General features: G+C 37.1%; 2 protein-coding genes across 8 annotated transcripts; both read right to left on the reverse strand.

Moving 5' to 3' along the window:
• Nucleotides 1-346: 346 nt before the first annotated feature.
• Nucleotides 347-7,134, reverse strand: LOC104606288 (putative disease resistance RPP13-like protein 1). 7 transcript variants are annotated; one of them, XM_088897218.1, is made up of 5 exons: nt 2,837-7,134; nt 2,099-2,205; nt 1,935-2,018; nt 1,747-1,819; nt 348-1,658 (listed from the first exon to the last, which is right to left on the reverse strand). In XM_088897218.1, the coding sequence occupies exon 1, from the start codon at nt 6,601-6,603 to the stop codon at nt 2,899-2,901; it is 3,705 nt and encodes a 1,234-aa protein (XP_088753344.1). In that variant the 5' UTR covers nt 6,604-7,134; the 3' UTR covers nt 348-1,658; nt 1,747-1,819; nt 1,935-2,018; nt 2,099-2,205; nt 2,837-2,898. The 7 variants fall into 7 exon arrangements, with proteins under 7 accessions (XP_019054807.1, XP_088753343.1, XP_088753347.1 ...); XM_019199262.2 differs by having other exon boundaries at nt 347-1,819; XM_088897217.1 differs by having other exon boundaries at nt 347-2,018.
• Nucleotides 7,135-21,259: 14,125 nt separating this feature from the next.
• On the reverse strand, nt 21,260-40,622 carry LOC104606290 (RNA-binding protein Y14). The gene is made up of 4 exons (XM_010271403.3): nt 40,293-40,622; nt 30,406-30,542; nt 22,078-22,223; nt 21,260-21,645 (listed from the first exon to the last, which is right to left on the reverse strand). The coding sequence occupies exons 1-4, from the start codon at nt 40,561-40,563 to the stop codon at nt 21,600-21,602; spliced, it is 600 nt and encodes a 199-aa protein (XP_010269705.1). The 5' UTR covers nt 40,564-40,622; the 3' UTR covers nt 21,260-21,599.
• Between the last annotated feature and the right edge of the window lie 19,370 nt (nt 40,623-59,992).

A 59,992-nucleotide genomic window follows, 5' to 3' on the forward strand; every position in this document is an offset into this window, starting at 1 on the left:
TGGTTTCAACCCAAACCTGGTCCATTGACACACATATTCTTGTCTTATATCAATGGACCATACATTGGCTTAATCCAATCCAATCCAATATAAATTTATTACAGATGGATCAGGTCCAATCCAATCTAATAAATGTTTGAGACCGAATTGGTCCAATCCAATGTCTTGTTGGTCCGTCCAATTCATACAAATTGATTTTGGACTGGACGGGGTCCAATCCAAAACCGGTCCATTGACACCCTTGTCCCTGATTCAGTTTTTTCATGTAGCTCCAGGTTCAGTTCCACCTTACAAAGAAATATGAATTTTAAATGCCAAGAAAATAGTCTAATTCAAAATCATTAGTTCAACAAAAACTTCGCAGTCCTCTGTCTCTCCCCCCTTAACTTGATATGAGGAATGAGGACACCACATCTGAGCCTAAAAACTGAACTCTACAGAGAGAAGAGAGGGAAATGAAAAGAAAAGAATGGTGATAGAAAACCATGAAAAAGTCCTACACATACATAGGAATAAATAAACCAAAAGATAAGTGCTCAAGCAGAAATCTAATTTCCAAAACCAAAAGATAAGTCCTTAGACAACTCCAATGCTAACCAGATGAAAACCTGAGACATCCGCACCCAGAACCCGATATGCAGATGGCTAAATAAACTAAAAGCGCATGAGATTGAACCAGACTATATGGAATTGAAATTGGGTTGCTGGCTACTGAGAATTGAGCTCTGTTTTGGGATCCTTATTTTTCCTGCAGTTGATCCCATATTCTCATCGTGCTCAACCATCGTCCACAATAACAGAAAATGAACCAAATATTGTTTATGGGAAAAACATTTTGCCATCAAAATTTTTAATTATGGGAGGATATCATAATTTAAAAACCAAACCAGCATAAAAGTCAAGTTTACCCATAAATGAAGATAAAAGGGGAAGTCCCTCTAAAGAATTACAAGAATAAACTGTAAGCTCTTGGTTATAGAAAATAAAACGCTGTTACTGAGATATCTGTGGAGGATCAGCAATGAACCTGTATATATTTTTGGCCGAAAGTTATTTGAGGATCGGGTAATATGGTGGGGTGCCTATACAATGTAGAAAAAGTAATAAGATTAAGGTTTGGGAGATTCCTGGTGCAGCAATTTGATACTTTGCACTGATTCCAGACATGAGACTAACAGTGAAGCATAGAGAGGATTTGGTAACTTCTAAGGGGGCGTTCTTTTTTCGGATTTTGAGAGGGGGGGAAAGTTGGTCAATGGGATTTTGGTTCCCATTGACCAAGAATCTCATGTTCTTTTTTCAGATTTATGTGGGGACCAGGGAAAGTTTATTTTCCTGGGTACCACTTACCTGTAAGTGATACCCATCTCCTAAGTGGGTAAATAACTTTCCCACCTAGGGAGGAAGTTGCCAACACTTGAATGGGACACAAATATCCCTTTTAATAATGGATTTTTATGGCTAAAATGGTCATTGCCTTATTTACAAGAGAAATAAAAGAACATGGGTAAATGCACTTACCCGATAAGTGCTTCCCAGGAAAAACTTACCCAGGTAACTACATTTACCTGGGTAAATAATTTACCGAAAAACGAACAAGGCCTAAATATTCTATGCTGCTTCAACTTGTCTTGGGTGATAGTTAACCAAAGCCCAACCTGGATGAAAGCCATGAAAATGGATTATCACAAACTTCAAGGCTAAACAGTTCTCCAATCTGTTCAGTGTTCACATTACTATCCTTACCTTCACCTTCTTACTTCTACAGTTTAAAATTCTTCTATCATGATTTAATTCTACAGGTATATGCATCCAGAACCTGAAAAGATGAGGATATGTTTGAATATTGAGATTTGAGAATATACTAGATAAATGAAACAGATAACTAATGATACTTATATAGACATGAAACAGAGGTCCACTAGAGAGAGAACCTAGAAGGAGAAAGCAAACATTTGAGATTTCTTTCTTAAGCCTCAACTTTGCAGGGAAATGGAAAATCAATGAAAGACTGAATCCTGCAAAAATTCTGTGTGAAATGAGAAGGTGATAACAACAAATTTTGAGGCATTTAAATCTATGGAGTTATGAAGCATACTCATGTTTACATAATTAAATTGACGAGTTGACATTTGCCAAGTAGGTGTGAAATGTTGGCATCAAAGTTGCATAAATCCTACGATATGAGACTTGGAACAAGCAAAACTGCAAGAAGAAAAATGGTTCTGTTGATTCCTTTCTACAGAAAATCAAAGATGGTAAACAAAGTTTGGTATCCCTATGACCTTGCCAAGCAGAAAAGCTTCTTGTACAAGAGAAGCTATTTGTGAGATTGATAATAGTTTAAGAAATCTATCCCCCATCCATGCGTCAATGGACCGGTTTTGGATTGGACCCCGTCCAAAGTATTCAATTGGACCCATCCAAAATCCATTTGAATGGATTGGACGGACCACTAAGACATTCAATTAGAACAGTCCAAACTTAATGGTCTAAAGTATTTATTAGATTGGATAGAAGATAAGAATACAGATTTCGATGAAACAGGTTTGGATTGGAACAAATTTAAATTAACACTAATTTGAACAGATTGGACTGTTCAGACATTGAATTGGATTAGTCTAAAATGATCTAAAGTATTCATCGGATTGGGTTGGATCCAACCCATTTGTAATGGGCTCATATTGGACTCGATCGAATTGGACCAAATCCAATTCAGTTGACACCCGTATGTCCATGTAAATAGATAACACCAGTAGTAACAATGTCATGCAAATATATTCAACCAGATGGTAGCAAGCACTAAGTAGATAAAGGTAAATGATACACAAAGTACCTGATGAAGGGCAATATAAGCATTTTTGTTTGCAAAGCATCTCTCCTCTGGTCGTAATTTCTTCATATTACCTCTTGGTCAATCTTTATGTAAGGAATATGTGCCACTTTGGACCAAGCCTTCCTATTACCCTTGAGGCACTGTCTTTCGAGCAAGGGACAAACCTGTATTTCAAGATAAGAAAGCTGGTTAAGAAGCTCCACCTTTGACAAGGATGCGACATTGGGACACCTTATGATTACCAATTTTTCAAGGAATGTAAGGTTTGGAAGCCAACTGCGAAGGGATATCAGCTTGTAGCAACGCTCAAGACAAAGAGATGAAAGGGTAGTGGGTAGCTGCAACGATTCAAAAGAGGTGGAAGGATCAGTAAATCCTGCAATGGTTAGGTTCCTAAGACATGTGAGTCTGTGCAGTCCCAAATTGACTAGGAGGCCAATGTTCTCGCAGTCCTTGATGGAAAGCATAGTTAAGTTGCTCGGCAAACCGTCCTGGGGAAAGGATGCAAGCTTAGGACAGCCCCAGATTTCCAATTCTTGAAGACATGTCAACTCGGGCAAGTGGTTGGGCAGAGATGCAAGCTTTCCACAAAACCTGATGGAAAGGGAACGTAGATTGTTGGGCAATCCCTCCTCAGGAAACGAAACCACTTTCTGACAATCCCAGATTCGCAGCTCTTGAATTGACGGAAGATTGTGCATGTAATTTGGCAGACACTTGAGGTTCTCACATTTAGAGATCCAAACCGAACGCAGGGTGCTGGTGGTGGGTAGAGCTTCTAATTGTGGAAGGGATCTAAGACACGGACAACCTTCGATTTCTAAATGCTCAAGAAAAGCAAGGTTGTGGAAATCATCAGATAGGGATTTGAGCTCCTGACAATATTTGATCTGAATGACCTTGAGTGATGTTTTTGAACCACATATTGGGATGGATTTAAGATGATCACACCCAACAATAATCAAATATTTGAGAGATGGCTGGTTGCACAACAGCCATGTTGATAGGAAAGATACAGCCTTGCAATATTTGACCTCAAGGCGTTCAAGCTTATAGGGCAGTCCTGTCTTTGGGAAGCACATGAAATTACTACATGATTCAATCTTCAAATCGTGAAGAGATACGAGATTGTATAAATCATCAGGCAAGAACCGGATCTCATTACAGTGGATGATTGAGAGACGTCGTAAATTAGTGAGCAAACCCAGTTGGTGCAAGTATTCAAGTTTATCACAATTTGAGAGACGCAGAAATTGAAGTCCAGATGGTAAGCCATTCCTTGGAAAGGATAGCAGTTCAGGGCATTGCTTAACTTCTAAACGGCTAAGAGAAGAAAGATGCTGGAAGCCCAAATCGTCACTCAGAGCATTGAGCATGTCACAATCAGAAATCTCCGAATCTTGAAGCGGCACTAAGCCTTGCAGAAGTCCCTTGGGTAAATGCTGCAGCCTTGAAAAACGAGAGATACGCAAAGAATAGAGTGAATTGATGCTAGCAACGCTTGTCAGTAGATTGTTGGCATCGTTACATGGTCCTGCCAAGTCCAATTCTCCGAGCAATGGAAGCATTGGAAGTGTAATCAATCTATTACATCCATACAATATAAGATTTGTCAATGCATCCAAGAAGCCCGGTAGCTCTGTCAACTTTGGACAATTACAAATGACGAGTTCCTGCAGGCCATGTTGTTCATCAAATGCTCTAGATGATGATGATGATGGTTGAGCCATTTTCTTGTCTCTTTGCCCAACATCAAGCAAATGGGCATCAGATGGAATAACTTCTCCAAGAGAAGTCAATTGGCCACAGTCCTTTATCTCTAATCTGACCAAGTTGGGGAAGCAAGGCAAGTTCCCAGTTAGACGGTGGCATCTTTCTAATGTAAGCTTGCTGAGATGAGAAAATGTCCCTGTCCACTGTGGAAAGCTATTGCCAAGATAGCCTTTGATTGTGAGCTCCTGTAGGTTCGTATGAGGCTCTAACAACTTGATCAGTAAATTAGTGAAGCTCTGTTCAAGACAATTCCAAAGTAGTTCTAGCCCACGAAGGTGCTGCTTATCCTTCATAACTGAGTTTTGCATATGCTTTAGCCTTTCCGCTTCGTGAAGGCTTTCCACGACGGTGGCATCTATGGAAATGCAAATATTCCCTCGGAGCAAAGACAAATGCTCCAACTCAGAAACCCTAACAATACCACTTATAAAGCCCAAGCTTGTCCTGTCTAGGTACAAAGAAATACTAGACAAAGTTCTGAGATTCGTTAATCTACATATTCCTGGTACAACTAATCCACTAAAACATTGGCATTCATTTCTTTTAAGATGCCGGAGGTTAATCAAGCACCCTGTATTATTTGGCAACCATTTGAGTTCTCGGCAACCATCAAGTAACAGTGTCTGTAAATTGTGGAGTGAACATATTGATTCCGGTAATCTTCTAATTGGAGTGTAAGAGAGATCAAGAAGCCTCAGATGGATCAAATTGCTTATGGAATCTGGCAACTCAGTAATGTAATAATAACTCAAACATAACACACGTAAGCATCTTAGTTTGGTAAACAGATCATGGATGACCTGTTTAGGAAGGTACAAGTGCTCATGCTCATACTGAAAATACTGTTGTTTTAAGGGTAAGAATGTGCGCAGATCCCCAACTTTATCAAAGATGTTAAATTTCTTTAGCCCTTCATACTGTCCACGATAGTATGAGCAATACCGAGCCTTTCTAGAAATATTTCCAGCATTGGATCCATCCTTCAACCATAGGTAGGTTTCCCCTGCGATAAATCTTGCTAAGTCATTCATGAGGTCATGCATCACATATGTGGATTTATTGAATCTTGATTGTTGAAAGAATGCTGCCTGAAGTAGATGGTTAAAATATTCATCACCAATGTCCTCCAATTCTTTCCCCTGTTCTGGTTCCAGCAGACGTTCAGCCATCCAAAGAAGGATTAAGTTCTCCCTATCAAATTCATAACCTTTAGGGAATATGGAACAATATGAAAAGCATCGCTTTAAATTCCCAGGAAGATGAGAGTAGCTCAATCTCAGGGCAGGAATAATTGGATCATTGGGTAATTTCCAGATTTCACTGTACAAGATGTCGTTCCATTTTTTTTCCTCTGTTTCTCCAAACAAAAGGCTTCCAAGTGCTTTTGCTGCTAAAGGCAAACCTTCACATTTCTTTACAATTTCCTTGCCAATCAATTCCAAGTTTGAAGAAGCCAAGGTTTCATCTCTAAATGCATGGCGTCTAAACAGTGACCAACAATGATCATCTGATAAGATGTTAAGTTTATAAGCATGAGCAGAGCGTGTAGCTTTCGAAGCAACAATTTCATTTCGTGTGGTCACTAGAATTTTACTTCCTTGTACCCCAGCTGGAATTTTTAGAGAATCCCAGGCAATATAGTTCTCAACCCAAACATCATCCAGAACAAGCAAAAATTTCTTCCCCATTAATAACTTGTAGAGTTTAGCTTGAAGTGGAGCTAACTCACGAAGATAACAGGGATCTCCGGTGGCGGACTCAATAATTGCTCTTGTTAACTTCACTACGTTGAACTCCTCTGAGACATGAACCCACACTCTACGATCAAAATGATTTGCTACATCTGCATCATTGTATACGAGTTGAGCAAGGGTGGTCTTGCCAACTCCACCCATACCAATTATGGAAATAACAGGGAGCTCATTGTGAGTTCGTTCAACTGATAGTAACAGATGAACTATCTCATCCCTATCTTTCTCTCTGCCGTAGACCATAGATTCATTTATTATGAAACCTGTTGTTCGATCTTGTCTTATTACATACCTTTATTCTTGCTATTTTGTGCTGAATTTTCCTTTTCAAGCCTTTTATCCATATCTTTGCTTTGGGCTGAGACTTCTCTTCCCAGACATTTATCCATTTCTTGTGTTCTGCTTCTACCTTCTGACGCAGAGCTTCAGTTGCGACCTGGTCCAGTACGTCCTCGATATCATAGGCTAAATATTTGAGATCATCTAGCCACTTCTCCACCTTCTTCTCGCCTTTCAATTGCTTGTTCTCTGCATCATCGAGCACTTTCTGAATTCCAGATACTATACTCTCCAGTTTCTCCAGTTTCTTGTTGATCCTCCAACGAAGTGCGATCTCCTTGACCTCCTTAGAGCCCAACTGCCTGACTATGAATGCCATGACCGCCCCAAGAAAAACTTCTCCAATAGCCATATTGATATCTGCTCTTTCTGCTTTGTGAAGATTGAAGAAAGCAAATGATGAAACCAGAACAGATCGAGGCTTATTTATGGCGAGCCAATATGATTAGCTCAATAGTTATCGCATCGTCACAAAGTCCAAAAGATAAATATGTCCATCAAGATATGCCACGTCATCTTTATTTATGAGACCCGCATGACGTGGTGTTTCGTGATTGGCTCAGTATTACGAGCTGTAGAGGATTAATCAACCTGTTGACTGCCCTCCCTATATATCTACTTAATTCCACGGGTTCAACCATACAGTATATACACGAAAAACTTATAATCACAATATTTATTTATATAAAAGGGTAATTTACTGAAACATCTCTAATCATTTAAATAATTTAATCAAAAGAAAATAAAAATGAAAATATCATTTTTGTCCATAATTATTTAATTATATTTGATTCATACCCTTAACATTTTCAACTTAGTTTAGGAGTTTGTCTCAGTTTGGCTCAAATTCAACTTCAATTGGATCGGGTACATTTATATCATGGTCCCTTCCACATAATAGATTTATTATATTATTTTTAAATGAAAGTTTGATTAACTTTAAATAAATAAAAATAATTATAAAAGTTAATATTTTTATTAATTCCACTAGTAAAATGGGGTGGGTTCAGGATAGCGCACTCCATCCCTTTCCCTGCCCCATAGTCAAGATGTTTTACCTCATCCTCACTTCATCCCCAATGTCACGCAGGTTCAGGGCAAAGTAATCACTCAATGTCGAGCGGGTTCAAGGGCAAAGCACCTCAATCCACATCAAGCATGAGAATCCTCGATTTTCCTTACCTCGTCCTCAGTATTGGGTGGGTTCAAGTATAGGTGTAAATTGGGTCGTGCTGGGTTAACACTACACAACCCACATGTGGCCCACACAAGAGTGCAAGTCATGCCGTGCTGACCCACGAGGCGTTCCGGGCTGTGCCTCCCTCCTCTAGGATAATTTGGGAGGTCCATTTGGCACAACCCACACAGACTCGTGCAATGCTATGGGTCGGGCTGATCTAAAGGCCGAACCATGCCGCACACCAAACTAAACTAAACGCAAGACACTCACTCCCTGTCTAACATTTTTAAAATTGGACAAGATGGAAAACCATTATGGGTCAAACAGTCCGACTGATTGGTCGTGAAGAGATATGAGTTTATACAGACACTCAGTCAAGAACCGGATCTCATTGCAGTTGATGATAGACAAACTTCGTAAGCCAGTGAGCAAACCCAGCTGGTGCAAGTGTTCCAGCTGGGTTAAGGATACCAGTTCAGGGCATTGCTTAACTTTTAAACGGCTAAGAGAAGAAAGATGCGGGAAGCCCAAGTCGTCACTCAGAGCATCGATTCAAGAAGCCCGGTAGCTCTGTCAACTCTGGACAATTAGAAAGGACGAGTTTTCCTGCAGGCCATGTTGTTCATCAAATGCAATGCTCTAGATGATGATGATGATGGTTGAGCCATTTTCTTGTCTCTTTGCCCAACATCAAGCAAATGGGCATCAGATGGAATAACTTCTCCAAGAGAAGTCAATTGGCCACAGTCCTTAATCTCTAATCTAACCAAGTTGGGGAAGCAAGGCAAGTTACCAGTTAGACGGTGGCATCTTTCTAATGTAAGCTTGCTGAGATGAGAAAATGTCCCTGTTCACTGTGGAAAGCTATTGCCTTGATAGCGTTTGATTGTGAGCTCCTGTAGGTTCGTATGAGGCTGTAACAACTTGAGTAAAGAGTAGTCAATATTCTCATTGTAGATGGCTCTATTATTCTCTCCCATATAATTCCAAACCAATTCTAGCCCACGAAGGTGCTGCTTATCCTTCATCAATAACTGTTGCATATCCTCCTTTAGGAACCGTTTCCCGTCCAAAGACTCCCTTCTTATGAAAATGCAAATATGTCCTCGAATCAAAGACAAATGCCACAACTCAGAAACCCTAATTGATGTGGGAGCATGTGGTCGTGCCCTACGACTAGTCGGCACATGTCCCGTGCCAGTGCCCAGAGCGGACCCAATCAGGATGCCAGTAGAACAGGGCTCGATGGGTACCCCAGAGCCAATGGTATGCATTCACTTGGCGGCATCAGATGATCATGCCCCCTCGTATGGACTGCATCCGCAACGTCCGAGGTGAGCTACCTCCTATCGACCTCAAGTATAAATAAAGGGCAACCCCTCCCAGGCAAAGGATCTGAAACTTAAGACACTCAAGCATCCTTTGGGATCTCTCTTTTGTGACCTCGTCTAAGCCCTCGTACCTCAGACTTCGATCACCTTGTACCAACACACTAATTTGACCGTCAGAATCTCTGCCTCAGGTGCCACCCCGGGGCCTCTGACATGCTCTCTCCCTTGACAGGATCGATCTACTCGCCCTCGGCCTTTGGTACCTCGCGTCTCATACCTTGGACCTCGGACACCGAGCTTCAGATCCCTTAGCCTCACATCGGCCAGGAAGCGAATTGATAGTGTTGACCTCGGTCAATCCGAGCATCAACAATTGACGTCATCTGGGGGAACATCGCTAAGCCTCCCCTCTATCAAACCTCAAACTAAGAAAACCAACTCCTAAGCCTCAACCAACATGGTGAGGAATGCTAGGAACACACAGAACCTGATTACGACGGAACAACTCCAAGCGGTCCTTGACCGACTAGACTAGATTGCTTGGCGAGTGGACGAGGTGTGCCCCCAGGGCGAGCGCGAGTCCGTAGACCCACTAGCCCTCGGCCCCGCCGACACTCACCGGGTCAATCCCTTGGAATCTGGCAGCAGCCAACGTGCAAGTCAACCACCCAGAACCTCAAGAACCCCCATCCAAAGGGGGTCAGAATCAACACAGTCTCATGACGATGAGCGAGACTCCGATCAGCATCACTGCCACCGAAGAGCGAACCCCCGGGATGAAGACGGGTTATCAAGATGCCACAGCCCCCTCTTGACCAACGCGTGCACCTCTCCCTCATGAGTCTCAGACCTCTACAACCTACTGAATAATCAACGGGCCAAAAGGAATGAACGCAGTCCCACATGCCCGACCCTCGCCAAGTTTGCGAGGACTAGAACGGGGCACAGGCCCCCCTCTATCCACAAATCGTGGACTTGCAAGCCCAACTTAGATCCGTCAAAGATGAGCTCCACCAAGTCAAACAAATCCGAGCTGAAGCCTCGGCCAGCCAAAGCCACCCTTTTGAAAGGATGGATGCGTTCACCTCGAACATCATCTCCGAGCCTCTCCCCCTGCACTTCAAAGCACTAGTGTTGGAAATGTATGATGGGACAACCGACCCGGATGATCACCTAGAAAGTTTCAAGGCGCTCATGATCGGATACTCTGACGCCCTGACGTGCCAAACTTTCCTGGCCACCTTCAAGGGGGCAGCTCGGCGATGGTTTTCTGGCCCCCCACCTCATTCCATCAACTCATGGGAGCAGTTCGCCAACCTATTCCTTGCCCACATCATCAGCAACAGGCGGTGCTAGAAGAGCGTTGTCTCCATGATGTTAGTCAGGCAGAAGAGCGGCCAGAGCCTACGGTCCTACATTGACCACTTTAAAAAAGAAGAACTCGAGGTATGGAACCTCGACCATACGGCCTCCATGCACGCTGCCATCAACGACCTCCTCCCCGGTTTAGCCCTCAAATGCTCAGTTGCCAAGACCCCACCGAAGTCCAAGGCGGAATTTCTGAAGAAGGCATAGAAGTATATCGTGGTCGAGCAAGCCTCGGCCGGCGATTGCCAGGAGGGAGAAGCCGACTACCATCATGGAGGCCTGGAGAAGAAGAGAAAAAATGGGGACCACCGAGGTTCAACATGAAGATCAACCCCAGCAAGTGGGCCTTTGGCGTCACATCAAGCAAATTCTTGGGTTTTGTCGTCACCTAGCGGAGCATAGAAGCTAACCCAGAAAAAATCCAAGCCATTTTGGACATAGCGCCCCCTCGGTTGGTCATGGAGACTCAGAGGCTAACCGGCTGAGTGGCTGCCTTCAGTCGGCCAAACAGGTTTCTAGAAATTTCTTAAGCTGCATTTGGCATTTCTTATTTTAAGTTAAAATAAGGAATGCCAAATGCAACCTTAATCAGAAGTCATAAGATCTGTGGTTTTTGTACATTCAATTTCCAGAAATTTGTTCAAACAATTTTAAATCTTCTATCACTTCTAGCCTAGAAAGGAGAACAATTAATCAATTGAAATTTTCATAGAGGAGGACTTCTGGTCTATACAAGATATACATCCCTATTTGTTGGTAGATTATACTGTCAAAATTAGACAGTTGAAAACAAGATTTCAATCTGAAAAACTGATCCATAATAGAAATACAACAGTTTACACTCATTTCTGAAAGCTTTGATCCATCAAATCAAAGATGTGATGAGAGATCAACAAATTGACAGTTTTGAAAATTAAATGGAGTAGAGGTTATGTTTTTTAATCAAAAGAATAGAGGGCATGTTTTGAAAATTAAATGGACAGTTAAGGATTCTTTTCTCCCTCACTTTTTTTCTAATAGGGACCCGTGTGATGCATGGGCTTTGTTAAGTGAAAGCTAAATAATAGAAATATATAAAAGTATATAATTGATATATATTTTAACTTTTTAATAATCAATTCAATAAATCTCCACCCGAGTTGGTCGGTTTTCTAGTATTTTCAATCGGCTTTGGTTCAACAACTTTTCAACCCGACCAAATTAGGTCAATTTCAATTTGTCCATTTCTAGACCGACCTGATTATAGATATATATTAATATTTTATATTTTAAATATGATTTTTTTAGTATGGAAAAGTGGGAAAATTCCCATATTTCTTAGTCTAAAATATTTTATATCATAAATTTCATTATTTTTAAATTTATTTTTAATAATACCACTATAATTTATTAAATTTAAATTCAAATTTTAAGCTTAAATGTTTTGAACAAACAAACCAAACTGAAAATAGACCTAAACCGATACAATCCGAGTTGACGAATTCTCGCTAATGGCTAGTCAACTTTGGGTGAAAAACTCCTACATGACCAAGTTGATTTGGTAGTGAAAATAGCTTACAACCAAACTAAACCAATCCTTGAAAACTCCTAATTTTAGTTAAATTAATAATTTAACCGCCAATAATTATTGAAAATTTATAGCAAAAATACACAATTATTGAAAATAAATTTACAATGAAAATACAATAATTACAAAAATGCAATAAATACTAAAAATATATTAAATTAGTAAAAAATAGTGTAATTTCAAATGATAGTTTAATCTCTAATGAATATTAATCAATAAACTATAAAAATAACATAATTACTAAAAATAAATTTATAACAAAAATACAAAAAATTAAATTTCAAAAGTTAAATAATAGTTGTTTAATCTCCAATAATTGTCGACAATTTTTTGTTAAATAACAAAACAAAAATAGATTTATAAATAATTATTGAACATATATTGATCAAAAATTACAATAAATAATTACTGAAAATACAATAAATATTCATTTTAGTACATATAAATATATAATGAATATACACTATTATTGTAAAATTATTACTAATAAATATTATTTTTTTGAAATTTATATTCTATAATTGTTAATTCATATAAGTGAAATTAGTTATTTACAATATTATTTATTTATTTAAATAATATTGTTATTTAAATTTTTAAAGTATTATTTATACATTGAATTTAATAACCTGTAAAATTATAATTAGTACTATTAGTACATAATTTGTTACTAATTTTGTAAAATATTAAATTATTATTAATATGAATATTATGAAATGTACTATAATTATTTTTCTACTTTTAATAAATTTTTTAAACTCATTACATGATTTAGTTATTTTAACTATTTAAAATTTAGCCATGTTAAATATTTCGTAATTTAAATATTTAAATAATATGTAAAATAATTAAAATTTTTCATTATTTGAATTTTATTTATTTTAGAGTTATTACATTATATTAAATACTTTTTATATAATTATTTAGCTATTGTAGTGTTTTGTTATTTAAGATATTTAGTTATTAAAATATTTAAATTATGTTTTATTTTTTAATGTTAAATTTGTATTATTTCAATAACACTTAAATTGAATAATTCATAAAATTATAATCTATATTGTTACTACATAATTTCAATGATTAATTTTGTAAAAATATAGAATTATTAATAATATAATATTATCAAATCTATTATAATTAATTTTTGTGTTCTGAATAAATATTTTAAAATTAGTATATAATTTCAATATAATATTTAAATAATTCTGAAATGTTTTGAGTTGACACTTTATTTAGATAGATGTAGACAAAAGGTGGGGAGAGGATATATATGAAATAGAGATAGTTTAGGAGATAATTCCTCTACTAAATTAGAGATTATTTAAGAGATAAATAAGAGTTAGAGATAATTTAGAATATAAATAGGAATTAGAGACAATTTAGGAAAAGTGGGGGAAAGTTGTGCCACTTAGCTAAACATTAGAAAAGAAAATCCCTCTTTCTTTATGGTTGTTAGAAATAGTTAAGTCTATGTTATTTCCTTATTGGTTTAATGGGTAATTATATGGAAATAAAAATAAAATAAAAAATTCAAAAAATTAGGAAAAGGGTTTGGAGCAAGGAGAGGCATGATGACGTAGATCGTCTTAGCCCGTAGGCTTCATCCATTCATCAAGTAAAACAAGGTACATCAAGAGGGGTAATCACAATTATATTGAGCTTCAAAATTAGATGGTGGCTCAGTTGATACCTTATCTAGTTAGTTGTAGTAGAGACCTAAGTTGAGGCAATGGGTTACCTCCATTGTGTAGCCCTATAAAGCCAGAAAAAAAAAGTGCTTAGCATGAGATTAATAACCAATTTTAAAAAAAAAATCAAAATTGAAATGATGAAAATAACCAAAAACTCACATTAACTTCTTACTACATTTAATTATTGAACTAATTAAGAACAACCCATTAAACAAATCTACATTAAAATAAATTAATAGAAATAAAGGGAAATACCTAAACCTAAGGAAAGGAGTAAAGTAGAGGAAAAAGCCTAATAACCCAAGGAAACGAGCAATGATTTGTTTAGATTAGTTCACCCCATGTACTGGTAGTCAAATTTGGGTTTTAGTCATTAATTTAGATCCAAGCTAAGGTTCATATTTAGGTTAATCCTTAACCTAACCCAACCCATCTAATTTACACCCTACTTAGATAGATTAAGAGATATTTAAGAAGATAATAAGGATTTAATGGGGAGGGGTGATGTTACGAATATTGACTATTAAGGTGAGAGAGATTTATTAGAGAATAAATATGGATTTTATGAGAAACAATAAAGACCTATGAGATTTTTAATGATTTAATATAAAAATAAATATGCACATGTATGAGAAAGGAGAGGAAGATGAAGTATGTGTGGGTTCTATGGTGAGAAGACCCTCAATAAGGAGAGAAAGTCCATCTCTACCAGTTGTTCCTAGTATTGTTTTCCTATATTATCCTTCAAAAAATAATCATGATGAAATTCAAAGTAAAGTCCAACATCCTTAGAAAATTTACTAACTAAGATCAATTTTAGTCAAGGAACATGAAACAAATGATTCAAATATATAAAACATGTGACTTAGAAGTAATTATAGTATTTACAACATGAGAGATTGGCAGACTACAACATTTCCAATTTCGACCTGATCAGCTCCTTTATAATCATATTTGTTTTGCGAATTGTCCAGATTCAATGTCATGTGACGAGTGGCACCAGAATCTAGGTACCAAGTAGGATCTAAGGTAGATGGGCCACCACTGTGAAATGTTGTTGGTTCAGCTTCATCACATTGAAAGTGTATCTCAGCAACCTGTCAACACTTAAGAGCACCATGGCCCGGTTTGTTACAGATCTTACAAGCAATTTGATTGTAACCATGGACTTTACTCCACCATTGCTGGTATTTGTTATAGTTATTCCCTTGTAAATTTAGGGGTGTTCATTATATGGTTCAAACCTCAAAGTCGAATCGGACCAAATTGAATTTGCGGTTTAATTCAGTTTATACCTATAAACAGTTTGATTCGGTTTGAGAATTTTCTAAATTTTGGTTTGTGGTTTCATTTTGGTTTATTGAATTTTATGAACCGACCAAATCATAAACCAAATTTTTATATACATATATGAATATATAATATATAAACATTATATATAATATATCTAAATGGAATGCATTAAATTATAAATATATAACAAACTCTTTATTTTATAATAAAATAATAAATAAAAGCTTTTAAGTTTTAAGTTTTAATTTTTAGGGGAGCTATTTGGGCTTTCTAATTGGGTTAAGCCCAAAAGAACCATAGAATGATCCAAAGTCCCTAAACCGTATAAAAAATCACACCAAACCATAATAAAACGGTTTAATTTGATTTGGTTTCTATACCAAAATGGTTTGATTCGATTTAAAAATTTCTCAAACTGTAATTTACTGATTTAGTCTGAAATCTTCTCCAAACCACACCAAACCGGACCGTGAACACCCCTACTTGGGACCATCCATCAAAGGGTCTACAACCCCTACCTCAACAACGGACACCATTATTTGGGACAAAGTTTTTGGATTGTTGTTGAGAATTTGTTTTCGAAATTAAGCAAGATTTGCTCAAGAGTGGTAATATCAACAATGATTAATTGTATTTTGCTCAAGCCACGCACGCTTCATGGTTGAGCAACAAGACAAAAACATCATTAACATTGAGTTCCTCAACATCTGATCAGTTTGTAATAGCAATCACAGATTTCCCAAATCGACCACCATATATAAAACCAAATCAATTAGGGTTGTTAATGGGTCGGTCTACCCAATGGACCCAAACTGATACAGACGTAGAACCGATTACAATTATATTAATATTATAATTATTATAATATTTTATAATTATTATCATATTTTATATGTGAAATGATAAATTTGATAGATAACAAATAAGATAATATTAGTTAAAATGTTTAATTTATTAATAAATAAATAATTTAATATTTTTCTATCATTTTTATTGAGGTTGTATTATCAAAATTTAATGTTTAACTTATTATTTAAATAAACAAATATAGTTTTCAGTATAATCTGGACCCGATAGACCCAACTATTAAGATGGATTCAGGTCTGTGATTTTGTCCCAATTAATAATTGGTTCAGAACTGGTTCTACCTAGACCAAAACCATTGACAGCCCTGAAATCACTACGAACAAACAAGTTCAGCTACTACTGAAAGGTTATCAAAAATATTTGTAGGTCTCTTAATTTAATTAAAAGTACAGAAAAGTACACTATACCACACTGCAGAATTCTAAAATTTCACTGCAGCCTTACACAATTTGAAATAATAAATACACCCACCCTAAAACACCACTACCTGCCCGTATCAATTCCGAGCTGGCATCTACCCCAACTGTACTGTGGGGTAAAAAATTGTTAGGATGTATTGAACAATCATTCTCCCTTAAAGTATTCATAGTCCCTTTCTTAAAACTTTGCATGCAGTTGTCTTCTTAATAAAAGAAGGGAAAAATTAGCAAAGGATATTAAGAGATCCGCAAGAGAAGACCTCAGAGTGACTACTTGAGCTAATACACCTGAGAGTGAAGCAAAAGGCCAACTAAGAACCAATTGGTTGTTGGGCCCATCCGAACCTATTGTTATTTATAAACAAAACATGTAAGAAGTTTATGACGCTTCTAGAGTAAGAAATACAGGATTAGTTCCAAAGAAGATAAACCAGAGAAAAGATAAATGAGAGAGAGCTGAGGTCTCCAACAGAAGTTAAGCAATGTCCTCAACTCTCGTATCTTTGCCAAGGGATGGTGGACTTCAATTTTTATGTCTCTCAAATTGTAAGAAACTGGAATACTTGCACCAGCTGGGTTTAATTTCTCACTGTCACTGGTTTACTAAAAGTCTATCATCTAGTACAACGTCATATCTCTTCATGATTTGAAGATTGAATCATGTAATATAATTTTGTACATATTTCAGGGACAGGACTATCATTAAGTTTGAACACGTTGAGTCAAATATTGCAAGACTATAAACATCCTACCTGAGATACAACTGTACGACCACCCACCTCTTCAATATATATTTGATTATGGGTTAAGTACACTGCAACCCAATGTCTGAATGGGGGCTGGATTCATCTCCTGTACGGCAGAGCTAAAAAATTCTGAGTCATTCTCCTTTGATTATTGTGTGGTGTGGTCATTGTAAATTCATCCCAAGATGTGGTTCCCAAACTTCAATTAAGCCATTCGGGTCAAATATTGCCAAAGCTCAAATCCCTATCTAGTCCATGAAAGGAAGGAACCATCAACTATGCTCTTCACTTTGGTACTTCTTCTCCCACCTCCATCGCTGGGTTTTCTGCTGGGCTAGGTGTTCCACTAAAGGCTATGTAGTTTATCTTGGCTCCATTCTTGTTTCTTGGTGTACTAACAATCAAGCCACAATCACTTGTTTTAGCACTGAGGCTGAATTTCGGGCTCTTGCTGAAGTTATTATTGAAATTGTTTGGTTGTGGTCTCTCCTCTCTAATTTAGGTGTTTATCTCTCCTCTTCCCCTCTTTTTGGTGTGATAACATCAGTGTCATTCAGCTCGCTGTCAATCCCATCTATCATGCTCTTACAAAGCATGTCAAGGTTGATTTTCACTTCATTCATGTAGAATAGTTTGTAGTCTGTTCAACCTCCAACGCATAAGCTTCTCTGATCAGATCCACTCATTTTTACTTGCTTGGATCTGAACTTAATGTCTTTTCACACCCATTAAGTTTGAAGGGGCGTATTGGCGAGTTGAGACAAGAATCCCAATTTGACTCTAAGGGCTTATTCGTTTCCTCTTAACTCTTATTTCTTAAGAGGAATCTTTTAACTTTAAAGAGAAAAATGGTTGTTCGTTTCCTCTTATTTCTTATTTCTTAAAGTGCATACAACTTTTTGTTTTTTAATAATACCCCCAAAAAGACAAACAAAAACTCTCATATATGGGGTCAAAATAGATATTTGATCATTTTCAAAATTCAGAATTCATAACAACATTCTCTGCATTCAAAGTTCAGAGGAAAGAAAAGTTCACCAATACCAATATACCTCTTAATGTAATTATTGTACTTTCAGATATATAAGACTTCAGAACAAACGAACAAGCCCTAAGTTAAAACAAATAGATTATTTTCTAGACTCTAGTCAGTTTCCTAGTTATATATATTAGACCATGTTTTCAAAACCGGACCAGACCGGATGATCAGACCCAAAAACTAGGAATCGGTCAGGTAACCGGTTTGGTTTTACCCTGAAACCATTATTTACCCAAAAACCGTTGAGACCGAAAAATTGGGAACCGGTCAGGTAACCGGTTTCATTTTACCCCAGAACCGTTATTTCCCCAAAAACCGTTGATTTTGTCAACAAACCACTAACCTGGGTGATCGAAACGTTCAACGGTTTGGCTGGTTTTTATTTATTTTTTATTTTTTTATCAAAACGGGCCATCCGTTTGGGTCGAACGATCGGACTGTTCAACCCAGGACCAGACCCCTGACCAGTTAATTGTCCAGTTCAGTTTTAAAAACCTTGTATTAGACCTATCTTTTGTCATTTGTTTTGGACTCAAATTCTTCTAACTCTATATATTCGATCATGATCAATAGACAAAGCATGGACTTCTTCTCGTTGTTCTCCATATAAGGTTTACCCAATGATTTAGAAAACTTAGCTTCTCTCCAGCACTTAGAAATCAAAGATTGCTCAAGTCCACATTTCAGAAGCTAGGGACATGTTTGGTTCGATGTCTTAGGTCGCATTCTTTTAATTCTTGCTCATTCTCGACAAGAATGGGCAAAATTGATAACATTAGAGTATTTGGTTACAAAATTCTTGACATAAATATCACTCTTTTTAGAATGAAAAATCAGCCCATAGCATAAAAATTGAGGTTGTCTGCAGCATGAAAAGTAACTATGCCCCATCTTACTCATTTTCATTCTTTGAGAAACCCTATGCCTACAAAACTACCGACTTAGATGTTTGCTAGTAGACTACCATGGAAACTTACCTTGGCGGACATTGACTGCTGGCCATTCATCGGTAAGCATCTAAGCCAACATTTTTGGAGACTTAGGCTGGTGGTATATGATCGTCAGCATAGAGTTTTTATTTCTTGTTTTTTTTTTTTTTGAAGAATGAAAATAAACTATATAGGGAACTTATCGATCTGAAAAGAATTCACTTCTAGGAAAAAAATGTTTGGTTTATACTTTATAGCAATATTTTCTCATTCTACCCATTTTTGTCCATTTTAGAATTTCATCTTGGTTAAGAATGAGAAAGATTGAAAATTCAACCAAACAGGGCCTAGAGCTCCGCCGGCCACCATCGCCCTAAGCTCAATTTGATCTCCAAATGTGAAAATCTCAAATTTCCGTCAAATCACATGCAATGTTTGGTCAATCAATTCAAGAGCTGCAAATCTAGGATTGTTCTAAACTCACTTCATTTTCAGAGGGCTCCCAACATTCTACAATCACTTTCCATAAGTACCGCGGGAATCTTGCATCCCTATCCAACCATTTGCACAAGTTGGTATGCCTTCAAGAACTAGAAATCTAGGACTGTCTAAAACTCATTGCATTCTATCCCCAGCAATGATTTCCATCAAGGATTTCCAGAATATTGACCTCTTGGAAAAACTTGACCTAACAATTGCAGGACTTGTTGTTTCTTTCTCCTCTTTTGGACTTCCTGCAGCTGCCTACTACCCTTATTACGTCTCTTTGCCTTAAAACGGTGCTACAAGCTGATATCCTTTTGCAATTGGTTGACAAATCTTACATTGCTTGAAAATTTAGAAATCATGCGTAAATTCATCGTTTTGAGAGGTAAAGCAGGCTTTCTCATCTAGAAATACAGGGTTGTCCCTTGTTCAACGATTGGTAACTAATAGGAAAGCTTGGTCCAAGTCTCCAAGATGGAGATTCCTTGCATAAAGGTAGATTAATGGCATGGTATTCTAAAGAAAGATAAAATGAGAGATTAGTCGAATTCTTATTCATAATGAAAAGCAGAAAAGGCCCATCATTCAGGCACTTATTCCATGGCATTCACTTTTATCTGATTTCTACCACCTGGTTGAATATGTATGTATTACATTTTCTCTACTATTTTCGATGTACATGGAGTCATGGAGGATACTCTTAGTAACAAGCAACTTTCCTGCTTGACAAACTCAGAAGTCGGAACATAAACTTGTAAGGGATGCCAAATTTTGTTACTATCTTCGGTTTTCTGTATTCTTTCAGTTCGAATTGTCATATGAAAGTACATTAGCTAAAAATCCATACTGAGCACTTATCAACTTGTCAGTTGTCATAAAAGTGTTTTACAGTTCTGCATATTTAAGTACTTCACTAGTGTTTTTCTTTTTTTTTTTTTTCTTGCTTTTAAGGCCATGGCAATTAACTTGTGTTTTTAGCTCTCGGTGTCTCCAACTTTGTTTTTAGCTTTGTAACATTAGTTCGTAATGCAGCATTTATATATTTACTTCATCCTCGATATTCAACCACATCACCATTTTCAGGTTTTGGATAGAATTGTAGAATTAAATCATCACAGAAGGAAATTTCTAAACTGTAATGTAAGGTGGTCATGTTTGTAAAAATCCATTTTCTTGACCATCAGCGAGTTTGGGCTTTGGACAGTCATGGAAGACACGTTGAAGAGAGACAGAAACATTGCTTGGAATTTGGGAATTCATATAGTGTGATACTTGTACGAGTGATGGTATGGACTATATTCAGATGTTACCGAGTCCGAGTCCTCTATAGGCTTCACCATTAATCCTTCAAAACCGCCGTTGCTCCGCTTTCTTCAGGGGAGCAAGCTGAGCCATGAATCGATTTGGGACAATAACAGACCGTTATAGTTTCATCATGTATCACCACCCCCACTCCCCCTCTAGAGAACCTCATGGGCATCATCATGAACCAACCTCAAATGACAACATATATCGAATTTTCATTTAGGAATATCCAATTTGATCGGTTTGAAGACCTAACCAGTAGCCACAAGGGATGAGCATAAGAGTAAAACATTTAAACACCTAGCGTCCAAGAATAAATCAAGTCCCAACAGGCAGATGTAACCAAAATGAAGAAAATTAGCATCTGAGCACTGAATCCAGGCAATTTACCAGTATCTGTAACAAATTCTAAGTATTTAATTTAACTCAGCATTAGATTTTCCATTTTACATATTTCAAGGGAACAGCACGGCATCCAGACACCATATGTTTTAAAGAAGAGGAATACAAAGAAAAATTAAGAAATGGGTTAAGACAGGCTTTAGACAAAAAACTACAAGCTAGTCCCGCATTAAAAAAAAATGCCACAACCAAGTGCTTAAGTATCAACCGAAATCTTTCATCACGATTCTAAATTCCAACCCCACAACCACAAACCAAATGGCACCTTAGCACTGTCTCAGTACCTCCTCCTAGGACTCCTTGAACGGTGTCCACGCGGTGATCTGCAAACAAGAGCAGAGAATGATGATTACCAAACAAGAGCAGAAAGGAAACGACAATGACATGATTCTCAGTAGGCAACCTAGCATGGGACTCGAAATGAAAATAAATTATCCCATCTGAATAAAGAACAGTTCTAGCAATCGTGGGCCTTGCATGTCTCAGAGCCCTTAAATCATAGAATAGGAAAACGTAAACATGGTTGATACATCTTGTCCTTGTGCGATTAACTATTCATTTGAATGCAATTCTAGCAATCAGGGCCGTACATCACAGAGCCCTTAAAACCGTAAGACAACAAAATGTAAACTCGGTTGTTACATCTTGTACTTTTGTGATTCTAAATTCCAACCCCATAACCACAAACAAAATGGAAGCTGGCAGTAACATGCCCAAAATCAGAAGTCAATCACTTTAGGAGAATTTTAACTAACCTCCTCCTCATGTTCCTCTTTCTGTAAGGTCCATTACTGAAGGCCCAATCGACAGAGACAATCTGAGTGAGAAGCTCAGTTCCATTCATTGCAGATATTGCAGCCTGAGCTTCCTCAAAATTCTCATATTCAATTAATGCATATCCCTGAAGATCAAAAAATTCCACATCTGTCAATTAAAAGAGGAAGCCTGCAAGAGAAATTAGTAGACAAAGAATGGATCGTAGCAAGCCAATGTAATATGATAATCCTCGAACTAATAATATGCAACAGTTTGTTATTTTGTCCTCAATCAATAGATTCAATCCAATAAAACAGAAAGTTGACTATGATTAGAATTTATGGCCAGAATAGAAGGTCGGTTGCTAGTACCTATCAGCAAAAGATAAGATGGATCATGTCTCCCTAAAAGAATTCAGCATACTGAAATGTACAAAACACAAAAAATTGGACAATGTATGAAATAACAGCTATTACCAAGGTTCAAAGTATCGGAAACACATGTATCAGAAAGAATTTTAAGAAACGTAACGCTTGGGATATGCATAGATACAGATGAAAAACCAAGATACGCATGAATACGCTATGAAACTCAAATAAATCCTAAAAAATATATTAATAACAATACGCACAAGGTATATATGACCATAAATTATTTAAACATAAAAACCTTACTTTAATGGTTTACATGAAGTGTGAGAGATCAGGACACAATCGGTAACTGCTGAAAATGACAGAAAAACTAAAATGTCTACATATATACCTTTCCTTGATTTTCAGATAATCAAAATAATTTGTCTTAAAAGAAATTAATTAGAAGGATTAGCAACAAAAAAAAAGACTAATGAGAGAGGGAGTAACTTTTTTATCAATAACAATTTCATGAGAGAGGGAGAGTAATTAATTTGTGATGTATGGCTGATGCATTAGAGTATTGGCTCGTATCGGGTTTGTATCGACCAATGCAGACCTGAAACGGTCCGATATGGGGCCATATCAGCCCAATACAGATTAAACGAAACACAACTGGTTTCTATACATTCCATGTATCAGGCCTTTAATGGAACGATACATATCAGCCAATATGAACCAATACATTGCAAAAATTTGAACCTTGGCTATTACATTATGCCAAGGATTGGAATATCACAACATATCGGGGCATATCGACCGATAAGTATCATATTAGTAACCCTCTAATGCACCGCTATACTTGGTGTTTCGAGGTCCCACCTATTTCAAGGGTAGACAGGCCTTAAACTGACCACCCTGAACCAGTTCAAAAGAAAAAAACAGAAGAGGAAAAAAATAAAGTTGGCCTTCAATACAGGCCGATAAGCCTATCGATATTTTGAACCTTGCATTATGCATTACAATATATGCCAATATGTATGATCACAAATCATCAAAGCAACCAATATTACCATCTCTCGCCACCATCAGCATCCTCTATTAACCATCAGAATCACCCTTTTTACATCTTCAACCAATGTAATTCACTATCATAGGTCCATAATACTTGCACAGCAAGAACTTGCTCATTTCTTTATTTTAGCTTCAGCAAATCAGCATCCCTAATTTTAGGACCATAGTGGCACTGTTTACAATCCTGCAACAGCCCCAATTACTAGTTCCAGTATTTCCCTTCAAGAATCACTTGATTGGCAATTGCTATCTAAGGGGATGCTTATCCCATCTTCAGGTTGTGTCTTCTGCCAATGCCAACTCGAGTCGGCAGACCACCTCTTCCTCCAAGGACTCTCCTTGAGACTATCATGCAGACCTGTCAGAGGCCTTAAGAGGAAGGGTAAGATTGCTGGTTTTCAATCACCTTGGCAGTAATTGGACAGTGTGAGCCAGCAAGCCTATGGAAAGTTCGAGGACGAGACTCGCATTCCTATTCCAACTTCGCCTCACCTGAGCATTCCCAACTTTGTCTCACAGTATTTCAGATTTGAATGGAGTGCCTTTCCAACCGAGTGTCAACCCAAAACATCAAGAAAACTTGGAAAGTGGCCCTCACAGTTCGGACAGCCATAGAAGGGATGTGCAATTGGAAGAAGGTACAATCAATATGGCTAGGAATTTGGGGATAAGTGGAGAAAAGGAAACATCTGACAGTCAGAGACAAAAAATAATGGGAGTTGTGGAAATTGGAAAAATAACTTGGGGAAAAGAGGAAAGAACTCTAAAAGGGAATTAAAGAGACTTCAATGAGAAATGAAGGATCAGAAGATAACCGGTCCTAGGGCAGCAAATAAGGCAAAATCAGTAATCGGAGCACAATGAAGTTGTTAAACTGAGATGTCAGGTGTCTAGGAGGCCAGCTCAAGAGAAGTCTAGTAATATGCATTAAGAAGACAAAGGCCAAATATAGTCATCTCACAAGAAACAAAAATAGTAGACAGAAAATTGCTGAGAGCAATTTGGGGAATTCGTTGAAAAAAATGGGCTGTTCTCCCTGCTCTAGGCACCTCAAGGGGGGATTATCCTAGCTTGTAATGAAGAATAGGTATCTGGCATCAAAATAGACAAAGGAGAGTTTTCAATTTCCGTGCTATTTACCAACAAAAATGAGGGATTCAGCTGGATTCTGAATGGAGTCTATGGCCCAAACACTCGTTCAGACAGGCAAAAATTCTGGGAAGAGCTGGATTCTTTGCATGAGTACGATGATTTTCCTTGGTGTTTAGGGGGTGACTTTAATGTCACAAGATTCTCCCAAGAAAATTCCAACAAAAGATCAGTGGCCAGAAGAATGAAGGATTCTCTAGATTCATTTCTAGACATAACCTTTGTGATCTCCCTCAACTTGGTCAAATTTACAAGAGAACTTAATAACCTGCATACTTGACGGGTTTCTGGTAGAGCACTTTCTAGATCTTATTCAAGAAACCAGACCTCGCTGTACTTCAGACGCCATTAGTCTTGGGTACGGACTTGGTTGTGAAAGGGAAATCCCCATTTAGATTAGAAAAGGTGTGGACCCTACATAAGAATTTTCACAAGAAAGTGGCTTCTTGGTGGGAGGAATGCAGTGTAGAAGGCGGGGCTGGTTACAGATTTTCCCAGAAGTTGAAATATCTAACAAGAAAACTAAGATCCCAGGGCAGAGAAGAGATCAAATCTTTTACAAAGGAAACAAGTGTTATCTTCCTGGAGCTGGAAACCAAGATGAAAAGGAGCAATTAGGCACCCTGGATGAAGAAGGAAGAAGGAGAAGAGATGTATTGAGAAGCTCCAGGGAAAAGGTGAAGAAATATTTTGGAGGCAGAGTCAAGGGTTAGATGGTTAAAGGAAGGTGATAATAACTCAAAAGTTTTCCACAGTTATGCTTCGGGCAGATGGAGGAAAAACTTTATCTCAAAAATAAAGGTGGATCAAACGGAGGTGGAGGACGCAGATGAAATAATAGAGGCTTTTTTGAACCACTTCAAAGAGCTCTACTCTAAGGAAAGTATTTGAAAGTTTACTTTAAGAAGTTGGGATGGGCCGGCTCTAGCATAAGAAAAGAGGTCTTGGCTTAAAAGGGATTCTGAGGAGCAAGAATTAAGGGAAGCAGTCTTTGACATAGATGGAAACAGAGCCCCTGGGCCTGATGGTTTCCCCTCATTTTTCTTTCAGAACTGTTGGAATGTGATACAACATGATCTTTTGGAGGTATTCAAGGACTTCCACTCCTCGGCTGTTGTAAACAAAGGAAACAATTCTACTTTTATTTGTCTCATCCCAAAGAAAGGAGGTGTTTTGGAAGTGAAAGACTTAAGGCCAATAAGTTTAGTAGGGAGTGTGTACAAAATTCTGGCTAAAGTGTTGGGAAAAAGACTTAGAGCCCCAAGAGATCTAGTTTCTCCTAAGCAGTTTGCCTTTGTGGAAGGCAGTCAAATTGTGTACAGCATCTTAATAGGAAACAATATGTTGAAGAAAGAAGAGTGGTAGGTCAGGTCTCCTTGTCAAACTAGATCTAGAGAAGGCATACGACAAAGTAGATTGGGACTACCTCCAAGTTCTGAAACTGAGGGGTTTTAGCACAAAATGGTTGCAGTGAATGAAAGGCTGCATTAGTTCAACCTGGTTCACAGTCCTTTTGAATGGAGAGCACAAAGGTTACTTTAAAGCAAGTAGAGGACTTTGACAGGACTGCCCTCTCTCCCCTTTCCTCCTCACCTTGGTGATGGATGTTTTCAGTCAGCTTGTGGAAAAGGCCAAAGGCTTTGAGGTAGGCTGAGATGCTCTCAATGTTTCCCATCTCCAATTCGCAGATGATATTATTATGTTTCTGGAGGCTAATTTGGAAAACATCACTAATGTGAAAAGGGTTTTAAATTGCTTTGAATTAGTTACAGACTTGAGGGTTACTTACTCAAAAAGTAGTCATAATGACTTTTAACTCAGACGAAGAAGCTCTCTCAGAAAGTTTCGCCTTTTAAGTCAATTCTGAACTGCCGAGTGGAAAACCTCCCCCTTTCTTATTTGGGGTTGCCTCCTGATAGAAACCCAAAAAGTCCAAGCTTCCAGAGTGGTGGAAAAATGTGAAAAGAAGTTAGCTTCTTGGAAACACTGCTATCTCTCAAAAGGGGGGTAGACTTACTCTTATTAAGGCTTCCCTTGCAACTCTGCCTATCTGCCAAAATTAGATTACAGCTTGAGAAACTTCAAAAAGACTTCCTCTGGAAAGGTGGAGGTGAGAAAAAAAGCCATCTAGTGAATTGGGTTCGGGTTTGTAAGTCTAAAGAGGCTGGAGGGTTGGAGATTGGCCACCTAAAAGAGAAGAACAATTCTCTCCTTGGAAAAAGGCTGTGGAGATTCCCTACTGAAACAAATTCTCTTTGGGCAGCTGTTATCACTAGCAAGTATGAGTTGAACGCAAACAGTTGGGATTGCAATCCTCATTCAAACCAACTAGCTTCCGCAAACCCATGGAAAGGTATCATTTCTACTTATAACAGTTTTATCCCTTTCATAAAGCTTAGAGTGGGTAATGGCGCACTAGAATAAAGTTCTGGACAGACCTACGGTGGGGCAATTCTACCCTAGAAAATTCTTACCCTAAATTCTTTAACCTCTCCCTCAACAAAGAAGCAACCATCTCCCAGTGCCTTCCCTCTTCTCCGATCAAGAGAAATATAAACTTGAGCCTTAGAAGACCCTTAAGGGATTCGGAGATCAATGAGTTAACTGACCTCCTCCTTTCTCTCAGAGAGGCCTACATTTCCCCAAACTCCCTAGGCTCCCGTGTTTGGAAACCCCACCCTGCTGGCAAGTTCTCTTCCAAGTCTTTTTCAAGGCTCTGGTTGCAGAAGAGCAAAACTGTGTTTTTCCTTTCAAGAAGGTCTGGTGCAACTTCGTCCCCTCAAGAGTGTGCTTCTTCATATGGGCGGCTTGTCTGCATTGAATAAACACCTGCAATTTGCTGCAAAAGAAAAATCTTGGCAGACTTTATATCTCTCCCCATGTCTGCATCCTCTGCTTCCGAGAAGGAGAGTCAGCCAACCACTTGTTCATCCATTGCCAGGAAACCAGGTACATTTGGAACTACTTCTTGCAGCTAGCCGGGTACAGCTGGGTTGCTCCAAATCACCTCAGGACTTGCTATTTCAGTGGCAAGGAAAAGGACTGAGTAGGAGAGGCAAGGTGTACTGGCAAATAGTGATGCATGCTGTGCTTTGGGGAATTTGGGAGGAAAGAGATTAGGCCAAATCCAAGAGTGAGTTGATCTCTCACATCAACTATCATTTTAATTTGTGGATTTCCAGCTCAGATGTGTTCAGAGGAATCAATGTTAACAATCTAAACAGGAATGCAGTTAACTTCTTGTTCTCCTCCCCATCCCCCCCACCCATCTCCAGGGGTGCATTTCTCAAAAGGGAAGGAGCCGGAACTCTAAGTTTTGATGGAAGTGCTTTAGGTAACCCTGGTGTTGCTGGCATTGGAGGTGCTTTAAGAGATGAAAATGGGAACATCTGCTGGGTGTACTGTGACAGAGTTCCTCCTGTGTAAATGCCATTGCAGATGGATTAACAAAGCTAGGTGCTATTTCAGAGACCTTGTACTGTGACAGAGTTCCTCCTGTGTAATCTTTAGGGGTCTGATCCCTGTTTTGCATTTGTACACCTCCTTGTGTAACCTCTTTTTCTTTAATGAATTCAGTTAACATTTCTCAAAAAAAGAACAACAAAAAGGACAGTTTGGAAGGAAATATAATATGAGGATCTTCAACACCAGCTCCACTAAAGAGGAGGAGCTACTGAAGACAGTGGTGCCAGGTATCTCTTGGTTATTGGTGCTGATCATTTCAATTAATATGGTCAAAGAACGTGCTTCAAGAGATTGGGTGTTTGCTAACAACTTCAACTCCTATGTTACCAATCAAAACAAAAAGAAAAAGGGGAAAAACTTCAACTCCCATGAAGTTATTCTTTGATAACTAGTCTGCAATCCACATTGTGTCAATCCAATGTTCCATGAAATAACAAAAGACATTAAAGGACTTTGTAAGAGAGGAAGTTCTCAGTGAAGATGTATTGTCAAATTTGAAGATGAATTAGCTGACCTATTTACTACAAGTTTAAGTCACAAAAGGAGATGAATTAGCATGAGGGGAAGTTGTAGAAGCTATATTAAGCATATAAGGTTTTTACCAATAAAACGAGATTTTATTAAAATCAAGTTTAAGTATTACAATAAGGTGGGAGTTTTCTCCATCCCACAGACTGATATATAATATATAATGTTGCCTAAAACATTTGGTGCCTAGCTGTCCCTTGTTTAGCCAGACCATCAACCATCCCATTTGCTGTTCTTCTTACCCATTTAAAGACAACATTCATCTCCTTGTTATGCTTTCTATTTCCCAAAAAGTATGTCTGTAGATCCACGGGTTATGATAGTTGCATTTTGTCCAAGAAATGATCACCTGAGAGTCCCTTCTACCTCCAGTTGTGGAAACCAAATTGCTTAGCAAATTTTAAACCATGAAGTAGTCCATGCAGCTCAGCTGTCAATGCATTATTACCATCTGTCAAGGGTCCTGGAAACAAAACAAACATCTTTCCTTCTATGTCTCGGAAGACTACACTCAATCCAGCTGCAACTTGATTGCAAAATAACTTCCATCAAAGTTGAGTATAACAAAGTTGGTTGCTGGGGTGTCCAGTTCATAGTTACTCCTCCTTGACTTGAGCCGATAGTGCCACTTCCTTCCAGGTTCTCAAAATGTCATTATTGAGAAAAATTGGAAGTCCTCCAGGGTCTTCACCCTATGTGCAACTTACTTTTAATTGCGTCAATGATCTCCAGCTCTGTTCTACTCTTTTCACTGAAAATCCTCCAATTCCTTTCTTCCCAAACAGTCCATAACATGGCTGCTCTCACTGCTTTCCACATAATTCTTCCCCTTTTCTTTGGCGGTCTCAGGAAATTTGGATCAAAGAGACCCACCACATCCTCTGGAGGAGTTCACCCTCTCTCATTCATTCTTTTTTCAGTCTCTCTCATTCATTCTTTTAAGTAAATCAACAAGGGGGGAAAGACACATTTCTCTCCACCAAGTGCACACTCATTTCTACTCTCTCTTCTCTTCTTCTCTCTACACCTAAAACCCATATCCATAAACATTTGCAAGGCTTTATAATGTGTGGGAGGGATCTACAGGAATTAATCAGGTCATGTGGTAGCATAATTTTCAGGACCGATTTGTATTGAGATTCATTGAAAGCAGAAATAATGGCATTAAGGGAGTTTACAGAGCAAAGAAGCTCAACGTGAATAAACTGATTATTGAAGGAGACCTGTAATTGGTGATTAAGTGGCTCAAGAATTAAGAGAATGTCTTTTGGGTGTACAAAAATGAATGAAAAGGCTAAAATGGTTAACAAGGGACATGGATGAAAATTTTCAGTCAGTGCAAAGGATGGCCAACAGCATGGCTGATTCCTTGGCAAAACAAAGGGTGGGGTGGGCAGAGATCAAATGTTATAGGCTCAGCTGTAAATTTTGTGGTGCTTGGAGAAATGCTATTTTATCTCCAATGCTAATTGTACAGATACTCTAGATTTAATCTTAATGAGTTACAGTTAGTGATCAAAAAAGAATTTACCAACCTAGTGAATTTCTATCTTCAATAATAACTTTCTCACGATATAGAAAAAAGTAGGTTGTCAGTATTATGAATCCTTGATCATTGGTCAACAAATGTATCCACATAGATAGAATACAAAGAAATGAAGAAACAAAAAAAAGGTAAAGTCAAGTTTAAGATCATCTATATATGAGGTTCATTGGTGATGGATCCAAATGCATATTTTAAATTAAAATAATTTTACTTACCTTCACAAATCCCGTGCGACGATCAAGATTTAGATGCAAGTTCCTAATCTCCCCAAATTCACCAAAGGCATTCTGGAGATCATCCTCTTGTGCCTCCTCGTGTACCCCGGTAACCAAAATAATCCATCCCTCAATAGCTGAATATATTTAATGAAAAATTAAGTATTCTAAAGATTACAATTAGAAAAAGGGATAAAAAAGAAAATAAAGATACTAAAAAGACTCAATGAGATGAACCATATAATAGACATTTGGACACAATTTTATCCATGGATCATCTGGCATAGTAATACAAAACAATAAGCTAAACAATGACAAAAATTAGTGCATGAAAAGCTTTTTCTTTTTTGTATAAGGTGCATAAAAGGACTTTAGACAAAAACTCTTTTATGCTGAAGAAAAGTAAGATTCCAGAATGGCAAATTAAACAGAAATATTGTATTTCATGGACAAATGAGTAGGCCTAAGACAAATAAACAATAAAAAGAACTCAAGATTAGTAGCATCTAAATATTAAAATTATAAATTTGATCTATGACATGGAAGGCAGAAGCTACTGTAGAAAACAAATCTGCCAGAACAGCTACCATTTAATCAGTGGACAAATATTTTATAGCTAGTGCAGAATATAGAGTTAAAATCTTCCCCAACTTAAATTTTCATATTTTTAGGCTAGATTGCAAAAACTGGACCAAAGCCAACCCACCCAGGCCCAACCTAACTGCCACTGCGTTGCATCCCTAATAATTTGTTTATAAGTAACATCCAATTTCATTTGAAAAATAAGTGTATATTCAAAAAACTGGACAGAAATATAAGCAACAAATCCCTGGAAAGGTATCTGTTCCATTAATACTTCTTTCTTTCCTTTTATAAGGTATAAAGTGGGAAATGGTTCTAAAATTAAATTCTGGAAAGATCTTTGGTGGGGGGATTCCACCCTGGCTGCCTCTTTCCCTAGGCTTTTTAATCTATCCCTCAACCAAGAAGCCACTATTTCTTCCTGCCTTCCAAACCAAATGCCAAGAAATCTTTAAACCTACACCTCAGAAGACCCCTTAGGAACTCAGAGATTCCTGATCTAATAGCCCTAATTCAGACCCTCAAAGAAGCATACACCTCCCCCTCTTATTCTGACACCCGAATCTGGACCTTACACCCAAATGATGAATTCTCTTCTAAGTCTATGTTCAGGGCTTTGATTGCTAAGAAAATTTGGTGTAGCCACATTCCTACAAGAATTTGCTTCTTTGTTTGGGAAGCTTGTCTCCAAAAAATTAATACCTGTGATCTCCTTCAGAAAAAAACTCTTGGGTAGATGCTTCATTTCTCCCCATGTTTGTATTCTATGCCTCAGCAAGAGTGAATCAGCAGATCACATCTTTCTTCACTGCAGGTTTACCCAAAGGATATATGGTCACACTTCTTGAAAATGGCAGGTTATAGCTGGGCCTTCCCAAAACATATTATGGACATTTTGCACCAATTGCAAGGAACAGATTTAAGTAAAAGGGGTAAAGTCTTTTGGCAATCAGTGTTACATGCAGTGTTATGAGGCGTTTGGGATGAAAGAAACAATCACCTCTTTGACAATAAAAGCAGAACCCTGGAGGAATTAATCTCAGACATTACTTACCTTTGCAATCTATGGACGGTGCATTCAGATCTGTTCAAAGGATTTTCAGTCAATGATAAGAACAGAGATGCTTACCCTTTTCTGTTTTTCCCTCATCCCCAGAAAACGGTTTTCAGACACCACATTCTCTCCTTTGAAGGGGTGATTACCCTTAACTTTGACGGTTGTGCCTTAGGCAACCCTGGGTTTGCTGGTATTGGAGGCATAGTAAGGGATGAAAGGGGAAATATATGCTGGACGTTTAGTGGCCCAATTGGCTTGGCTGACTCCACAAAGGATGAAGTGATGGCTGTTCTCACCGGAATCAGGATAATAAAAAATTTGGGAATTCAGAATTTGACTATTGCAGGAGATTCAGAAAATACGATAAAATGGTTGAGAGACAAAGAGAGGGGTCCTTGGAGACTGAATCACTATCTGACAGAGGCTTGGGATTCTTTGAATTGTTTGAATGTTAACATAGTTTGGATTCCTAGGGAACAGAATCATACTGCAGATGGCCTAGCTAAATTTGGTGTGTATTTGGAGCAATTGTATAGCGACAAGCTTCCCCCATTGTAACTAGTAGGGGTTCTTCCCCCACTCTGTATATCTCCCCTTGTTCCCTCTCTTCTTCTTAATGAAATCTGGTTAAATTTTCTAAAAAAAATAATAATAATACCCTATACTACCAAGGAGTGTTATCTCACATTCTCATCCAGCTTTAAAGAACTTGGCAATCCTTTTCCACCCTCAAATCTGATCGTTCCTGCATCGGTGCCAATTTTAGATCTTGCCTAAGAGCAAGGATTTTTGCCTTTAGAGAGTTGTTATTCCCAACAGATCCCAAATAGTTGAGAAGGATATCACAACAGATATTTCTTATTACTCCTCCAATTACTGAAGCTGCATCCCTAATAAAAATGCTTATTCAACTTTTCAAAAATGAGAGTAGAGAAAGACAGTAGGGAACAAATTGCCACACAAACTATGGGATGGACGGGAAGAGTAATACTTGGGGATTTAGGGAACTTGAGCAATATTGTTGAACTCTTGCATTTTATAAATACAATTAACTATTCAAATCATGAATAGTAATGTTTCAATTCAAACATTACAACTGAATCCTTCTCCAGAAAATCTTATGATTATTGTTTGAACTTTATGGTTTGTCAATTCAACTTGTGAATTCTACAGAAATGTTTTAAATTACGGAGGCATGATGTAACTCATGTAAGGCATTCCACTACTGAAGATGTAAGGCATAGTTTAGAACGTAAGAGGCACAAGCCTCTTTTAGAAGAGGAGGGGGAGGAGGAAAGAGGGTTTAAAAAGATGCCCACCCCCCACCTCAACACACACACGCAAAAAAAAAGAAAAAATAAATAAAAAGAATTGGGGGAGGGGCAAAGCCCCCCCTCAAACTTTCTTTTCCCTTCCATTCCCTTTTCTTTTCTTTCTTTTCTTTCCCTTTTCCTTTCCTTTCCCTTCTTTTCTTTTTTTATATCCTTTTGTCTGAGGCACATGAGGCATACACCTCAGGGCGTTTTGGGGGTGCCTCACTTAGAGGTGCGCCTCCAAGCATATGCCTCCTACACCTTTTAAAACACTATTCTATAATTTATCCAATTCATAGAACTTGAATTGATGTTATGATGACCTAGCTTTGTATTTTTTTTTTCATTTCTTTATTTTTATTTTTGTTAATGAAGTTAAACTTTAGAATAAGACATTTAGGCCATTTAAAACTAATTTAAAGACTTGTTCATTTTTCATCGTATGTAGGTTAAAGAGCCCTTATCTGAGGATTAATTAACTTGCATAGTTGTTAAGGCAAGACCAAAACAATAAGGTATTCTATTTGGAATCACCATGCGCTTCACCTTGGTCTTTTTAATGAGATTTATACCAACTTTTAGTATAGCACAACTTACACCTTATCATTTGTACAAAATGATGGTGAAAAAAGCAAAAGGACATCATAGAAGACTAATTTTCAATTTAAAAAGCTATAAAATTGGTTTAAAGCATATAAATTGTTCAAGGAGACAATGGAGCACCAACTTGCAGTAGAACTTTACAAAACAAAAAGCTGAATTCTAGGTTAGTTCCTTAGCTTTATATACCAATCAACATGCGTATAAATAGAAAAAAAATAGCAATGTTTTTACTAATAACAATGATTTCTCTCGAACCATGATAAATAAGGGAATGCAGATTTAGATAAGTTGGTCATCTGCAAAGAAGACAACCGACAAAACCTGTGAGAAGAAGTGGTATATTACAACATAAAAGGCCTAGAAGAGTTAGGATCATCACAAAAAAGGAATGAGTTGAAGTCATGGTTTCAAATGTCGCGAAATGTCGCTAATGTCGCCCGACATATGTCGATGTTGAGGCTCATTGACATGAAAATGGATAGTAATATAAAAATTACATTATTTCGGAAATGTCGACCAAATCGATCCAAATAACGAAAAAAAAGACAGTTTTTTCCTATTATGTCGACAAGATGTCGACTAATGTACATTAATAATATAATATATTAGTATATTATATTATTATAATACAATATATTAATATAATTTATTCCATTAATAATTTCTATTTAATATTTCAAATAAAATATTTATAAAAAAGAATTAACAAAATAAAAAAACAAAAGAATAAATTAATTACTTTATAATATAAAACATAAAATATTTTTCAAGTAATAAAATATTAACTAGTTAGTATTTTCTAAAATATTTATTAAAATTAGAAAATGTTTATTAAATTTTATAATAAATCATATTCTACATTTAATATAAAAAATCAGAATAAATTTATTAAATTTTATACTAAATCATAATTTATTATAAGTTTAGTATTAAAAATCATAATAAATTCATTATGTTTTATAAGAAATCAGAATTTATCATAATCTTAATACTACAAAAAAGGAGAATCAGTTTATTAAATTTATAATAAAACATATTGTATTATAACTTTAATATTTAAAAAATCAGAATCAATGTATTTCTATTTACTAGTGTGAAATAAATATATTAGAATTTATAATAAATCAGAATTAAATATAAGAAAAGAAAATATCAGATAACCTTGTAAAAACATCAAAATGCATAATAAATCAGTAAATCGTCATTTACTAATTTGTTACTGATCTTAGTTTCTTAGCTTTATATAATGGTTGGGAATAAGATAATAGTCTAGAAATATGTATTAATGCTTCTTTTATCATTTTACAAAATATCATTGCATATTTCCACATACTTCATAATATTTCCACAATGTCTCTAATTTTTACAATATTTCCACTCGACATTTCCGACATATGTCCTATATTTTGGCAAGTGACATTTCCATCAACATCAACATTTTAAAACTTGGTTGAAGTAGTGAAAAATGAATTAAGGGCTCATAACTTTATAATGGATATGGCATTGAACAGAGCAAAATGTCGGAACAAGATTCATGCGGCCAGGCTTAGTTGAGTTGACTTGAGAAAAACAAACCACCTGCTTTCACATTGCTCCTATGCATCGAAATGAAGTGAGAGACCTATTCAAACTTGATTTCTTTAGTGGTGGCAATCAAAGGCAAAACAATTGTAGGGCAATGTGTGCAGGGAGTTGTTCTTTAAGGTTATGGAGTGAAAGAAACTCAAGAATACTTGAAGAAAAATTTAAAGAAGAAGATTATTTTTGAGATCACAAAGAATAGGGTGGATCATTGGTCCGTTAAACATAGGTGATGTTTAGGAAACCTAGGGCATTCTAGAGTAAGGAGTCTGGTTAGGGATGTAAATGGCATCATAATTCTCAACTACTCGGGGCCAATTGATCAAGACAATTCCTTAAGATCTGTAGTTATTAGCCCTAATTCAAGGCCTAAAGCTGTTGAAACTGCAGGGATTGACAAATGTGGAAGTGGAAAGATATTGTCAAACCATTATTTGTTGGATAAAATCACAACACCAAAGTCCTCAGAAGTTTAGACATCTAGTGAGATTGGCTCAAGCCCTAGGTGGCTCCTTGAATGCCTTGTTCTATTGGGTGCCTAGAAGTGCTAATGTCTTGGCAGACTCTTTGGCAATAGCTAGGGTGAGGAAAGATGTTTTAGAATTGGGTTGCACAGGGCTGGGCGGTAATCTGTAAGGGCTGAAGTTTGCATTCAGTTTTCTCTTTTTATTGTGATGTATGAGGCCCCTTTGGGGTGATCACTTTTTCTCTCATTAATGAAATTTACTGTTATTTATCAAAAGAAAAAGACAAATCATCATATCTAAAAGATAAAAGCAATTAAATATATTAGTTTCATTATTTCAAAAATAACACTATATTAAATAAATATTTAATAAAGCAATTTCATGTCAAATGAGCAACTAAAGAATTGTTATAATTTGATGCTAATAAAATTTAAGAGAACAACAAAAAGAGAAAGAACAGCCCTTTTATTTTGTTTGTTCTGAGAGTATCTTTTAGTAAAGAAATAAAGAGAGTAGTTGTAAGAGGGGGGACCTCTTTTATCCTTCTTCTATGCTTTCTTTTTCTCTTCTCTAAACCTTCTAGGCAGGAGCCTAGACAAAGCCTTGACAACAATGCAGATTTGCGCATGAGAAGTTTAATTGGAGGGAAATCAAAAGAATCATGAGGGGATTCAGAGAATTTGCATCTAGTCAAAACTGTACAGATCTATTACTTCAAAAGACCAGGTTGACTTGATTTAATTTGCACACGAAGGAGGACTTCCTGTCCCTCTGGAACCTGGATTGAGAAGAACAATTCCTGAAACTTGTTAAACTTTAATTCTAAGATTTATCAGCCGGAAGCAGAAGGATAGGCTAGAGGAGCGGAATAATGCTTTTATTAAACACAAACGATAAGAGTAACAAGCATCCCAAGGAGAGGGACAAAATGTGACTTCTCCAGAAAAACTAATTACAGCTTTTCAAACTCAACTAGAACAAGTTACAAAGTAGCCCAAAAGAGACAGTCCCGAGAAACCCCTTGTTTTGCTAATGAATCAGCCACAGCATTTGCCAATCTGCTCACCCATTGAACACTAATTATCATATTATTAGTTAGTCATTTCACTTTTTTGAGGAGATCTCTATAGCCCCATATGACAGAATTTGGGTTCAAAAGCCACCCCCTACCACCTTAGAGTCACCTCCAATCAGTAAATGCTCCACCCCAAGCTGGTTCACAATCTGGATCCCTTGTACAACAGCTAATATCTCTGCCCTTGTAGGGTCACCCAGTTATTTAAAAGGCGCACGCCTAGGCGCACAGGAAAGGAGCATTTTGGGGTAAGCGCCTCACCCAGGTTCTAGGTGCACCCCTTTCAAAAGGCGCATGTCTAGTCTTGGTGCGCCTTGCGCCTCAGCCCAGGCATGCGCCTTCTTAAAATTTTGCACTTTTTGCCTTTTTTTGAGTCTAACGGCTGGGCTGGGGCCTCCGCCCCCGGACCCCCGACCACACCCCTCAAGGCAAGCCCGAACAAGTCTATGTTAGGGTTTGACATTCTTATACATGGAAAATAATAATTTTATAACTTTAATTGCCTTTTAAGAAGATATTTTATTGGAATGAATGAATGAACAACATTAGCAAATAGGGGGTTCTCAGAGCACCAATCAGTTAAGAAGATTAAATGGCTAACAAGGAATATGCCGGTCTCCTTGTTAGCCATTTAATCTTCTTAACTTTGTTCTTATAGCACCAAAAAGTCTCCTCATATTTCATTAACCAGCCCACCACCACCTTTGAGTCCCCCTCAATAATTAGTTGTTGTACCCGCATTTGGTTTGCAAACTGCACCCCTTGTACAGCAGCTAGCATTTCTGCCCTAACAGAGTCACCAAGACCCAAAGGACCTGAGTACAACAAAACAACCTCTCCAAACTCATTCCTCAGAATCCCCCACTCCAGATGGCCCTGGATTGCCCAAATTGTTACCATCGAAGTTCAGATTCAAGGAGCCTTCAGCCAGAGGACACCACCTTGGGGCTACCCTGCTCTTGATGGAAGAGCACCTCGCTATTGCTAACCAGTTTCTCCAAAAGTCATTAAAGAAGAACTGATGGAACAGGTCCAAATTCGTCAACCATTGTATTGCCCTAGACAACACACAGTCCTTCGATTTCTGGTTATTTCTTTCCTTCTCTTGAAAGATTCTATCATTCCTTTCTTCCCATAGCATCCAAATCAAGGCTGCTCTCGCACATCTCCACATTGATCTTCCTCTTTTTGTAGGCCAGCTGAAGGTAGACTGATCAAAGATCAACCATACTTCTGCTGGCAAGCTTCAATTACACCCAAACAAAGAGAGTAGCCAAACCCACAATTCTGTAGAGAGTGTGGACAGGAAATGAATAGATGGTAACAGTCCTCCCCGTGAGCTCTACAGAGGATACACCAGTTGGGATAAATACAAAGGAAAGGTCTTCTCTTTTGTAGGTTACCTAAAGTGTTTAATTTTCTGTAGTACAGAAGAAAGCCATAACCTTTGGGGAAATCGGCCTGAACCAAATTTCCTTTGAGGGAAAGGCCTGTTGGGTGTAAGACTGAAACAAGGACTTAAGGAATGAGGTACAAGTAGACATCCCTTTGGGGGTAGGAACCCACACCCTTTTGTCTGGCTTGAAAGGATCTAGACAAATCTGATTAAAGAGGCCAAGCAAATGAGATAAAGAATCAATTTCAGCATCCCTTGGAGAGGGATCCAAATTAGGACTAAGGGATTTGAAGAAAGAAGCACAAGCAAAGGTGCCTTTTGGGACAGGGATCCAAATTCTTCCATCAGATTTAGTAGGGTCCAAACAAAGTGACTCAAGCAAAAGTAATAACTCTGAAGCACAAACAGACTCATTACCCCTTAACCCCTACAAAAACCAAAGTCCCAATTTAGGGCAACAGATATGGAAAAGATATAACTTAGAGACTTTAGAAGAGTTTAATCACCGGAAAAGATAAGGATTGAATGAAGAAAGGTAAGAAGGGCAGAAGTTAAGGAGGACTAAAGAGATGTTCATCCATAGAGAACAAATTTGTAGGAGGCATGAATCAAGAGTGAAGTGGGTAAAAGAGGGATGGCAACAGAAAATTTTATTACAGGTATGCAAATGAAAAAGGGAGAAAAAAATTACATTAGCAAGCTACTTATGAGAGGGAAAAAACAAATGACCCAAAGTTGATAGCTAAGGAAATTGTTAACTTCTACCAGAATAAGCTCTACACTTTAGAGAGAATAGAGAGACTTTCTTTAGGGAATTATCCAGGCCCAAGAATCTGTAATGCCAAGAAGAATCGTAGAGAGGTTTTAAAGTAGAAACTAGAAAATCCACAAAAGGGTTTTCTCTCTTGATAAGGAGAAAGCACAAGGTCCAGATGGCTTCTTCTTGGCATTTTACTATAAATATAAATATAAATATATACATATATATATGTAGATATGTATTCTTGGCATTTTAAGAATATATATATATAAGGGAGACAGACAACTATATAGAAGTTAATCTTGGCATTTTAAGAATATATATATATATATGTAGATATGTATTCTTGGCATTTTAAGAATATATATATATAAGGGAGACAAACAACTCTATAGAAGCTAATCAGCCCTGACAGACAAGATGAAGACCAATGGGCTCTAAGGCACTTGATTAGGAGAGCTAAATCCCTGACAGTTATTGAATTGTTTGTTCAGGTGGATTACAACTTACAAGATCAGCGACCTCCAAGGCCATCCGCTTAGAAAGAGAGCATGAACATAGGCAGTAAACTGTTAACAAGCATAGAATATTTTTGGACAGCTTTATGGTCAAAAAAATATTTTGGGACAGCCACATATAATGTCCTTTCCGTTTCCTTTCCTTCTTTTCTTTTTTATTTCCATTCATAAAGGAAGTTAAAGGATGAAGATTTGTCCCAAAAGTGGGAACCTCAGCTCCCCCAATCTAAGTACTGGCCAGTACTAATAACTATACATATCTAGCGTTGGAAAGTCTCCATAAGAGCAAAGGCGAGGCGTTGTTTATCCCATAACAGTATGCATCTCAAACAAGGATATTATTGCATTTCGTTTAAGGGGTCGCTTTTACTAACTGAAAACATCTAAAGAATACCCTAAAACCCTAAACATGCAGTGAAGGAGAACTAAAAGGAGAAAGAAGAGGAACGGAAACAACATAACAGTTAAGAAACCCTAAAATACGAAAGCAAGCAGTAACAGCGAGAAAGAAATAGATGTAGGTAGAAGAACTGACATCGTTGGGGACCGGGGCCGCCATCCGAGTCCAAGGATTCGAAATTATTGGCGGCGAAGCGACTATTGCGTTCCGCGTCGGTTTCTTCTCGAAAACCTCTACCTTTGGTCTTCTTTGGACCAGACAACGAGGATGAACCACCAGTGATGGCAGATTTGAGCTTCGGAAGAGGAGCTCTCGGCGAAGTTTCAACGTCCACAGCTCCGTCTTCGTCCATGAGGTCGTCCTCTTCGGGCTCGAAGTCCACGGCTTCGACATCTGCGTTCGCCATTCTCTCCTACTTGCACTGTAGTTCTGCTCTTCTTTCCCTCAGAACGAAGAGGAAAGGTTTTAGAGCTGGAAAAAGGGTTTTATTATATCGAAATAGCACGTGCTCTGCACGTGATCGCTCACCAACGACCATTGCCTAATCTAAAAACTATTCCAATCCAACGGTTATCATAAGTGGCCAAATCCTCTCTGGATTCTGGGACTCTCTTGGGCTGTGTTTGCGGGGCATCTAATAGGAATCCAAAAGCACCAAAATAACCGCATGGTAAAACAGCTGCAAACCGACTTTTTTAATCAAAAAGTCCATTCAGAAAAAAGCCAAAACATAATGGCTTTGGCTTCTAACTTTTTTAAGTTTATGAGAAGCACATTTTAAAAAAAAGCCCATCACCACCAATGCTAAAAAGTAATTCTCTTGTAAGCACTTATTCAAAAAGTGCTTATTAAAAAGCCCATTTAGAGAAGAAAAGCCCCCTAAACGCGACATTAGTTTTCTATTAAAATCTTTGCAAAAAGTGTTCTATAATAGGAACTCCTGCCCATTAGGCCCTATTTCTATTCAATTTTGTGCTTCTAAAAATTGATTAAGGCTCAGTTTGGAAATAGTACATATACAAATATATACAGTATAAATACATATAAAATAATACAAAATACAAGGTTTTGCATTCTACGTATTTGTATTTGTATTTGTATTCATTCCAAACTGAGCTAACCATCAAGATATATTTCTGATTTTCTCTTTTTTTTTTATTTCTCTATGTATTTAATTATTATCCATTTGAATTTTCCAATTTCATGATTCTAAGTTTCAATTGAAAACAACACAAAGGAAGTGTGTTCATTACCCACCAAGAGATGGTGGGCCAGTCTCGAATCAATTATTAATCATGATAATCAAATCAGATTATACTTGACACCTATTATTAATCATGATAAAATAATAAACTGTTTATATTTTGATAATTTTATCCAAAATTATCTTATGTACGATTTATGAAATTTACACTTTTAAACATGAAATATAACAAAAAGTACAAAAAAGTGAGACCTCTATATATTGGTCCACATCATAATTGGTTCAGAGCATCAAGAGCAGGTCCCAATCCAATTATTATTTAGGACATAAACCACAAAAACTAAAACCAACATAACCCGTTTGGTTGATTTGGCTCTATCCAATAAACACAACCCATTGACAACTCTAATAGAAATGAGCATCCTATCCTATTAGAGAATAAAAACCTTTTTCAGGGGTCTCACCTAATATCTTAAGTTTTTAGGTTGAATAGTTCCTTTGGATGATATTAGAGCTTATTTGACCAAGTGCTCTATGTCCACTATTATATATTCATGGAATACATCAATTGTAAACCCCTTCTTCAATACCTGAATCTGAAAGCCCCAATTGGAGATCGGATTAGCCAAATGCATTGTCCGTATAGTGGAATGTGGAACCAATGATAACACTCCCACCAACCATAAAATACATGGGATCAACAGTATCTTTGGTCCCAAATTGCTCAAAGAACAACCATCAAGTTGAAAACAACTTTTCACTTAATATCATTGGTCCCAAATAGACCAAACGATTGCAACTCTCAAACAGCTTCACATGATTTTCCCCTGGTCATCTGAGTTGAAAATAGTGACTCCATATTTACCATCGATGGCTACTTTTCACTTAATATCCAATGCAATTTACTCAAATCGCCTCTTAGTTGAGTGCTCCAGCTAAATTGTAAATGAAAAAAGCTTCATATGCCAAAGTCATGACATTTAGAAAATTATTCAAATGGAAAAGGATCTCTCCAAGAAAAGACTGAATTACAAACCAAATAACATGTTTTGATCAGTGTTTTCAACCCATTATTGATCCAGCCAGTCAGAGCAGTGAAGTGAACCTGTCACAATACTAGGTGCCTCAATCTCTAACCCACTTTTTTGACAAAAAAAAAAAAAAAAAACATTTACTTGGTCAATCACCACAACCCATGTGGTTGACCTGTTCAATTCAATGGGTTATTGGATTCTTTTAATTTTTGTTTGAAATTTTATGTTGGTGACATCATGGGTTGACTGAGATGGTTGAACTGCTGACCCATTGACCTAGAAGGGGAAATGGTTCAAGTTCCAAGATGGGTTTTTAAAGACTGGTTTTGATCCCACACTGCCTAGGAAAAATTGACTTCTTCGTCAAAATATTTTCTACTTCTTTCAAATTAAGTTGTGCCATGCTAGTAGGTACCTGGAACTTGCATGGTTGGTATGGTAGATCAAAAGAGTAAACTTGTTCACAAACCAAATTACATGATAATGAGAAGTAAATGTTCACCCACAAACATAGTGCCTTCTTTTTGTCAAATTTTGTTATGTGGACTAGCAAATAGCTATAAACTTTTAATGAAATTCTTGCATACATGCAAATTTTGAATCATAGTAAAATACAACCACTTTTTCCAGGAAGCATGATTTAGAATTAGATTAATCCTTTTTAGAGGTAATGTTACTAATGTTAAATGAACTTTGAAAAGCACAATTTCATTTCTGAGTACTTAGTTGAGTCTACCCAACTTGATCTGAACTTGTTGAATTCTCAATTCCTAAAATTCATTAAGACTACATGAAAGAGAAATTAAGAAATAACAATTCCATTCCTGTAAAAGCAAATTAGAAAAATCAACATCAATAATCGCAGGTGATCACAAAGTTGTAATTTGAACCTTTGGGTTTAGTTCACGAGTTGTTGCCTTGTCTCTTCTATGCCAGTAATAACTGCTAATATCCTTTCCTAGAAAATGAAGTATTGAACTGTAAATATACACCATACAGTATAGTGTACCTGTAATCAATAGATTTTTGGAATTTTAATAGAGAAAAAAGTCAATACAATAACCTACTAAGATGTCTTGAGTATAAATTTTCATTCTTAACACAATCAAAAATCTCTGTAACACATTTAGAAACTTGTTCTCATGAGAAATGTCAAACAAGTCTAGTGCAGCTCTCTACTTCTAAAGCAAGATAAATATGCTAGTTTTAACTAATCAATATCCTTCTAGATGTTTTGAAGGATAGAGCTACCAAGTAAAATTGCAATTTCCATTATTAGAAATTGGATATCTTACTTGATTGTGTAGTATTGAACCACTGGAACCATGCTTCAAGGCGAACAAAAGCCCTTTCTAGGAATGAAGATATCTCTATGCTTTTAGTGGTAGTAAATCTATGTTGTTTTATGAGATGAACTAGATCTGAAGGAGATTTTCTTCCTGGGATATCCAATCTTTAAAATATCCATGAGCTTAGGAATTGTCTATAAATGCAGAAACCTCCAAAAGCCATTCTTCATAATAGGATCAATAGCACTAAGAATCATCTTAACTCATATCCCAGTGCCCCTGCAAGCACTTTTAGTTACCACCTCTCCCACCGAAGTCTGATATATGTTTATTTTAAACTGGAATGGATGTTCATCAGTGGCTAATGAAAAGAGGCAGTCAATGGGACGAAGCCTTACCCCAACTATTTAGGATCAATTTATAGATAATGATGGTATCATCTGCAAACTACAAGTGAGAAGAAAACAAGCAAGGTGATGATCTTATCAAGGTTGGGGAGGTGAGAGAGATTCCTTGTAGAAGGAAACTTTTTCCTTCTTAAAACTTGTATTTGTGGTGGTACTGATTGTTGTTTTCCTCACTTGAGATCCTTATTCCTTTTGTACATTCTACACATTCACCCTGTCTTCAATAAAATTTCTTGTGGATCAACTTCAGCTTCTAACTCTTTGGTTTAATTAGATCTTTCAGGTTTATTTTGCTTCTGATTGTGTTTATTTTTGGGTGGTCAGGCCTTTTGAGTGAGAGATTTATGTTCTCATTAGGATTTAGTCTTGATCAAGTTTAGTAAATAACTGAATATCAGAGCTCCTAACCCTAGTTTTCTAAGTTCATTGTATGAAGGCCTATTCCAAAACTGTCTTCCTAATGATATGCAAATTCATCATGCATACATACTGAATATCATGTACTACATATAAGGGGAATCAACAGGTTATTAAACTCTAATGAGAAACCATCCAAGATCCATTGGAGGCCCAACCCCAAAGGCCAATAGTTTTGGTTTATATCACAATATCACATACATTCCTATGTCTATGGTTATCATTTAGCATAAGGGGATGCATGTGATGAGATTCATTGAGATAGGTTTTTGACTTCTTTACTGGTCTTCTGAGTAGTAGAGAGATTATCCTGATGCAAAGCAATATAAGAACTTAATTGAGATAGGTTTCTGACTTCTTTACTGGTCTTAGCCTAGAGTTTGATTTACTTATTTAAAATGTGATACATCGTTAAATCAGCCATGGGACAGTTCATTGAGATTGAGCAGACAGCCTTAGTGATTGCTAAATAGAGGTAGGATAGTGGTGGTAAGACAACTTCTACTTAGGAGGGAGAAGTAGTGTGTGATTTGTAGCACATTTGTCAAGTTGTCAAGGTGTTGCTTTGCTGCTTTACTTCAATGTCTTGATTTGTAGCAACAAATGTCCATATATACTTGGGCATTTGATGAAGAGCAGGGATGAAGTGCCTTTAGGTTACTAAATATTTCAACATGGTGGAGTTGCAGTATGGGAAAAAAAATAATAAAAGTTTTGAGCTCAAAAAATGCTAAAGAGTACATGGAGAAAGGTCCACAGATGTTTCTAAGAAAGAGGAGTGATTTCTTAATGCTCATGTGCCTACACTCTTTGACAGTTCCAATCGAAGTAGGTACTGTCTTGGTTCTTGAACTCAAATTCTAACTCATGAATTGTTATAGATGTTGTTGTTTTCATCTTAATATCAAGATGGAGCTTGATGGGTTGCCATGTTTTAATTTTACAGGTCTGAACCGGTGTGGCAAGAGTTTTAAATTTTGACATTTTACATTTTATAAGGGTCAACGGTTGAAACAATTACCTGTTTGATATGTTTTACAAATATTAAAAAAAAAAGAGGGAACACCTCTCTTTGACGGTGCTCAGTAAGGTGTTTCAACCGCAACCATTTCAACTGTTGCCCCTAGCAGGCTAGGCAAAATATCAAACATCTTATGGGCAGGTTTAACTACGGTGTTAGGGTATGGCCCCAGGCTGACAGTGCTCAGTAAGGTTGCCTGGAATGCATATCAGCATGAGATGGAATGCATCCAAATGCATATAGGCTAACCGTTTCTGTAATTTTTTAATATTTACCCCTTCCATCAACTTCATCAGCATGAGATGGAATGCATAGCAGCAATTATCAATACACGGGTGTAGTTTTACACTATTGTTCATCCAAATGCATATAGAAAATACGTTGATGTTTTACATTATTCTTCCAAACACACAGCAGTGTAAAAGCTGCATCTATCCAATTCATTTTTTGCGCTTACATGTTGGTCCAATCTTTTTTTACATCGATGGAGTTTTGTCTTTACACCTCAAAAAACACAACCTTATGAAGTATAATTAATAAATTAGTGGAAAATTTTATGTTTATATTATTTTGCTTTGTATTGTTTGAAATTAGATGCAAATTCTATACCCAACTTGCTCTCACCCTCAAAGGTAGGGAGAGTACAGTAGCATCGAGGAGGGTTTTGAATTTTCATGTGTGGGAAGGGTTTGAATTCAAAACTCCAACAAGTTGCAAGTTTTGGATAGGGTATGAATTGGGAGGTTTGGGGAGACAAAGAGAGTAGAATTTACAAAACCCTCCTAAACTTATTCCATTGCCATCTTTAGGAGTGTTGACACTTACGCCCTAAACTTTGTTTTTGCAATAAAGATCCCTAGAATTTTTGGATTTCAACGCTTTGCTTCGTTCTTTGTTAATGGAGTTGATAGTGAAGGTAAATTTTCTAAATTGCCCATTTAATGATGAAACTACACATGCTAAAGCACAATATCTCTCTCGGACTGGGTTGTTGTGCTTCCAAACCCATGCTGAAGAAGAAACACAGTTCATCATCCCAAGGTTTAGAAGCATAGTAACCCATCCAGAGAGAGAGAGATTATGCTTTAGTACGCCCATTTGCATCATTTTGATAACTTTCTCTCTTATCCCATTGAATGTCAAATAGCCAATTTTATAATTCTACATTCACTGTCAACCCATTAATAGAATAGGGAGCAAAGTGTTTACATCCAAAAGTTGAGGGGGTTTTGTTGCAAACCAAAGTTTTGGGGCCAAGTGTTCCACCTTCTAAGCACACAGGGTGTAAATTTATAATTGACCCTAAAAATACAAGAAGCTTCATAAAACATAAAGTATGTTGTCTTACTAAGTCTATTTTTATCTATTTTGTTACATTTTTCTAACATAATATGTATAAATAATCTTTTATCTCAATTAGCCCATTTCTAGAAATAAAACAATTAATTGGTATTTTTAGACTATGAAATCAGAATTAACCCAATTTCTTAAAAAAATAAAATATCCCAAATAAACAACCACATAAGGGGTCATAATGCTTTTGTTTTCTTTTGTTTGTGAAATAATCACATCAACAAAGAACAAAAGTATGTTCTTGAACTCTATTTTTTGTTTTTTTTTTTTTTTTTGCTTACCAAAAACGAACTCTATTTTTAAGTTGGTTTTGTTCCAAAGAAACAATACCTGTTTTTGGAACCATCAAAATAATGGTTTTGAAAACAAGAACAAACTTTGTAGTGTAGAAATTATATGGCTTATAGATCACGATATTAACCAGATGAAAACATATTTTTGAAACTAGACTAGAAATTCAAGAACATGTTTTTGGTTTTAGTTTTAAAAACAAAAAAAAAAAAATGCATACACAATCAAGAACATTTTTGTATTTTTGTTTTGAAAAACAATCTATTTTTCACTTTTCAAACCAGATGATTTTGATTTTTTTCTATAATCAATAACAACAAAAACAACTCATGTTGTAAAACACCCCCTAAGTACTCACTACCTTCATTTACTAACATTTACGTGGGTGACTATTTAAAAGGTTAGCACCATTTTTGTCCACAAGTATTAATGGTGCACTGGTTAATGAATATATTTCATTTTCTATGATTTTGAAAAGGATTTTCAGCTCTGACAGCCCTTGTAGTTTGTGAAAAGGCCACTTTTGCCCTTTTACAATCCGAGGGGCCAATTTAGACCTTGGACTTGAAAAAAATGCCTCTATCAGCCCCAAAAATGGTTTAATGTATGATTAATAAATGTTGAAAATAATATACAAGTGGGTTTCCCTTGAACTTTTCTCTTTTTAGAGAAAAATAAATAGGTTGGCTCCACTTGAAATTATAAGTGGGTCCCACCTCTCTCTCTTTTAACAGTTAACACTCTCCCCCCTTAATCCTCCTCCTCCAATCTATGGGTGTAAATTGAATTGGATTTGGTCCGATCTGATTTAGTCCAATGTGAGTCCATTACAATGGACCAGGTCCAATCCAATCCAATGAATATTTGGGACCATTTTGGACCAGTCCAATTCAATGTCTAGACCATCCAATATGTTTAAATTGGTTTTAATTTAATTGGTTTCATCCCAAAGCCGGTCCATTTACACCTATATTTTTATCTTATACCAATGGACCAGATATTGGATTAATCCAACCCAATCCAATATAAATTTATTACAAACAGAAATTTCCATGTGCATAATCCAATCTCTCGTCCCTTAAAAAAATTTCCATGTGCTTCTTTTTCTTTGTTGTTCGGAAGCTTGCTGCCTCCATCAAAGAGGAGCAGTTGTCAGCACCTAATTTTTGTTCGGTTTTGTCATCCTACCTCTTTCTACCTTCCTACTTGACCCCAAAACTTGAAAACCAAATCAAACCAACCTAATACATGCCAAAAGCCCAAAATTCCATTTTTTTTTATGCAAGCCACATGACAAATGAGAATTTTGAAATCAATATCAAATATGCAATTAGACACGATCCCCAGACTTAGGAAACTAAAACTTAGTGCACCATTCACCACATCAACCCCCTCTCTAACAGTCTTGGTCTACACGATATCCAAACCATGACACCCTAAAATCAAATTGAACACATTTAGTGCCTCAAGATTACAAGGATACAGTCAACTAGCAAATCTCACTTTAAATCTACAATGATCAACCTTAAAAATCCAAGATTCCATTTTGATGGACTTAAATGACTAGAGCTAGGAAACCAAGATCAACTATTTATTTCTCAAATCAAAACCATCAACTTGACTCATCGCCTAAATTTGTGCCCACACATCAAATCTCGACTCAAAGTTCCCTTGTTTAACTATCTGATCAACAAAGCTTTTGATTTGACCAAACAAAAAGTCATATTTCGAGTTCAAAATCCTCAAAACAAACCACCCCTTAAATCTAGCCTTAGATTCCTCCATTTTCCTCTAAAATGAGTAATATTCCATTTTGGACCTTCTCATTGGTTGGTGCCATAAGCCAAAACCTTGATCCAAACCAAATCTTTCAATTGACATCTCTGGTCAAAGCCTCATCACTTTCATCAGATTTAGGATGTCTAAAAGTGCCTACCCACCAAATTTCATTCCAAAATTCCCTTATTTGACCCCCCATTAAGCCATGATTCAGTTTTAACAAATATCATTAATCTGAATTGCCATCCATAGATCTTCATCATCCCGACCTTTTTGACTAATTAGATCTTACCACTGTGTTTATATACCCAAAAACCCTTGTACATCAAATTTCACAACATAATTCACATGTTTGATCGATAAAGTTAAAAAAAAAAAACATCATTTTGACATGCCAAGTTAAATTGCCACATTAGTTGTCCCAACCTAAGACCTCAAAAAGGTGGGGGCTAATGTCAACCCCTTGCTTGATTTGTCTAAACACCTGAACCAATAAAATAATGCTAAATTAACTTAAAATCCCAAAAACCCAAAGATACCCCCACTTAAAAACAAAGAAAAGAGAAAATAACATTTAGAAGTGAGTCAAATTTACATTTTATGCGTTTGACAACCCCAAATATAGTACATTTTATGCGCTTGACAACCCCAAATATAATATTGTAATGACATGCACACCCCAAGCTCCCAATGGCCACACAAAATCTATGAAAATGAACCCCAAATTAAGGAAAATCCTTTTACCAACATGGAAAGGTTGATTGAGCACCTTTCTCTATGAAAAATCTTTGTTATTTTCTTGTCAAAGCTCTCTGATTGGGTGAGATTCAAACATGTTCCTCTCCCTTTCTCTAAAAATAGGACAGAAATCAAGCTCTAAGGATAGACTTTTGGAGAAACGTTAGAGAGGAAAAACAAAAGAGAGAGCCAATAAGCATCCCCAACTCATGTAGGTGCCTCATTCGCGAGAAAACCCCCAAGCATTTAAACCTAAAACTCCAAACCCACTCACAGTGTTTCAGATCTAAGATTTGTACAACATATCCAAGCGTCAAATTGTTTTAAATCTCTTTTGAGCTCATTCAAGCTCTCTCTTTGTTCAGTTAAGTTGTGGGAATCTCAATAACAAGGCTACATACGAGAGGTAAGCCTCTCACGTTATCTTCTAGCTCAAGTTTGGATTTATGGGCTGCTTGAAGTTTTGAGACCTTATAGAATCATTGTTCTCAACTTCTTTTAAGCAGAGAAGATGTAGAGAAATGAGGGTCTTAGGGAAACTAATATCTAAGGCTCGATAACATCACATCGAAATTGGTCTTAGGAGAGGTAGGGAGCATGTTTTTCCAAAATTTAGAAACTCCAACAACCATTTGTTTTTAATTAAGCCTAAGCAGTTCTTGTATTGGGCTACTACAACAATTTGGAGAGAGGAGTGCCTAACAACTTCCCTCTCCCAATCCTTGTGATCCAAAATCTCTCAATTGTGTGCCTTTTTCCGTGGAGAATGAAGTCACTATCAAGATAATAAAATCGATTTTCAAGGTTGAAAATGAGGACCCATTTCCTTTGAAAAGTGGGTGGTGACTCCATTTCTTTGAGTCGGCCATGAGCTTTGTAGAACTCACAATACCCTTAATCCGATCCATGCATCTCTGACCCTCCTCAAATAAATTCCACAAATGTTAAGCCATCAGCTTTGAAATCTCTCCTCACCATTGCTTTTTTTTTTGTTTTTTTTTTCTAAAGACACTTTTGCTGGCTTATTTATCTCCTTCAATGTAAATCAGAACTTGATCACAATTCATTTTCACTTTTATACTTTGAAACCAATTAGTAGGAATGAAATTGTAGTGTAAGGCCATATTAGATTCAATTCTCATTCTTTCTCATTCTTGCCCAAGATGAAATTCTAAAATGGACAAGACTGGGTAAAAATAGGTAGAATGAGAAAATATTACTATGAACCAAACACTTTTTTCCTAAAAATGATTTTTTTTTTCAAATTAACAAGTGCCCTATGTTGCTCATTTTTATCCTTCAAAAAAATTTTTGCTGGCATTCATAAACTACCAACCTACGTTTCTAATAGTCAATGCTTATGAGTTGGCATATATGTCTTGTAAAAGTACTTTCTTAAAACTGCTTTTATAAAAGTACTTTTCATAAGAGTACTTCCATGAAAGTGTTTTTATAAAACTACTTTCATAAAAGTACTTCCATAAAGTGCTTTTATAAAAGTACTTTCATAAAAGTACTTCCATAAAGTGATTTCATAAAAGTAATTTTATAAAAGTGCTTTAACAGAAATACTTTTAGTGCTTTATAAAAGTGTTTTAATGTAAATGTACTTTTATGAAAATATTTTCATAAAAGTACTTTTGTAAAAGTAATTTCATAAAAGTACTTTTGTATAAGTACTTTCATAAAAGTACTTTTGTATAAGTACTTTCATAAAAGTACTTTTGTATAAGTACTTTCATAAAAGTGATTTCATAAAAATACTTTTGTAAAAGTTCTTTCACAAAAGTAAACATCTATGGTGTTTCCTCAAAGAATGAAAACGAGCAACATGGGGCATGCTTCATGCTATAGGCTACTCAATTTTTTGTACTATGGGGCCGATTTTTCATTCTAAAAAGAATGTATCCCAATGCAAGAATTTTTGTAACCAAACATTCTAATGTTATTCATTCTTGCCCATTCTTGCCTTAAATGAAAAAGATATAAAAGAATGAGGTCCAAAGCAATGAACCAAACATGGCCTAAATATACTATGCCATAATTTTAATATTATCACATTTAGCTTCTCCTTCCAACCAATCAGCAGATGGCTAATACAAGTATACAATTTGGAATCATCAATCATGCATTTAACACCTGATCTACAATCTCTGAGTGCTTTTGCTTTTGTTGTTGCTATTGCAGATACCGAATGAAGCCCCCAAAGCAGTGGTCTCTTGGTGGAGCTTCACATCCTCAAAAAAAACACACATCAATGTTGCACGTACCCTCAAGCTCTCGCTTTCCTTACCCACCATCACCTTATTCAGAGCCTTGGCAATGTCACTCCCTTGGAACCATCCATCCTCGCCTCTCTCCACTTCCACGACCAACCCCTTCTCCACTAGATGTTGTGGATTCAATCCTTGGTTCGCCATAAACAACATTGCCAGGGTGTGTCCATGTTGCAGTGTTCTCTATTACAGATCCCCATCTTGAGTGAAACAACAAACTTCCAATCGAAGGGTGCCCAAGAATTTCCAATTGTGGAGCCCACCCCATGCACACCACCCATCTACCTTTAGTCCGTCTCTTCAAATTTGAAGGTAGGGCATCGTCCTTGTCCACTGCCAATATGGGCTTCCTTAAAGCCCATAAAAATAGCAAGTTTGAGAACTCAAGCCCATGAGAAATCTCACTTATATATTATTTTCAACATTTATTAATTATACAATAGATAGTTTTAATTTATTCCATGGGATCCACTTATAATTTTTCAATTTTTTGAGTTTAACAGTGTCACATCAATATTTTTCTATTATTTTATTCATTATTTAATGGATTGTGAACGACGCCATAGGTGCAACTTTTCCAGGTTAGAGTTGGGATTTTGTCAAAATTTCAATAGGCCTAACTCGAAGCCTAGGCCAAAAATAATGTAAATTGTTAACTCGGACCAAACCAATTTGCAACCTAGCATTAGTAATAAATTTTTTGAAGTCTGAGGTCTAAATTTGCTCCTCGCATTGTAAAAGGGAAAAAGTGGCCTTTTCACAAAATACAGGGGTTGTTAGAAAACCAATTTGGAGCTAAATAAGTGCTTAATTACCTAGCCAATGGATTTGAAAAAAAAAATATAAATCCTAGTCTAATTCTATGGGTTTTATAGCAACCAACTATATATAAAAAATTAACACATTCGTAAAAAGAAGAAAAAGAAGAAATACCTGTATCTCAATTCTACCGTTATGGTTTAAAGAAAGGCGATATGGTTCAACATAAAGTGCCAAATCTTTTATGAAAATGACAATGCATTTTTTTAACACATTCTATTTGTGGTTCATTTTTGAACTAGATATCCTCAGTATTGATTGTGTTATTCATGTGTGATGTAACTGTTTCTGGTCATGTACCAATTTTTTGTGATGTATCATTTTTTTTTGCTAAGTACCTCGTCATTTGACCTAGTGGTGAAGTGCCTGGTGGTGAGCTACTTCGTGACGAACTCCCTGGTGGTGAGCTCCCTGGTGGTGAGCTACCTGTTGACGAGCTCCCTGGTGGTGAGCTACCTAGTGGCGAGCTGCTTGGTGGAACTACCTAGTGGCAAGCTACCTAGTGGCGAGCTGCTTAGTGGCGAGCTGCTTAGTGGCGAGCTGCTTAGTGACGAGCTCCCTGGTGGTGAGCTGCCTGGTGACGAGCTCCCTGGTGGCGAGCTCCCTACTCCTAGGCGGCCTGTGACTCAGAGAATGGTGGAGCTCCCTAGTGCAGCACAACCTGATTGCCCTCTGCATGAGGTGATCTTCTTTCCTTTGTAGACAGTGGGAGCTAAGGGACCTACGAGAACTCCATCTTTTCCTCCTCTTTGTAGGCGGCGGGAGCTAAGGGACCTACGAGAACTCCATTTTTTCCATTCTCCTCCTCTTGGCTTTGGGGGTCCGAGTCCTTATATAGTGGTGCCCAGTCACATCAAGCATAACTGCCACTGCCCAAGCCATTACTGCTAGGACCGAGGTGACAGGTGTAGGCTGCAGTTGCAGGGTACGAACTCGTCAGGCGTGCCATGCTTTTCAGAGATGGCAGGCACAATGCCGCCTGGCAAGAGATGTGGGTGCTGCCACCAGATCTGTCAAGTACGGTTTTCAGGTAGGAGATCTTCCTGCGATATGTCGAACTGCTCCTGTACCGAGCTACCCTACAAGTGGTGAGCTGCCTATGGTGACGAGCTCCCTGGGGGCTACTTGGTGACAAGCTCCTTGGAGAGTTGCCGAGCTCCTTGGCGAGCTCCTTGGTGAGCTGCCGAGCTCCTTGGAGGTAACCGCCATGCACGTTGACCAACTTCCAGAATGTGGGCCGGCCTCCACGTATCGTGGGGTGCATGCCGAGTTTATCAGTGGGCACGCCTTATGGGTTGCCAGGTTGGCCAAGTCGCGTAGGCCGCGTGCAGGCCGCGCGCCAAGCAGTGCGCAAGCCACGTGCAGGCAATGCGTAGGCCGCGTGCAGGCCGCACGCCAGGCCGGCTAGACCGGTGCCCGGGTGGGACACCAACTTGGTAAGTTGTTGCCTGGGTGTTGCCTAGTTGTCACGAGGTGCCACTTGTCGCAATTTCACTAGAAGGCCAAATCTGCCCTCATCAATGTGTATTCACCACTTTTGATCGTACACTCGTTCTTAAAGAATAAGAAACATGATTAGAGCTTTATCGGTGCATGAGATAAATCATATTGCTACGGCATCATGCTTTCATAATTGGTGCATAAGATAAATCATGATTACAGCCTTGATTATTTTTCATTAGTTAAAATTTCAATTAGAACAACTTAACTAATGAAAAATAATCAAGGCTCTATTTGGATAATCTTTCGCTTTTGATTTGAGTCCACCCAAGTCACATCCCTGAAAACTAAGAAACATATAAGTGCTGGAAGGTATGAATGGAGAAAAACTACTTAGAAAATTAGAAGGAATGTGTTCTTTATACAATTACAACCGATACACACTTTTCAAGTAATATCTATTTCCTTCATTCACCTGCACCCAAACGAAACTATTATTAAATCAATAGTAGGAATTGGAAAAACAAAACAATAACAGAAATAAAATGCAAAAGAAAAAAAAAAACAGATTTGGCAAATGAATGGGGTGCACACTTTGGCTGATAGATCCACTAACACCTGTCCCAACTTTGGATTTGCAAAGTTGATTATACAATCCGAATTGGGCAGAACTCTTGGAGGTTTTGATAGCCTTTCAATAAAGAGGAAAATTCTGAAGTACAAGTGACTTGTATTCTTTACTGTTTATAGATAATTGCCCACAATGTCTCTCCTGTTAAAGGGGAAGATTGAGTCATTGGCAAGTGTAATGTCACTAATATTGACTTGTTCTACCCCTTTAGATTGAGACAAGTGTCTCAATGATCATGGTTTTATATCACATGATCATTCAGCCCATTCTAAGCCAAACCTTCTTTTGCTGACTTGGTCAAAAGCTGTATGGGTACAACTTAGATCTAATAACAATCCTGTGAATAGAGGTGTAAATCGGGTTGTGTCACCCGCAGCCCGACATGATTTTGAGTCAGCCCGGCCCGATGGTCCATAGGTGGTGTCGTGCCTTGACACAATTGTATGGGCCAATGGGCTGTTCCAGGCTTGGGGTTTCAAGTTAGCGGGCCGGGCCATCATGGCTTGCACTGTCATGTCGTGCCGCCTGTGACCTGTGGGTTGGCACGACTCGATACAACCCACATGTATTATATATATATATATATATATATTTGTATATAATATAATATATAGTATAAATATATTAATAAATAAACATTTTTTCAATTTTAATTATTGTATATATAAGCAATTGTATACATCAAAATTCATATAAAATTAAAATTTTAAGTTTTTTCAAATTTTTAAATAAATAACTTTGGCCCGGTCCACGACCTGATCTGGCCCAAGGCTTGGCCCACATAGGCTCAGGTCGTGAGCCATGGTGGGCCGAGCCCCCAAAATATCCCAAGGGAGGGATGCACGGCCCGCGGGCTAACACAACCCACGCCACACACTAGTCGTGCCGTGCCAGCCCAACACAACCCATTTTACACCTCTACTTGTGAACATGTCAAATATAGTTGAGATAAAACAAAATTATGTTTACTAGGAAATAAATATTAATATAATAAAAACTATAATTGGTGTATATTGTAGTGTGTTCATAGAGGTGATATTAGCAAACTTCTCCATCAACGTGTGGCTTTTCACATGGCTAGTGGATTCTCCTACACATTGAGGATTCCAAATTGAGGTCTATGGCCACCCATTCCAACATCTCCCACTTGGCTAGTTAGGCCCGAGATGTTTGGTTGCTTCTCAAGCCCATTAACACCACATGCCTTTTAAAATCACTAACCTCAATGGGTTTTGTCAATGGATCAGCAACCATCATAGTTGTCGGCATGTGCTCTACCAATATCTCATTCTGTTAGTAGATATCATGAAGATACCGGTATTACAAGTTGATGTGCCTTTAGGGCCAATTTCTCCAGTTTTTTATTGTCTTGATGGTCATTTCATTATCATTGAACACTCTGATAGCTCCTTCAGGTGCACCTGGTATTTTTAATTCTCCCAATAGCCTTTTTATCCAAATTCCTTCTAATGTTGATGTGCTGCAAGTTATGAACTCAACTTTCATAGTATATTTGGCTATACAACTTTGCTTTTTTGCTTGCCCAAGAATGGCTCCTCCTTCAAGAAGGAAGATAAACCTGATAGTAGATTTTCTACCATCCATGTCCCTTGCAAGGAAGATAAACTTGATAGTAGATTTTCTATCATCCATGTCTCTTGCAAAATCAGCATCACAGTAATCCATTAATTCTAATAGATTACAAGAGTATGTTAATATATAATCCTTGGTTTGTTGTAAATATTTAAGTATTCTTTTAATGGCTGACCAATGTGTAGTTTCTGAATTACTTTGGTATCTATTGACAAGACTAACAACATAAGACAAATCGGGTCTTGTACATAACATAGCATACATTAAACTATCAACTACTTGTGCATAAGGAAATTTCTTCATATAACTTACTTTTCTTTCATTTCCATGTGACATGTCCTTAGATATTTTAGTTCATTTGTAAATAGGAGTATTAATTCCATTACAATTTGTCATGTTAAACCTTTTAAGCATGGTCTTTAAATAATTTTCCTGTGGAAGAGATAATATTTTGGATTTTTTGTCTCTTTCAATTTTTTTATTCCAAATACATAGTTGGCATCTCCCATGTCTTTCATTTCAAAATTATACTCCCCCAATATTTTGTTTTATTTATCATAGATATATCATTACTAACTATTAGAATATCATCAACATATAAATAGAGTATAATAAATGAACTCCCACTATTCATAGAGTAATTGGTGTGTGTTGAAGTGTATTCACTGGGTGATTCACATGGCCAGTGGATTCTTCTACACGTTGAGGATTCCAAATCAAGGGCCTATGGCCACTAGTCCAATAAGAATCACATTAGATCATCTGATAGAATGCCAGAATATCAAAGCATCATAATAACAAAGTCTTCAAGGGCAGTCTTTAGACCCATTCCATTCCATAATTCATTGAAGATACAAATAAACATGAGCATCACCACTTTAACCTAATGTATAGTTTGTTTACACTGTAACTTCCTTTTTACTGCTACAAAAGTATGACAGTAGAAACAAGTTGAGAGCAAATTCTTATTTACTTTTATTTTAGATTTTAATTGCTCTGTTTATTTACAATGCAAATTAAATAAAGCCTGAAGAAGAAAATTGGGCATTCTTATACAGTTATACCAATGTAAATGAATTTGCACTAGAAATAAATAGATCCTAAATATTTGATCTATTGTATGAAAAATCTTGTCTTCTTCATATAAAAGAAAATTGGGCAATACTTCTCTTTGCGACAAATTTGTCAAAATTTGCAAAAATCCTATCTTCCTACACGCAAAGTTGCAAAAGCATAATTTAAAGATTCTCAATATCCCATTAGACAAAAAAAAAAAAACTCCTACCTGGGTGCTCCTGTAATTGAGGGTAAGGTTAGCAAGGATCATTGAAGAAGATGGGAGAGATTTTACAAAGAAGTTATCAAATTGGAAAGCAGAATGTGTTATCTGTGGTAGGTAGGATTACTCTTATTGGCTGATCCGATCCGTTAATTATGAAATATTATATATTATTTAGATATTATATATGTATACTATATATATCATTTATGTATTATATATTATATACTATATAATTTAATATATTATTATATTATTTATTTATATTACATAATATAAATATAATTCTAATTGAATTGGATTCAAATCAGATATCCGATAATACATTCAAATTCGAATTTGAATCATGCTTTTGAAAATCCAACGAATCCTTATCAGATTTGGATCAGTCAAATTTTTTTAACGGATCGGATATGCCCTTGCCGAATCAGATATGATCCATTTGTAGCCCTAGGAAAGGAAAAGAAAGTACAAGCCATATTTTTGTAAGGCTCAATTTGGAAGAAATACAGATACAAATATATAGAATGCAAAACCTTATATTTAGTATTATTTTGTATGTATATATTTGCATTTGTACTCTTTCCAAACCGAGCCTAAGTATGTAGAGCAAATTTGGATTGCCAAATTCCTGGACCAAATGAAAGGGACTCAATGATGATGGATTGGTGGAGAAGAATCCTTAGATTAAAAGACAATGATTTCCTCTTGCTTGAAAGGATTGTTTACTTCTTGTGGCATGGCATATGTGGGAAAACAACCATAACCCGGAAGACTTTCAATGAAGACCATTGGTTGAGCTAAAACCCGGCTGAGCCTGCCCGGTTTGCATCCTTATATTTGGTCTGTGACTTGGGACGTGATACCCGTCGTGTATATCTCCTTTTCTCATGTATACAAAAAACGTGAATAAAAAGGTTAACGAGATCTCCGGCCTAAAAAGACAATATCAATTAAAATCGGGCAAGAATTTTCTTTTAAAAACTTACATTTTCTCATATTTTAAGAATTTCAACTACGTTGGCTTGGGTCAGGATTGTATCCCACTAATCATCATCCAACCATGGGCCACGACTATTATAGGCATAGTATCCAAACGAAGAGTAGAGGACATGCCATGCCATTTACATGATTTGGCCGGCCACATGACATAAATTTAGACCTGGCAAAAAGTTGATCCGACCCAATCCAACCTGAAAAAATAGGGTTAGGGTCTCATATTTAGCTACTCGAGTGTGAAGATGACATGATCCGGCTCGAAAAAATAGGATTGGGTTGGGTCATGGGTCAACCCGCTGACCCGATTGTTAAGTTTAATTGGGATTATTTATGCATTGTTAGAAGTTTCTACTCTTTAATTTTTTCTATTTAGTCTTTATTTTTTATTGTTAAATGTTCAAGTTTTTTTATTTTATATTTAGAATTTTAAGGTTAATTCTTTTAATTTTGACATATTTCATGTAATTTTTCTTTATTTTTAAAATTTCAATTATTTTTTGGGATGACCCGAATTGACGCATGGGTCAACCCTAACCCGAACATTTAGGGTTAGGGTCTACATTTGACAACCCAACCCGAAATCAACCCGAAGTATATTGACCCAACCCAATTGCCAGGTCTAGCCATAACTCGCCATTCCATTTATTTGCCATGGGGCTAGGCCCCAAAAGGCCCCAATGTGTTCTGATCTGCTGACTACAACAACACATTGTTGATCACGTTCACCCAACCACACATTGGGAATATCTCTTGTGTTTTATATCACTAATATTCCCCATATGCTATTGAATGAATATGATCAGCAATGTTTTGTGGTCTGCAGATCTGGATTCCACATGGGATGCATTTTCTTAGTTTCATAAGTCATAAAAGCAATATGGGCAAAATATTTGGTTTGTACAAGATGAATCGGGCCATACCCAGACGGTTGAACCAATGTACAGGTGACCCAGTGAGGTTTTGAGGGCCTAGTATGGTCTACACAATCTAATAGCATTTTACGGTGTTTTTTTTTGTTTGGAATTGTTGCTGCCAGGTAGGACGTTTCCTGGAGCAACGGGTTGTTGGTAGTAACGAGCTACAGCTCCAGGAAACACCAAATTTGGCATTGCTCTAAGTCATGCCTTCCCGATTTCCAAGGTGTGGCTTGGAGCACTATTTTATATGGAAAAGTGGTTCCAAACATATGACTGCTTCTTGGAGTACCATTTTTTCCTACATGGCGCTGATGTGGTGCCGTTTTCTGGAGCAACAACAACGGTTCC

This window comes from Nelumbo nucifera, chromosome 2, assembly GCF_055504915.1.
Source record: "Nelumbo nucifera cultivar China Antique chromosome 2, China Antique-T2T, whole genome shotgun sequence".
Taxonomy (NCBI): domain Eukaryota; kingdom Viridiplantae; phylum Streptophyta; class Magnoliopsida; order Proteales; family Nelumbonaceae; genus Nelumbo; species Nelumbo nucifera.

What these genes read in the sequence shown, in the direction of transcription:
- LOC104606288 (XM_019199262.2), bottom strand. Translation starts at nt 6,603, where the DNA reads ATGGTCTACGGCAGAGAGAAAGATAGGGATGAGATAGTTCATCTGTTA.
- LOC104606290 (XM_010271403.3), bottom strand. Translation starts at nt 40,563, where the DNA reads ATGGCGAACGCAGATGTCGAAGCCGTGGACTTCGAGCCCGAAGAGGAC. An exon ending in CGGCCCCGGTCCCCAACGAT is followed by an intron (nt 30,543 to 40,292) that starts GTCAGTTCTTCT and finishes AAATATATTCAG; the next exon opens with CTATTGAGGGATGGATTATT. An exon ending in GTCGCACGGGATTTGTGAAG is followed by an intron (nt 22,224 to 30,405) that starts GTAAGTAAAATT and finishes TTTGATCTTCAG; the next exon opens with GGATATGCATTAATTGAATA.